This window comes from Psittacula echo (genome assembly GCF_963264785.1).
Source record: "Psittacula echo genome assembly, chromosome: 6".
In the NCBI taxonomy this organism is placed as follows: domain Eukaryota; kingdom Metazoa; phylum Chordata; class Aves; order Psittaciformes; family Psittacidae; genus Psittacula; species Psittacula echo.
In genome coordinates, this window is record NC_137743.1 from 35,435,010 (window position 1) to 35,490,776 (window position 55,767).

At 38.8% G+C, this 55,767-nt stretch overlaps 1 protein-coding gene across 2 annotated transcripts; it reads left to right on the top strand.

The window, feature by feature from the left end:
• Positions 1-1,296: 1,296 nt before the first annotated feature.
• SPOPL (speckle type BTB/POZ protein like) lies at positions 1,297-39,269 on the top strand. 2 transcript variants are annotated; one of them, XM_080620325.1, is made up of 12 exons: positions 1,318-1,344; positions 1,480-1,519; positions 19,309-19,443; positions 19,594-19,715; positions 20,006-20,157; positions 22,268-22,395; positions 26,784-26,961; positions 27,056-27,111; positions 28,753-28,875; positions 31,061-31,203; positions 31,288-31,341; positions 35,109-39,269. In XM_080620325.1, exons 3-12 carry the CDS (start codon positions 19,366-19,368, stop codon positions 35,251-35,253), a joined length of 1,179 nt encoding a protein of 392 aa, XP_080476451.1. In that variant the 5' UTR covers positions 1,318-1,344; positions 1,480-1,519; positions 19,309-19,365; the 3' UTR covers positions 35,254-39,269. The 2 variants fall into 2 exon arrangements, with proteins under 2 accessions (XP_080476450.1, XP_080476451.1); XM_080620324.1 differs by having other exon boundaries at positions 1,297-1,519.
• Positions 39,270-55,767: the final 16,498 nt, after the last annotated feature.

Below are 55,767 nucleotides of genomic sequence, written 5' to 3' on the forward strand. Positions count from 1 at the left end.
ACCATACTAAAAGTAACAGTCTGGTTCCCCCCCAAGCATCCTGTTCAGCTATAGGAAATAAGTCCTGGTTGTGTCTGTAGTATTTCCTACAAGAACTGGCTTGAAAGATACTCCAAACAAAAAATGTTGAGCCACCTGAAAATACTGCTCAGTGTTGGACAGGTTCCTGAAATAGTTCTCAGTGAACTAGTAATATCAAAAGCAGTATGGCCCTGTCAGTGCATTTTCCCTTTGCAGGATGAATTATCCAGGGCTCTGTGCCTCACTAATTGCAGCTGCATTGAGACCTTGGTAGCTTGGGTATCTTTACACAGCACAACGCTGTGTATATGTATTCTTAGCGCTCATTCTCAAGGGATGCAATTAGGGTGTCACTGAGTCTTAATTGTCTTTATAGATGGTATTTTCCTTAGAGCCCTGGCCCTTAGAAAAACAAAACATACTGCTTATTTCCAATCCTCCACAAAGAAGCCTGCAGTACTGTATATGGAACTTACAATTATAACATCATTTATTTTCAGAAGCAACTAGGAAGATATGTCAATGATTTAGGGAAATTCATCCCACCTGGGCTAAAAGAAACAGATCTGACCGACAACTCTCGAAACTGGTAGGTGGTGAACACATGTGGGAAGGAACTGAATCGCCCCAGCCAGGGAGCTATGGAGTGAAGGGCTCGAAGCCCACGCCTGTGCCAGCAAGGAGCGCAGAGCAGATCTGTGCACCAGGTAAGGTGCTGAGAACTCAACATCAGCACTGTAAGTGGGGGTGCAGTTAACAGAGTGCTGGTTCTTGTCATGTCCTGGTACCTGGCAGAAGGATGGCCCTCACGAATGTCACTTTCAGGTCAACTTCATCCGAAACAGACAAACTAACAAGAAAGAAGTTCTCGGAAGCCCTATCTCCGCCCCGTAGCGTGAGCCAGTTGGTCAGTGGGAGTGATCCCCGGGCACTTGCTCCAGCGCAGCACTCCCGACGCCACCAAAACCTCACACTACAAACGCCTGAGCTACCCACATCACCACCCCCCAGTCCCTTCCTCACCCGGAGCCCTTTCCAAGGCCCCCGGACACCACACGCCCGCCGCATCCCAGTACCCAAATAGCGACAAGGACGCTGGAGACCATCCCAGCTATAACCTTACCAACCCCCAACTTTACCAGCCACCCGCGCGCCCCGCCCCGTGCGCCGCGGGGGAGGAGGCGGGACCGTGCGGAAGGTCCCGGATGGAAGCGGCACGGCGTGCGGCAGCGTGACCCCTCCCTGCCCGGAAGTGCGGCGGCGGCGGCGGCGGCGGTAGCAGTAGCAGTAGTAGGAGGAGCGGGGCCGCACGGGAGTCGCGAGGTACCGAGCGAGGGGGAGGGGCGGCAGCAGGTCTTGTCGCGGGCAGCGATGCGGCTCCGCCACCGCCCGGCCTCGCCGCATCCGCCTCCCGCCGGGCACTGGTGACAGTCACACCTTTTCCCCCCGCCCCGGCAGTATGAGACCCGCCGCGTCTCCCAGCCAGCGCCGCGCTCCGGTACGTACCACCCCGGGCTGGGGGGGGTGGGGAGAAACGGCAGGGGAGCGCTGTTGGCTGGTGGGTTGCGTGTGGGGGCAGGCCTTTGTTGCACTCTCTCCTGCCCATCGCCGTGCTGGCGGGGCGGGCCAGGGTCCCCATGCCCGGGGCAGCGACCTTGCAGGGCCGTTCCCATGACGGGGACGCGGGGTATTGCTGAGGGACTGGGGGTACCGCTACCACTCAGCGCCTCGCCTTCGCGGTGGCGAAGCCACCTCGGCCCGGGCCGCACGGACGGAGGAGGCTGGGGACTGGTGTTGCTTCCACGTATATAATCCATACCTTGGGCAGGACGCGCTTGTTAATGGGCTCTTGCAGGCCCTGGCATGAGTGCTTTCGGCTGCACGGTGCGAGAAGCCGTCGTGCGAAACTGGCTGTTAACATCTTGTTTTCTGCGTACGCTCTTGTTGTTATCCTAAGCTGCAGTTTGTGCTGGGAAGTTCACATCCTGGGGGAAACAGATAAAATGAGGGGTTTGGCTCCCTTCTTCGAGCCGCGGCAAACTTTTGGAGAAGCTGTAGCAGCAAGTGAATAATGTTTTAAGAGCTCGTGTTTGATTCATCTGTGGTGTCTGCACCATTTTATGCGTGGTCAGGAAGCGGCATTGACTAATAGTGGTTTTCACCTGATGATGTCATCTACCGAAATTCACAGGGGTCTGGTGAAATTTGCATCATAAGGCTTTTTGAGAGCACAAGTAGTTGAGAAGGAGCATAGCGAATGGAAAAAGGCATAACAAAGAAAGCAATGTGATCCCTATTGATGAGTTCACGATCGTTTTTTAATTGAAATATACTAAAATCAACAGCCAATTTTAAAATGTAGCTTTGCTTTGTGAAGGTATTCTTACCTTGTTTGGTAAAATGGTGTTGAGAGTTATAAAAATAGTGTTTGAGCAAAAAGGATTGTTTCTAACCTCCTGCCGGGGAGAACAATCTGTGAGAGTCAAGCTAGGTCATTCCTTATTCTTATCAGTTCTGCAGAATGCATTATTTTGATAGATTTCCCATATGGTTAGAGGAATTTGTACCACAGTGGTGCTGAAGCTGAGCCATTTGTATGATGGCCAAGGCATGTGTTTAACTGTTAAAAAAAAAAAAAAAAGTTTTGTTCCCTTTTTCAGGGTTGTGGGGTTTTTTTGCTGGTTTTTTTTTTTTGGGGTGTTTTTTGTTTGTTTGTTTATTGTATAAACTTTATTATTTCTGGAAGTAAAAAGCCAATTTTAGAGAGACACTTAGCAGTCACTGTCACTTCTGAGATGTGTGACTAGCACAAACATAAATTTTTGTTTGTGAAGGATTTCCAGTGTGTGTCTACTGCACAGTATTTCTCCCCACTCTGTAAGTGGATGTTTGCTCAGGAAAGGGAAAATAATTTCTAAATAATACGCCTTTTATATATAAAACTGCAAACATGGCAGACTTTGGTACATCACCAGAAACTACTTTTAACTCTCTTCTGGAAACTTGAGATTTTAAATATCCAGAAATATCCTTGGTGTTATGTTGCCTTGAAACAGCTTTCTGCCAAACTTTTAACTTTGTTACTTTACAGTCTGCTTTTAAACTGTCAGTGAAAATAAAGCATTACATTCTGAACTTGCATAGGCGTTGTGAGCTACTTGTTGCTATTAAAAACTTCAATATGCTATAGACAAGTATAAAATAAATTTGAAAAGCCATCAGTTTTTTCTTGGCCTAATTCACCAATTTTAGCTGTCAATGCATACAGTTTATTGTTCTTGGATTTTCAGTTGAAATAACAGAAAACACTTTTTTTTTTTTTTTTTTTTTTTTCTTCCCCTCTCCTTTTTTTCCTCTGTGTTGTTTTTGTCTGTTAATTTTGGGGCCTTTGAAAGCATCAAACACAAATATACAGGAAAGATAAGGAAACCAGTTGATACTAACAGCAGAAGTTAAAATGGAAAATAAATAGCTGAGGACAGCGATAGGTAGTGTAGTTACAACTTGCATGTGGATCTCATTGACTTATCTTTTTATTTACCCTTCCTTGGTTTTTTTTGGCTACATTTGTTGTTTTGGTTTTTTTTGGCTACATTTGTTGTTTTCCCACTCTTTCATACAGTCTCTTTACATCTCTACCTTATGTTCTCTTTACATCTATGCTTTTGTAGAAATGATTGCAAATAGAAATATTGAATATCACCTGCTTGTGGGGTATGCTGAGAAGTAGGCTTCTGTGTGTGTTTGTCATGATATAATGAAACTAGGACACTCTTGCCAAAACTACACCATCCCAGTTTGGTTGGTTGGTTTGCTTTTTGATTGTTTTTCTTTCTGTTGAGAACAAGTGGATATTTGTGTTATTTTCTCTCACAGTTTTTGTGACAGGCTCATAGGCTCTTTGTAGGTATTTCTGTCTCTTTGTGAAAAGCAGTCTACAACATGCTGCCCTTTCTGCTTCCTGTGTATTTAGCAAAACATGGTTAAGAGTAAGGACATGTAAATGAGATTATTACACCCATAAAAAGCGGTAACCTAATACTTGTAATCATAAAATAATGTGGTCTTCAAAATACTGCACCCTGGATTGAAACATGAAGGTGTTGAAAAGTGTCAGCATTTTTCCATTCCCGCCTTATTTAGGCCTTCCTTCACTGTGGATGTCAGAGCACTTTGTTGACAGCTAGCTCTTCTTAACCATCTCCATTGCATTGGTTGTCACACGATCAACTGTTGTTCTTTTACTGATGTTATATTAAGTTACGTGAATTGCGCAGCTTCAGAAGTCTACTAGCATAGTGAAGCTGAAGGGGCCCTCTTCTAACTCTATAGAGTTCACTGGACTGAGAAGGAAGAGCATTTTGGTAGCCACATGGGCTCTTGTGTTTTGTTGTGTATGTCCTAAACCTTGCATTTTTGAGATAAAATAGAAGGACTGTGCCTCAGTGGTTGTCTAGTGCCTGCACCATCATGCCAGAGATTTGCTCTCCAAGAGGCTTTCATACCTTAGCTCATGATTCCTTTCCCTCTCTCTGCAAAAGGCATGCATATTCACAAGAGGCTTCTTCCTTGCTTTGATTTCTTGAGAAACTTTCTAGTTTGTCCTTATGACACCTTTTTTTCAATTACTTCTTGTTCCACCCAAATCAAAAGGGCTCCCACTGGTACTGCCCCTTCAAATGGACAGTAGGAAGTCTCTCCTTCAGTTTGTGCTTTGCTTACAAGAGATCGTTGCAACTGTGTGAGGGGTGGAGGTACTTAACATAGTGCAATGCAGATATGGTAGTTGTTACTGAGAGAAGATGGTCACCCTAGCTGAGTGGGTTTCTCTAACCAGTGTGTATACTATGTTATAGAGTGTGTATTGTTTTGTGTAAGTGTTTCAAATCTTGGTAATGTTTTAGCTATTCAACTTTGGTGGGGCAAAACGTCAGCAGAAGTTTAGTGTCGGAGTTGAGGTTAAAGAGGAAAAACTCTCAAGTCTCCTGGTTCCAGTTTACCTGAGTTTAATAGCTTCCTGATGTGGGTGTGTTAACCTAGTTTAAAATGGTTCTGTATCAACTGTAAAGGGGTTTTTTTTTGTTTGTTTTTTGTTTTTTTTCTTTACAAGGAATTGCTTTGCAAGCAGGCATGTTAGCTGTCAATATTTTTTGCATATAGCATTTAGGAAATATAGTGGAAAGTGAGATATTCTTGCAGCTGAGTCAGAAACTTGTTGGCATGGAATAATTTAGAGACCTCACATGTACAAATTCCCTGATTTAGATTACTTATCTTTGATGCTGCCTTGTATCTCCCATATGCCATTTATCATTTGATTTTTTTGTGAAAAGTATCACACTTGCCACTTTTCATTGGTTACTTACTTTTTCTTTCTGTGGAAATCGTCCAAAATAGGTGACATTAAACAAATGTAATATGTTACTTCTGGAATTTGACAGTTGCTTTCATGAAAAAAGCTGCTTTCTTTCCCATGCTGCTTATTCAGGGATTAAAGATGGACTAAATAATTTCAAAGTGGACTTTTTTTTTTTTTTTCCATGTAGTGTGGAATGCTAGGTAAAAGCAGAGAAGGGTTAGTGTTGAGTTCTGACCTCTATAAAAGAGGCTGCTGCGTGTACTTGTAACCATTTTTTATTTTATTTTTTTTTAGTATTAGAAGTGTCTAAGTGTGCTCTCCCTTGATTTCATTGCTGAATATATGGAATGAAGCTGTTGAGTTTTGGAAGCATTTTTAAGATGGTAATTTGCTTCTTGTGTGTCTGTGAGGGTTTTGGTGGTGTGTTTTTGTGGGGTTGTTTGTTTGGTTGTTTGTTTGCTTGGTTTTTTGTTGTGGTTTGGTTGTTTTTTTTTTTCCCCTAAGTTCAGATCTCAGCTCACTTAGTTGATATGCATTATTTGAAGCTCTAGTTTGCTTATACTCTTGCTGTAGGATTGCTTTAGAATAGACAGCTGTTGAGCCTTTAATTAGTGGTACTTTGTCAATGGAGTAGTGAACAGTCTCTGTCAGTTCTGCCTGCCTTCATCTATGTGGCATTTGCTCTTTGCACTATATTGTGACTTGACTTCCTAAGCAGTTCGAAGGTGAATTATCATTTGATGTGTAATTTAACTGGCTGCTTTATAGAAAGAAAAAGTAATTGTGTGCCAGGGAGAAGCTCTTGGCGTAGGCAGCGTTGCTACTTATGGAATAAATGTCTCCAGCAGTTGGGAAACTTCCAAAGTTCATGAGGTGGGAACCTCTTATTGTTATACCTGCCTCTGTTGTGCAGTGGAGATCACTGAGTGAAACTTGGGAGGCAAGGTTTCTTTCGGCCTCCTTCCGTGTTGCTCCTTTAATGTTTATCCCCTCCCAAGAGCTCGCTTACCAGTTGGGCAAGTGACTTGCAAAATGAATTCGTAAGTAAGGTTACGAATGGAGAAGAAGGGAATCGGGGGCAGTGATGACTTGCACTCGATTTGTTTCAAATGACTTGTTTACTTGTGTATTAAATGCTTTGAAAATTAATTAGGCTTGTGTGTCTTTAGAAGGGTTTGGGGTTAGTTGCATCAGTTGTTGCTTCCTGAAAAACTGAAATTGCATGTAGGTGCTGAACTCATTCTGACCTGAGGAATAGCTGATACAACTTTCTCCTCTGGTGTCATACTTTCTAGTTCTGTGTTCCCTGCTGATGACTTCTTTGGAAAACTACTTGTCCAAAAAGTTTTAATTTTCCTGGCTTTCTTTATTCATATTCAGTTTCTAATTGATGGATCTGTTTTCTCCATCAGCATGGCCTGTAGCCTGTGAAGTACAGCCATTTTCAATATACAGGGACTAAGTGGAAAAATATCACTGGTTTAAGTTGAAGTAAAATCTAAATATAAGTAATTTGTTGCTTTGACTGCTTAATGTATTAATCTAATGATACAGATTAGCTAGCTAGTAGTTTCTTAATGCTGTTTAGAAGAGGCACTTGTTTACTGTATGAAGCATCTAACACAATGGGGCTCTGAATTACTTAATCTGCAGACATTACCTCAGCAACAAAACAGCAGTCTTTGATGGCATTTTTCATAAGTTTTAAAACAGATGGAAACTTGTTAACAGAGTTTAATTTCAGAGTCACTTGTTTATAATCAAAAATCTTGAACATAAAATCAGAACTGTTTGTAACAAATTTAGATAACAAGTGCTTAATATAGTTTGCTTCAGCTTCTGGGAGCAATATATCATGAAAATATTAAACTCTTAACTCCTTTCTATAGGCATCATATGTACCAGTGGTCACACTGATACTTATTTATGAAATCGAGTAACTGTTCTTGTAACAGAGGACAGAATACAGTCATGTCAGCTAATGTGTTTGTGGTGTGCGTGAAATTAATTGCAGCAATTTGCATACATACCTATTTTAAATGTGTTTTTTAATGCATTTGGAAAGTTCTGCTTTGTACGAATTCATTTAGAGATGTGCGGCATACTACTACAGTTCTGGAAATGTTACAGTAGAAATCAAATTGTTTAAAATCCCTTGCTGCTTTGCATAATTGTAGGTTAATATAATACATTGCTGTATTGAGCGTTGAAGTTGGTGTGATCTTACTCGTAGGTCTGGTACTGCATTTGATGTGTGGTGGTTTCAGCTGAATAGAATGTATAAAATCCAGCTTCGATGTTTTTTTGATCTCTGCAGAATACATCGGGGTACATTTTGCTTGTTACTTGTGTGCATATAGCAAACAAACTTTTAAAATTTAAAATGGCAGCTGAAGAATATTTGTGTTGCAGTGGGTGATTTGTAAGAAACTGAAACTTCTTATACTGAAGAAGTTTGCATAAACACATTTTTTGCAAGATTTACAAAATACACCAGGCAGGTGGTTGATCTGAGGGGAAAACAAATAAATGCAGTAAATACATCTGGAAGGTTTGAATTAATACTATTACTTCCTGTGAGAGGCTTCTGATTAGGGGATTTCCTGTGTTGCTTATCAGTGATTTTTTCCTAAAGTGTGGCTGTTCTCTTAAAAAAAGAAAAAAGGGGAGGGAGGGGGTTGGAGGGAATTGGGTGGGGGCTAGGAGTGTGAGGAAATCATAATACAAGTAGAAGTGGAAGAAAACCTTGTGTAGGCAGTAGCCTGCATAAAATTTGTATGTGGTAAACTTTGTACCCATAGTTGCTATGATTAGTTGTATTGATAAGATTATCAAGCAAAATTAACCTTTATTCTGTGATCAGTAGTTTGAAATACGACTATTGTTTCACAGACCAGGCATAATTTCTTAATAATTTAAATACCAGTTTTATTTGGAAATGTGTCACCCCCTCCAGTAGTTGTGAGACTCTACTCACTGAGTGGTGGTGAGTGGTGAGGAAAAAATACATGGCAGTAGAATCATCTAATGTTATTCTGGGTAACTAATAAATTATAGTGTCTAAGCTTTCACAGAGGTTTCCAGACTCACTTATGAAGATGGGCTCATCGCTTGGTGTTAGCTGACTTTTTGATTTCCTGATATTAAATTGCATTTTTAACTTCTGGTTTTTTTTGTGAAAGGAGTATTCTGTGGCTGAACTGGATCATCAGGATGATTCACAGCACGGTTGTGTCTCCTGAAGGGAGGCAAGAAACAGCAGACTTGCATCTGCTTTAGGTCTGCCTTATTTGACAGCACTGAAGATGAAACAAAATTATTTACTTGCCATAGCAAGTGGAGGACTTTGCAAGCCCAACTGTGCTAGGGTATCAGTAAAGAGAGGAGGAATGTTAGGGTTATTTGAGCTTAGATGTCAGTGGGTGATGGCCTCGGTGGTCTGCAGCCTGTGCAGCACAATTTCTGGAAACAGCTTCTGGTAATAAGACAGCTACTTGCAGTAGTAGTTCACAGTGTGGTGGTTTGTAGAGTATGTTGCCAGCAAGAGCTTCTCAAAGGCAGCTGAAGCAGCTTATGAAAAGAGACTTTGGTGTGATAGAACTTACTGCCTTTTTATGAACCCTGTTGCTTTTGTCAAAATAAAATCTGCTTAACTATGCCCAGACTAGCCAGGCCACTCTGATAGCCCTATGCCATCCTGTTTGCCTTACTGTTGTTTTTAAACTGAATTAAACATTACCTGCAGAGGAACAAACTGATGGCATAATGAGACTGTGCTGGGGGGCGAGGGGAATGTGAGCAAACAGCCTGTTTGACAAGGTGTGAGTTAAGATTTTACGCATTCATGCTTTGGTAACTAGGGCTTTTTTGCAAGACAGCATTTTTCCTATTGCTTTGAATATAGTCTTAGTTTTAATCCTCAGAGAGTTTGCACAAGTTTTGTTAGGTGAGTAGGTGATGTGTGCTATCCTTTTCAAGAAAGATCTGTAGTGGGGAGCCTGATATAGAGTAACCTGCACCACCATTGCCTGTTCCCTTTCCCTCTCATCCTGTGTTGCAGTCCAAGGTTGCAAATAGAGCAGTGAGTTCTGCCACCTCCGCAGATGTAGAAGCAGTGGGGTTTGGTATGAAGCAAGAAGTGGTTATTGCTGAGTAGTCTTGTGAAGCATTAGATGGTTCTGTGAAAGTTGAAAGCTATTGAAATCTTTTAATGCTGAAACTAATTTCAAAGAAGTAACATTTGAGTAAAAGAAATGTAAATACTGCTTTTGGTCTTGGGACTTACTCTTTCTAATCTATAATTTTAAAAGTTTACAGCTCCTGAGTTTGATCAGCTGGTCTTTCTTAAGAGGTTTGAATTGCTTTTGTTATGGAAAATGGTAACTTAAGAAGATTATTTTGGAATTGTTTTTAAATCTAAAAGTATAAACAAAACAATCTCAATGTTTTTGAAACAATAGGAGAAATTGTGTGTCTTTGAACTTCAGAAACCAGCCTCTATTGGACTGAAGTTGGGAGCTGGATTCAGTCATTCTTTATGGGTCCCTTCCAGGTGGAGGTATTCTATGAACTTTTAGGATTTTCTTTTTTATCTTTCTGCATGTGAGCCTGTTCAGCTGCAGTCCGAGACTGCAAGTCAAGTTTTGCTTGCCTTGATGGCTTTCGTCAGGTTCTCATATAGCTATGCTTTCAGAGATTCTGAGTTAATAGTCACTAAAGCAAGGGAGTGTGCAGCTGTACCTCTTGACCTACCTGTCTTTCCTACAATGTTGTCTGATCAGCTGAGGATGAAATTTAATACCCAGTCCATTGAAATTAGTTCAGTTTCAAGACTGTTTGGGTGAACTAGCATCAAATGGAGTTTAGTCCTCTGGCAGAATTGAGTTTTGGGGTTGGGAGACCATGTGTAGGTGGTGGGGTTTTTTTGTTTGTTTGCTTGTTTGTTTTTTTTTGTTTGTTTTGTTTGCTTGTTTGGTTTTTTGTTTTGTTTTTTTCTCTCAGTTTTCCAGCTTATAAGTATCAGTTGTTTTTTGCACAGTATAATACACTTTGTGACTGGTCTGGCACAAGGCATAAGATGATGAGCTGTATGAACTGTACCTCTCACAAACTTACCACAAAGGTGCAGCTCTGTTCTCAAATGTGTCCACTGTTTGCCATGATAGGTAACACTGCAAGAAGTGAATTATCAAAAGCCCTCCTGGTAACATCTGTGAGCTTTTGGCTGCTGAAAGCAGTTGTACCATTTCAGTGTGGACTTTCCAGGTGATAACCATCTGCAGAGGTTAATGAGGAGAGCATTGTGCTCCTGTTGCTCTTTACAACTTCTCTGTAGCAAATGAAAGCATCTGTCTCCAGAGAGTGTAGTCCAGTGCTTTTCACAAATCTTAGGAATTTAAAAAGAAAGGAAAACCAAAACAAACCACCCCAAACTAACTGAATCTGCTGGGAAAAAATAGTTTTTGTTACAATTTGAAGTCAACTTCCTGTTGGTTTTTACAGATACTTGTTTCATGTGCAAAATTGAAAGCCAAGATTAGCATTTTCAATTTGGTGAACTCTTAATTGTGTGTAAGTGAAGTTATTTAGGGGTAAAAAAAGTCTTCACTAAATATACTTTAATATGCCAGTGATTTGTTTGAGTAAGAGTAATGGAGTAAAACTAAGGATGGCAAAAGATCATTTTGGCTGTATACCAGGAAAAGCCCCAAACATCAGTAGATTATTTGAACAAAATAGTTTTCCAAGTGGTGTCACGGTGTACTGCATTTCTTCAGGGAAGTGCATAGATGACTCCCATAGGGGATGGTCTAGACTATCTAATAAGGGGTGCAGTGGGTTTCCTATAGTACAGAACAATAACGGAAGGCTAATGCTCCGGGATATTATTAATAAGCTTAGCAGATGTAAACTAGACAGTTACAGTTAATTCTCTGCTGGGCACTATGTTTTCTCCCAGCTGAGGTAAAATTCAACTGTATTTTTCAATGGGTTGGGATAGGAAATAAAATTTAGAGCAAAGCCTGAAAATTGCATGTACTCGACAGTTTTTACAACTAATAGTATAATCTTGCTAATTTTGAACTACTGACTTCAGTGTTATTAGTTATAGCTACACCACCATACTCCTGAAAAGTTGGGCATTTCACATGTGCTGGGGTTTGCCTGGCTCTTCTTTGCTGGGACTCTTCTGCTGGAACCCCCTTGAGGATGTGCTTTTAAATTCTGGAGTCTTAGTTGCAGCTATTTTAAGATGTCTCTGACCTAGCTGCCTTCCCTATCTCTGCTGGAGTTTACTGCCCCTGGAGTAGGGGTGACAGGGGACGAATATGTAGTTTCTCAACTGTCACAGTCCCATCCAGGGTTAGTGTTTTTTCTCACTGGAGGGCTGTGGAGAGGGTTAGGAATTGGCTGGTGGTTTGGGTGCTGAAGTGTGTGTGTTTCTCCTGGCAGTGCAATAGCTTCCAGCAGCACTGGGGGCCTGGCAAGGGTGAGATCTTCAGTGTGAAGCACATAGGAGCAGCCAGAGCTTATGATTTAAGCCCCCAAACCTGATTTAGGTTTGTACAAACTTGGTTGCTATGGTGTGGTTCAAGAACAAACTTAGATAAGCATTTTTGAATACTATGTCCTAAATAAAAAATGTTCCCAAATTCTTCCTTTTAACTGTTAATATATCTCTCACTTCCTCAGTTAGGGTTTTCCTGTGCATAACCCAACTGCTGTTCCCTTCTGCTTGCCCTAAAAAGGAAACAGTTCATATGTTAGAAGTACTACAAATACTGAATGTAGTATATCCTTAACCTATATGTTTTCTAACTTAGGGGTGGATATATATAACTGCAATTGTCTAAGTGTTAGTAATACAGTTAAATGTTGCAGTGATAGGGATTAAATTCAGTAAATACTGACACTGTATTTAAATTGTGTAAGTATATCTTGAGTATGTTTCCAGAGAAGCAAATGATGATACTGAACAAATTGGCAGCAGGGTTGGAACTAAATGATCTTTAAGGTCCCTTCCAGCCCAAACCATTCTATGGTTATGTGAAATTAGAAAACTGCCTAAGCTTAATAGACCTTTCAAATGTTTATAGTCTTTGTTGTGTATCATATAGCAGAAAATTTAGTTTAATCATTAGCTATAGGAAATATGCAGCAACTCTTTCAAACAGATCAATTGTGAAGACATGCAAATCATGTTAAGAAACAGTCCTGTCTTTTACAAAGTTTAGATTTTTTTTTTGCCTACTTACTAGTAAAAATCTTACAAATTTTTGTAAGTACAATCAGCTTACTACACAAAATCTTAAACAGGGAGGAAAAAAAAAATTCTTTTTGATTGGGTATTTTAAGTCTCTGAAATTTGATGAGAAAGTGAATCTGTCTCCTGTGGATTTGATTGGCATTCGGGCGCCAAGAGTTTCATGCTACTGCATAGGCATGACCCAGGTGATGGGTGGCTGTTACACAAATCTTTCCATGGCCAAGGAGAAAGGGACATGGCTTTTTTGGCTCTTAAAAAGTTTGCCCTTCATAAGTTGGTGATACCTAGAACTGTTTAAGTCAACTGGAATATTGCTTCAGTTAAGGGTGCAAAAGTAACTTTGTGTTGGGCCTTAAAATGTCTTTCACTTCATATTTAACTATTTTGACATGGTTTGTTCCCCATCTTTAGCTTCATAAATGTATACTCTCTCACCCAAGAAGTGATAAAATTCAGTATTTTCCCCAGTTGTTTGAGTCTGTATTTTAAAAACCAAAACTGATTCCTTGAGTAACAAGTAGCAATAGGTAGTATTATATATGATACTTACATAATACTATGTAATTGCTCACTAGTGAGAGGAAATTAAATCAATACCTCTGTAACTAGACAATGTTTATTTTGAATGAGGTTTTGGAAGCTGCTTTTATTGAATGGCAGGCTTATTCACTTTAGATTTATTTTAAGTTTTGGCTGTGCAATTAGACAAACTATATTTGCTTTCTGAATTACATATTTACTAGGAATAAAAAGTTGGAGGAACAGGGTGTTATTTGGCAGTTAACTTTCAGAAGGTGATCCTTTATTTCAGCCAGTGATGAAATGCCAGTATTTCCAAAGAGGGGAGTAAAAAAGTTAATTTGTAACAGCTTTGCATTTCTTGAGAAGTTCAGTCCTGTTTGAGAAGAGACTTTCACCATTCAAATGGAGTATGTAATATGTATGTGGAATTTCCTGGTATGGTAATTTTTTAGGCTTTCCTTAGAGATTGCTAAATGATATTAATACCACTCACTCTTAGACAGCAATTTACTCTTAGTTTTTGCATTAGCTGTTAAGTGCTTGATGGGTTTGCTGGATAGAGATGTTTGATGTTTCAGTCACGACAAGCTCCATAGCCTCTTTGTGGGGCTTTGTGGAGACTGTGCTGTCATGGTTTGGAAGTGCACAATGACATTACTATTAAATGTTGCTTTGTTGTCTAGTTTCTGGAGAGGACATGAGAAAAAGCCTACACTGTGCCAGACTCACTCATGTGAGGGTATCCCTTCCTGAAGGAAGGGATGTCAGACAAAAGAGGGTCAGCAAGAGCTGATCATCAACTTCCTAATGTGCTTTCCTTCTCACTCTTGAGGGAACAGGACAGGGTCACTGGCTTGCTTGGTGAACTGATGTGTGGGTTAGGTTCTGGCAGGCTGGATTTGACTTTTGGGGTGTGTTGGATACCCTGTGGAAGACTGTTTAGCTGTTCCAGCCAGTAATTTGCTGACTGTAACACCTTATTGAAATACAAAGAATTTATCTCTATGGTCACTGGTTAACATGCGCACCTGCTTGTGTGTACTTACTACACTATTATTATTCTGAAAGAACTATTAGGATATAGTTGTTACACTGAGCTTCTGCTCTCAGATGTGGGGGCTGGCAAAAGATCATATTAACACTTTAGACAATTCTTCAAATAGGTTTATGAAGTGTTTTGTAGGTTTATTTTGGGGGGTTAGGAAACTCCTCTTTGTGTTCATATGCATGTGGTACTTTCTTAATGAGCTAGTAATTTTTTCAGTGAAAAAGTTGAGATGATTCCAACACACGATGTAACAACCTGGAAATGTGTTGCTCTAAGAGGTTGAAAAGAAACTTTATTTAGAATAACATGGACAACTACTCAAGTTTTGGGAAAGGGAGCAAGATAGTGTTTTACAGAATTCATATTCTATGGATGTATGAGGTAGCTTTGAATCTTAAGATCTCTTCTTAAAAGTTATGAAAATGGAGAGCTGATACAGCTTTTGATGAAATTTAGCATAAATGCTTTATGGAGGTAGCCCATGCTTTCTTTACGCTTCATGTGCAGGTAATTAATGATAATCAACTTACATGGCTTGAATCTTAACACAAGTATATTTTTGACTAGGAGAGTACTTTAGTTAATTCCTGAATAAAATGTGCTTTGAGAAATCCCTTCTTTTATTATCTGTGTGTCTGCAAATCCACTACTGCTCTGCAAGTGGTACCCAGCTCTGTGAAGATCCTAATTTAACTGGGACCGGTCTAGTTGGCAGAGTGATTAGCAGGTAAAACCAATACCTTCCTTAAGAGACCAGTACAAGTAATAAGGCCATCATGTTTGGATTAGAAATTAGAAGTTCTTCCTTGTGAGGGTGGTGAGGCACTGGCACAGGTTGTCCAGAGAAGCTGTGGCTGCACCATCTGTGGAAGTGTTCAAAGCCAGGTTGGATGAGGCTTTGGGTAAGCTGGTCTACTGGAAGGTGTCCCTGCCCAAGGCAGGGGATTTGGAACCAGATGATCTTTAAGGTCACTTCCAACCCAAACCATTCTGTGAATCTGTTCATTCTATGTTTGGCGTCTGGGAGTGCAGGTTAAGTAAAATACCTTTGAGCTTTTCTTCTGTTTGTGTTTGGTTTGTTTTGGTTGGTTGTGTGCTTTGGGTTTGTTTTTGTTTTGTTTTAATTTTTATTTTGATGGTGGGAGTGTTTGTTTTGTTGTTTGGGGTTGGGGTTTTTTGAAGTTAGACAATGAAAGCAGCATCTCAGAGACTAAAATCATCACTGACTACTGAGCTACGTTCAGTATGGGTATATCGTTTCATTGAAAAACCAACCAAACAACAAAGGTACTTGACATCCTTTAAAAACACATCTCTTTCCCTTTGAAAACCAGAAACTTCTTTTACCCTCATCCATTAAAACTTGTTTTACTGTTCTCAGTGCATGTTTACTCTGGTCAAACACATCTGCCTGGCAAAATGGCCACACTGGTTTGTTAAGCCAAGTCCAGACAAGTATGGCATTGCCTGAAAACTCTTGGAGGCATTACCTGATAATGTCCTGTCACCTCTGGTGCTTTGTTCATGATAGCCTGCAGAGAAATAAGTGCAGGTTCTAGCATGAGTTGTTTTGTCCTGCAGATAACAGGTCTGTCTTTCTGCACTTCATTCATTTCATTCTGCCCAGTCATTCTGAGACTGGTTTTGTGAACTGAAGCTGGGTCTTGTTCCCAACCATTTAATCTAATAGGCTATGATGAGGGCTTGGTACTTGAAAAACCTTTTTGTCAGAGATGAGGGCAGTGGCCAATCAATGATTCCTAAACATTTTCTTCAAAGTGGTATTTAGACGTCTCCCCAAGCAGAGTACAGTACATAGAACAAAGAGGTAAATGTGTAAGTGCATTTTTTTTTTTCCTCACATTCAGTCTGCCCTTGTAAGGTCCACTTTGCCCTGGTAGCCATCACTGGACACATGAAGTGGATAAGGCTCTTGGCCTGCAAGGCCTGCTTGGTCTGAGCGGCAGTCTGGGGTCTGAAAAAAATCCTTCCTTCCCCAAACACCTCTACACTTCAGGATAGCATCTTTGAAGCTTGTGTTCTCTTTAGCCCTGTAGTTTTGGTAAATATCCCTACATCCTCACCCAAATACTGATTAATAGGTTAAGCGAGGGGCAGATGAGCAGTACTGCTAAACTGTTTCCCTCCTGTTCCTGGCAGTCTTTGGTATGTCTTGACAGAGAGCCTCTGATGCTCTGTGTATTTGTTCTGCATTGTTCAGTTTTGCTGTTAGTTGGTTTCTTACATTTTTATTTATTTATTTTTTTAATTACACATCCAGGCATATTAAAAAGTAAAAAAGACAGCTCTTCAACACAGGCTCACAGTATGATATGAAGTATTTAAAGGTACTGTTTTCTCCCAGTTTTCTGAATCTAAAAATTTGATTGACTTGGTAAATCCATGCCAAAAAAAGTGATGTCTAAATCTGTTCCTCAAAGGCTTATCATGAGCTCATGAAAATCAGTTTTCTAGTTCTAATGCTGTAAATGGAAACTTAACAAAATGCTGAAGCTAATTCAGAAAGATCGGTAAAGGGTACTTACGTAAAATCATGCTTTCTGTCAGAACCTGAAATAAAAAAAGCCATGCAGCAGGTAGAAGCAGCCTGTGAAGTACAAATGCCCTGGGTAGAGCAGGTACAAAGACAGGGTGGAAGACACCTGAAAATAATTGAGAATACCCACCCTTGCTTAAATTGTCAGTGAATCGGGCAATTTAGCTGTGTGACAGGAGGGGGCAGATAAGCACTGGTACCTGGCATAAGGTCACTGTATGCTTTCTAAAGAGCTTGCTATACAGCAGTTATTTTCAGTCTTTTTCAATTTAGAGACCCTTTCAGAGCAAACTAGGCTCAGATCTGCTGCTTCTTCATGATTACTGGAAACTGAACAGTCTAATGGACTGAAAGATGAGGGAGTCCTGTGCATCTCATGCAAATGACAGAATAAGGAATAGGGGTATATTTCTTCTTGGTTTTAGCACTGAGGAGTTGAAGAAGAGCAAGCTGAGGTGAGCTGTTGTAATTCTTTCAGGATGTGGTTTTATCTAAAATCCATCATGTATTTAGGTAGCAGCTTCAGTTGTTACCACTGAATAGGATCTGTGCCCAGAAATAATGGTAATGTAAGTGCTAATATTTGCTTTATGAAAGAGGGATGTTCACATGTATGTTTCCCAGGAATTTTACTCTACATAGTTTTGTACAGACAGTCAAAACAAATTGTAAACCTGCAAACAAAATCTCTGTAAACACAGCTTCCACAATAACGCAATTCTTGCTTAAAAAAAAAACCACAGGGCAAGCAAGTTCCATTACCTTAAATATAGGGTGGCTGTTTGTTTCTAGTTTTCATCTATGGAAAGTACTTTTAAGTACTGATGATTGCTGTAAATAAAAACAAGTTTTACTTACAAAAAAAAAAAATGTTATTTTTTTATTTATGTTTACTTATGTTGTTTTTTTATTTTGTTATTATGTCAGTGTCTCTGATCCATGTCTTGCAGGGGACCTATTCACTGATTTTTATTTATTTATTTTTTTTATCTCTCTAGTCATAGTAGGTCTATTAGTAGAGATCCAGTATGGGATCTGATTATATAGCATCTGCTTCCTCATCTCATAAACTGAGAATTAGTTTTGTTTTCAAGGTTTCATACATTCATGATTCAGAGCGATTCCCATGCCAGCAGGATTTAATGGGGAATGGCTAATTCTTACCAAATTAAGTGAGAAGCAGCCCCAGAAAGGCAAGAGGGAAGACATCTACCGAGGTTCATAGCGATTTGCAGAGAATTCTTTCCCTATAGGAATAATAAATTTGTTCACATTGTGACTGAATTACATGTCGTCTTGTAGTATGTTCTTACAAATGCTTGCATAAAACCTTGTTTCTAACTGTTGCCTATCCCTAAAGAAAGAGTTCCAATATGGTTAGTGATGTGCAATCACATCTTTTGAGTAAGAGAACTAATGCTGTTCTGTCACAAGTAAAAAGACCTCTATGGGGAAACACTCAAATGTTGCAGGAAGATTGTATATTCTGATGGTGCTTCAGCGATAGCAGGATATGTTTAAAGAAACTTTCTATACCAAGAGAAAATACTTGGTGGCAGACAATTGTGGCTTTCATCTGATTTGATCAGGGTTAATTTAACTTCTTTTTGCAACTTAATGGAGCTGCTTAAGTGAGAAGCTATGCTTCTGGCAGAAACCTGTCTAAAGTTGACAGCAAACCCTGCCTAAAGGAGAGTCAGCCCAGTAACCCAGAACCTATCTTCTTGAAAGGCCTGCCTTCATTCATTAGTTATATGCCAAGACTAGCACAAGTAGGCTGCTAGTTTGGTGTCTGTGGCTAGATGTGATGAATCTGGGCGTGTGACTCAGTTTCTGATGGGCAGAAGAAATTGTAGTGCTCTGTTAGGTGATAATCCATAACAGTATTGCTTTATTTGCTATTAGAAAGTTCTTTGGGTTTGGCGAGTTGACTTAAGCTGTTTTTCAGTTTTCTGCTTTGATAAGGAACAAACACATGTTATAGTTCTGTAGTCAAATCTGTTGGTGTTAAACATACAAGGCAATCATGAAAGATCTATGAAGAAAATACTTTGAATGCAAGTTTAATTTCTTTCCTTCCCTTGAGAAATCCCAGGATTGTTTGAACCTGGTAGCTAGGTGCTCTTCCTGGACTGAATTATGCCTGTGTGGGCAACTAATACATTGGTAGTAATAACTGAGTGCTCACAGGGCTCTAGTTACTCTCCAAATCAAAGGAGAAGATACTGAAGAAAGTTGTAACACAACTGGTGTGATCAAGGTGGTAATTTGCAAAGGTGATTTTGGAGTAAGGTTGTTAGTGGTATTGTATGATGCACAGGTGCTTGCTTTTATGAAGTATTGCAATGAGGATTCAGCCTGTGGATTTTGAGTACAAGTGGTCATTAATATCAGACATCTAGCTTGTCTAAATAGCAAAGCCATTGTCCTCTTTCAGTTGCATCGTTTAGTAAACACTGTAATATGGATATCAATGGATATTTTTTTCCACACTTAAAAAGGGTGAACAAAATGTATTAAATTACTGTTTTTAGGAGAATTACTGAAGTCTGGATTGCTGTCTTGATACTATAAACCTGCAATAAGTGGCAATGTCAAGGGTTCCTACCCCACCTCCTCCTGGGGAGATGTCCAGTGGACCTGTGGCTGAAAGCTGGTGCTACACACAGGTAATCTACATAAATTCCAGCGCCTTTATTTTCTAGTCATAATTACAACTAAAAATAAAAAATAAAATTACTGAGCTATGCTTACAATCTAACAGTTGGTGCAAGTTAAATTTTATTGACAGTCTCTACATCTCTGCATCTTTTATTCAGGTTAAAGTAGTAAAATTTTCCTACATGTGGACCATTAATAACTTCAGTTTTTGCCGAGAAGAAATGGGTGAAGTTTTAAAGAGTTCTACCTTTTCATCAGGGCCAAATGACAAAATGAAGTGGTAAGGTCTTTATTCTAGCAACTGCTTTGTGGGTTTTGTTTGGGTTTTCTCATGAGTTTTTGGTTTGGTTTTCCCACTCACAAAAGTTGCAAAATTCAATTGCAAATAAATATTAAAACTCGTATTTCTTGAAGTTTTACTGTCAGTACAGATTGGTTCTAATTTCAAAGTTTTAACAGTCATAAGGGAAACGTTCGTTTTTGTAGCATGTATCATTGTATTTTATAAAAATATTTCTGAATTTATTCTGGATACTGTTGAGAAATGTACAATTTCTATGTTCCTTTCAGGTGCCTGAGAGTAAATCCAAAGGGATTAGATGATGAAAGCAAAGACTACCTGTCATTATACCTGCTTTTAGTCAGTTGTCCAAAAAGTGAAGTCAGAGCAAAATTCAAATTTTCCCTGTTGAACGCTAAAAGAGAAGAAACAAAAGCAATGGGTAAGGGAATCTTAATGTATTACGAGTGGATTTGTAAAAGCATTACCAACAGAAATCTTATTTCTTGGACTTTCCAGCCATTCTCCGTCTGCTTCTGGAAATGCTGTGGTTTTATTTATACAGTATAATGATGCCCGACTTCAGATGTCCTTTGTAAATTGATAATTCACGCACAGACTGCTTCAAATGATGAAGCTGTGTATAAAATATATAACAAAGTAACATTTGAGCTTTATTAGGAGGAAAAGAACCACATTTATGCTTTTATGTTGCTTTATTTTTGTGGGTTTTGTATACTTAAATTGCTACTGGTCACATAATTTCAGAGGGTTTAGCACTGGTTGTTGCTGATAACAGTAAAATCTAAGTTTTCAGAATAAAGAATTGGGCTGAATCTAGAGGAAAAAAAAATTAACCTCTTAATTTTTTTCCTGGTTTTATGTTTTCATTCTGTTTTGAGGTTTGTTATGGATTTTTGGCAAGTTGATAAAAATGTGAAAATGCTAATACAGATGCCAGAAAACCTAAATGGTATTTTTTAAAATGACAATTTTCTTTGGCGTACAAATTTAAATGCGAACAGTATTTGACATTTGTTCTGCTGCCCTCAAAGCCCACACTGCACTTAGTGAGTGTATTTCCCTCTGCTTCTGTGTTCTGCAGCATAAGGAGGATTTGTTGTTGTTTGAATGTGTGATAGAGACACCTCCTGCATTGTCAGTTCCTGAGTGGTTCTTCACTGTATTAAAAAAATAGAATCAAAACCTGTACAATATATTCTTCTTGGTCTAATTCTAGTGGAAAAACTGTTAGGAATATAATTTTTCCAGCTATTGGCAGTGAGGACAATGTATTGGGCATATGTTTTCTAGCATGTGCAGTGTGTTAAATGGTCTTCTGTTTCAGTGATGCTACCGAGTACAGAAGTCTGACTTTCCTGGTACCTTTATTTTAGATGCTGTAGAAGGAATTATATTTTAACAGATTCTGTAATGAAAAATACGTTGCTTTTATAACAAATTTCTGACTTTAACTCTTCTCTAAAAGGCTAAAGTATCTATCCATACAGCTTTGTGTGGAATTGCATGGAAATATGATGGCATGTTTCTTGTCCAGCTTTTTTTGGAATGAAAAAAAAATTCTATCTTAGAGAACTCTTTTTGAGATTTTTTTCCCTTTCCGCCCAACTCCATGTTATTTCAGAAGTAGTCTTGCTCTCTTCATTTTGAACAGTCTTTCTAAATCTGATTCAGAATGTGATTTATTTTACAGATATTCTCAAAGGTATTCCCAAATAACCTCTTTCCCATGTTTTAGTTCCACATAGAAATATATAATGCTCTTCCCTGTGGAACAATTGAACACCTTATAGAGAACCTGCCATTTAAAATAACTAATCTTTCAGAATTACATGTGTATTTGCACTAATATGACCTTGGGAACCCTTTTGTGGGCTGTGAACATTAGAACTGGAAAAAAAGGGTTGTGTGGTCACAGCAAATCCGATGGATTAAAAAAAAATTAATAATTATCCTAACTATGGCTCAAAGATAAATATAAATAATACCTTTTTATGATCAAAAAAAAGTTTGTTACTTGAAAGCCTTTATTTCTGTTTTGCTTTTTTTAGTGCTCTTACCATATTTCAGAATAATTTCAGCCTGTGAAACATGATTTTCCATTTCAGGAGGAAGTCAAAACAGATTGTTATGACAACTGCAGAAGTGCTGTCAGAATGTACTTGTGGTGACAAATTCATTGTAATGGTACTTCCCTGTGAACAATTCCTGTTTTGACACGTTGGCATTCTTAAACATCAGCTGAAAAACTCCTTTCTTGCTGGATGGTGCCTAAGATAGCATCTAAGGGGGTGATATGGTTTGAATTGCAAATTTTGCTCTATTAAGTTCTATCAAGTGTTTCATAAAATAATGCTATTACAACATACTTTTAATAGCTATGGGTTTTCTTAATGTGACACATGATCCAAACATGCTAAATGGTTTTATTTTTTGATTTACACTTGGCTTTAATATAGAATTTAGGTGTTGCTATTTGCTAATATTTTCATTTAATTTGCTTTATTTGTACATTGACTGTATTTTATCAGAAAGCCAAAGAGCATATCGATTTGTGCAAGGCAAGGACTGGGGTTTTAAGAAATTTATCCGAAGAGATTTTTTACTGGATGAAGCCAACGGTCTTTTACCAGATGACAAGCTTACGTTATTTTGTGAGGTGAGTATAGGTTTATAAGTGGTAAACTTTTAAGTAAAATGTTTTCTGCTCTAATAAAGGTTAACATTGATTCAAACAGTGATATCTTAAAGTTTTCTTCTGTAAACTATAAATATGGTAAAATACACATTTACTTGTTTTGTCTGCATTGCATTTCTTGGAGTTTTTTGTACGTGTATACTGAAGTGTAGAATAAGTCTGAATTGATCACTTGTAAACTACTGGGCTTCTCTGTGAATCTCCTAGGATTACTTTAGGATTACTTCTGTAAAAGGTGGCTTACACATGCTCTCTGTAGAAGTACTCTTTTACTGAGGTCACTTTTATTTAAAGATGTTGTATTTGGAATTACAGGATTGGTTTTCACTGGATAAGCAAAAACAATGTCTGCATGTTGGTTTGCATTATAAAAACCCCAACTTATTATCAGAATCTATATTTTCATACTATCATAATTGATGGTTTTAACCAATGATCAGATATTTCCAGTAAATGAAATACCTTTTCTTCTTTTTTTTTTTAATAGTGATTTTACATTTTGCTTTCTGAACAAATACAAGTATCCTGTAGAAGGACTGCTTAATACTGAGAATTCATAGTGAGAGCTGTGGTATATATTTAACTTCATGGTGCATCATGGGTCACTTCTTTATCAGTTATATTGTAACCTAAATTGTCATATTAAAATTCAGTAAAATGCTTACTCAATGTTAAAAGTGGAAACTAGAGAAAGTGTAAGTACAGTGTAAAATACTTGTTGGCTGGTTATCTCTGCTGCCATAAAGTGATTACTGACTTAGGAGGATGATAAATGTTCGAACTGCTAATAAGTTTGCTTTGATCTGTGTATTTACAGGAAATATATAAAATTGTCTTGGCAAGATTACAATTTAATTATATGTCATTATGCTGTGTAGGAAGAATAATTGAAATGTGGCCCTTGAGACTAGATATTGCAAATATAGTGCATCTTATTTTCACTTAGACAAGTTAAATGAACTGCATGATAAATTTGTTATGAATACAATTATTTGGGTGATAAAAGCTGATGTAACAAGTGTCTTATGGTTCTGTAAAGATACTTTTGAGTATTTTCTCATTTTAAGTTTTCCTTGTAATGAATACTTTGATGTAAATGAATAGCTCATAAAAACAGTTTTCTGGTTTTGTAAATAGGTCACTATTTAATGTTAAAGTTTTTGCTTTGTCAAATATTGAATTTTCCAGAAAGAAACATTGTTATGTAAATCCTGATGCTAATCTTTAAATATAGCTGTGTTTTGCTACAAAACTTCTTGATGTTTTAATGCGAATGGCTTTTTTGAAGTGTTTGACCTACCCTGATTACAAATGCTGTAAGAAAGTACAACATCTAGTTGTTCACAGTGAGCATGTTAAATAACTTCTGGCTTATTTTAGGGTAAAGGGAAAAAAACATCAGAAATCCAAATAATTTTGAAATTAGTTTAATCAGGTGTGTTCTGTCATTTCTAATGACACCTGAAGAACTAGGTGTTGTTTGAAGGACTTGTTTCCATAGACAAGATTGAAGTTTTTGTCCTTTAAAACTGAACTGTAAGTTGTAATTTCTGTGTTTGCCTTCCTGCTTGTATCCTAGTTGGAAGACTGACTTACCACTTCTTAAAACTATGTTGTTAAATTTTACCAGATATAGCAGGTATTTAGTAAAGGTCAGTGGGTATCTTCTGTGCTGGTTGTCTCTTTTCTCGCTGTTGAATTGCAGGATTATTTGGTTCTCCTTGACAGCAAAGATATTCCTTCTGTGTTGTTGAGTGTTCTTGTCTATGTCCTTGGATTGGAAACTGAAGGGTTGTTAAATACTTTGCACAGTGTGGTGTTGCCACTGACAAGTGACCTCCTGATTAAATACAACTTTGTAATTTTAATTTTTTTTAAGCAAACTGATATGCTTCACTCAGTTTGCACGCTCCATATAACCTACAGTTACTGAAGTCTTGCAGGTATTTTTACTAATAGAATAATAAATTCTCTGCAGGGATGTTTTTCCTAGTGAGTGCTTTCACAGATCTCTTCCTAGCTTATGTCAAGAAAGTAGTCTGCAGTATCACTTAAATTATCTTTACTATTAGATCACCATGGATTCATAACCAAAAAAATAATAGACATTATCCACATTAACTGTCATCACTCACAAAACTTGAACGAGTCCTAGTTTATGCATTTTTCTATACCCTTACATGTGAGAGAATGCAGTGCAAATAGGACCTGTGCCCCTAAAGTATGTAAACTGCACAAAAGCTGCATGTTGGACAGCTTCCTAAGCAGTAAAATACATCAGACCTTTTGGATGGAGTACCTGAAAATCCTGGCTGGATTGCTGCTGTGCTAACATCTTCTCATCATCCTTCAGTTCAGTAAAGACATACCTTTGCTCTTGTGAGTGACTTTATAAACACAAGTAAGAATTGTATCAGGTGTTACTCAGCCTGAGATGAGGTTTCAGTAGTTTTGTGGGATTAACATCATTGGATTTCAGCTTGATTTAAACAAAAAAAAAAAACAAAACCAAAAACATCTGGACAAGTGAGATATGAAATATCAGACTCCTGTAAGTGTCTGTATTTAGAATTTTTCAAACTTGTTGCTATCTATAGCCAATACATGCCAGGCCTCTCAGAGGTAGGAGACTTGAATTAAAATTTTGCTTGGGTTATATCTTTAAAGGATGGATCATAGCAAATTGTTGTGTTGCACAACTACTGATGTATATTAGAAACCAATAGAAGTTTGGAAGATCAGAGGCCAATTTAATTACACATAAAGAATGTGTAGGTGACCTTCCTAGGCCCTTGTCTGTAGCCAACAAGAGGATGATGTGCAGGCAACTTGGATCAGGAACTTTGAGTCAAGTCTCTGAAGAAGCAGAACTCTCCTTTGACAACAGAAGACTAGCTTTGCTAAGCTGAAACTTTGTGTGTATGTATATCTCTTGAAATCACTCCGTGTATGAAAACTGTGAAATCAGGTACGCAATAGCTCTGTAGATTTTTAGTGTTATAAATGTATAGTCTTAATGTAAACCTGAAATTTCACAGTGGCTGGGGTACTTTTTTTCCTTTAAAAGGTGGAAGAATATAAAGGAATTCCTCCTAATCACAAGGGGGTATGGGATGAAACAGGGAATTAGGCAATGATTCAAATTCCCAAGCTGCTGTCCTAATTTGATCATCTTCCTCTTCTGATCTGGAGTTTCATTTGCTGTGCTTCAACTTTCTGTGAAGCTTAGCTGTGCTGTTTTGTTTTATGCTAGATTTATTCCAGATGCTGTGCCTCTAGAAATCAAACTGAGCACTGATCTTAACAGTATCAGCATTTTCTCTTTATATATAACCCTATTGTTCTGTATTTGGGAGATCTTGTGATCACGATCTTGTAGTATGTCTCTTATTTACAAAAGTGTTTTTTTTTTTCTCAGGCGTGTGATCTCAGGTAACAGAAGTAAAACCTGCTGAGCTTTTCTGTTTTCCCAACATACATTAAAACAATATGTAAAGATATCTGAAAAAAGCATGTAAGAATGCTGCTGTCTTGTTCTCTTCTTATTCTCTTCTTACGTGAAAGATTTAAACATGGGGGAAAATGGCAATATATTCACTTCAAATGCACATATTTCAGTTTTCTTAACTAGTTCTGTACAAAAATGACATCCTGTGAGCATGCATTTCACTATTGAAGTTACCTATTCCATCTTACACTTCATTGACTTACATTGCTAAAATAATGGCTTTTAATCTTGTTTGGAAAACAATGACTGGTGATTCCAGCCTCAGCTGGATACATTAAAATGAAATAATGGAGGACCTATGTTACTTGCGCTTAGTTTTCATTATCACATTGCAGGTGAAGTATGAACTTACTGTAGTTAAAGTTATAATCAGAATTTCTATTGATTAAACCCTTAAAACTCTGCTGTGACCTTGTGATCCTGATGATCTGTTTACAATTTTATATTGTATGTGTTTTGCTTAAATGTGTAAAGAGTGAACTGTTATCTCTGAAAGAGAGTTAACTTTTTTTTTTTTTTTTATCCCACTGATATCCCAAGAGCCGTATTGGTACTTTGGCTTGTCTGTCTGGTGGCATGTGGTATTCTGCTCTTTTTGTTTGTTTGCTTGTTTTGGTTGGATAAATACAAAATACTAGTCTCTAAGTAAAGCCCTGTTTGTTTTATATTGCTTAAAAGTAAACTGTAAAGCCTTGGTTTATGGTTCTGGCCTAATGCCAGAAACATCACTGGTTTTTTTGCTTTGCTTTGAAATTGCTGGAATTCTAGCAATAGGTACTGTAATATAATTATTACTGTCATTCAGTTATGAAGGAGTTGTCTTGCTGTGATTTTCTGTTAGGTAAGCGTGGTCCAAGACTCAGTAAATATATCAGGACAGTCTAATACAAACACTTTGAAGGTACCTGAATGTCGACTAGCAGAAGATTTAGGGAATCTCTGGGAAACAACAAGATTTACAGATTGCAGTTTTTATGTAGGAGGACAAGAATTCAAAGCTCATAAATCTGTCCTTGCAGGTACTTTCTACTTTTGTATTGCTATTACTTCATAACTTAAATTGCTGAAAGTTTTAAGTTTGGCTATATTCAATATTTACTTTTCTTGATACAGCGCGATCTCCAGTTTTTAATGCAATGTTTGAACATGAAATGGAGGAAAGTAAAAAGGTAAGCATTACTGAAAACTTCACATGTAAATATTTGTATCTTGTGAAAAAGGGAAAAATTGCAGAAAACTTAAGTATTACAAATTGAGGAAGATGAGTACTGTATGATGGTGCATGAGTGGAGGAGGGTACTACTCCTGATTGCTCTCCTGGTGAGTTCTGCAGGAATTTCCTTGTGTAAAAAGAACAGTTAGGGTTGAATGTGGAAGGGTTCTGGAGGATTTGTTCTTGCAAGTACTTGTACCTACCCTAGATCAGTCAGGGTTTTCTAACAGTAGCTACTTATGTAATTGACCTAGTAATCTCTGCCCCTTTTTGCTTTAGTTTATGCCTTCAGATAAGCGATTGACTTGACTAAGGTTTTGCTATAGTGTATTAAAACATTTTATATGGTAGCTAGGAGACATAGAAACAACAGGTGAATTATGACTAAAAATTAAGCCCTGAGGCAGTGAAGTTCTCCTTTTCATTCACTTTCTGCAGGTACTTGACCTGTGTGTTTTGGATGGATAGTTAGTTAATCAGCACAGAGGGCTGCTGCTGCTTTTATGCACTTGATCTCTCCCACAGTGAGGAGTTGTTTGTGTCTTACCTGAAGAAAAATATCTAAAATGGATTGCTTATAGGCAGAATCCATAAAAAAAGCAAGGAACTGATCAGCTCACTAAAGAGTTGTAATAGATGACCATCACTTAGTCTTGGAGGCTGCAAGGTTGCCACTGATGTGAACAAATACATTGGATGAATATGGGGTGGAAGTACAGTTGGGTTTCACAAGCATGGCATTTTTCTTCCCTGCACTTAGGCAATCTGGAAAATTTCACAGGTAGATTTGAAATACTGGAAGCATTTTATAGAGATTTCTGAACTGAAAGAAATCCAGATATGTCACAGCTTCAGTAATGCACCATTGCTGGGGGCCTCCACCTTCATGTTAACAGTGAATCACTAGTACAGTCTTACTTGTAAATACTGTTTGTGGTTCAGTGGGTAGGAAACCAGAACATGTGCATCTCATGTACTATCATGTATTCCATTCAGAAGTCTGGTGCTTGCTTCCACATCTTTGAAATAATTTCCTACATTGTTAGTTGCTTATAGGGAATACTATTTGAGGGTGGAGTCAAGCATGTAATACCGCAGTTTTATTAGGACGGGCTTCAGCACATATAATGTCAATTATGTTGGCTTTTTTGTTTGCTTTTTGGATTCTGAGAACCAAACGTAGGCTGTGTTGACTCAGTCAAAGTCGAGCCAAAATGTCTCACTTTGTTTTGTCGGGTGCTCTGACTTGTGGTATTCCAAGCACATCTTTGGGTTGGAAACTCAGCAGCACTTTTAAATACTTCTGAAACTGTGCCTTGATTTTTTTTTTTATGTACAGCCTATGCAATAGTCCAGAGTTGGACATTTTGCAGTTATTCCTGAAGCGTTCCTGACTGATTTCTATGTGATTTTAAGAGCAATTAATTTTTATTTACTTCCTGCTTAATATTGTTGAATGCTAACTTAAGTTTGTAAGGGTTTTGCATGATGGATGGCAAATGAAAACTTGTAGTGTTCATCAGATGATATTTGATATGTTAAAGTTGTAACTAAATTTTAGAGGCATTTATTGAGTTTTCTTTTTTTTTTTTACCAGAATCGTGTAGAGATAAATGATGTAGATCCTGAAGTTTTTAAAGAAATGATGAGGTTCATTTACACAGGAAAAGCACCAAACCTTGAAAAAATGGCTGACAATTTGTTAGCAGCTGCAGACAAAGTAAGTTATTGACTTTTAAGTTCTCAACCCTCATGTTTGCTTGTGGAATGTTCTTCCAAAAAAAAAAAAACCAAAAAAACCCTACCACTTTTTTTCAGATTGATGTATATTTTTATTTTTTTTTTAAATATGAGAAACAGATTTCATCAGAAATGGAGAAAGAAGGGAAAGGGTAGCCTTTTAGCAATAGAAGGCTGATAAATCTTTCTTGACCAGAAGTGTTTCAGATTAATTATATTTACTACCCAATTCTTAATTTTCTTTTTTTGAGACAGAGATTGGGGACCATTAATATGCTTGGAAGTCTGGTCTTGAATAAAATGTGTCCTAGATCTTTGTGCTCTTGAAGAGGATATATGCAAGTGTTTGAATTAACTGTGCTTACTAAAGTACTGCTACTTCAGAACTTTCATCTTTTTGTTTTCCCTACAAACAAAATAGTTTTAGCTTTTCACCTCTTCTCTATTGGAACTTTGTCTACTTTAAATTGCCACTCTGTGAAATACTTTTTCTACTATGGTATTTGAGATAAAGGGGCTTTATAGCAGCACAGCAATTAAGGTGAGATTATTCCCTATCATAATTTACAGTTTTCTAACTTTTGATCCCAATGCCTGATTTTTTTTTCTTCACTGCCTTACAGCTTGAGTTAATATTTTACTTAGCTATCCTCAGAGGACGCACAGTTGTCTTTCTCTGAGGAGGCAGAAGTAGTTTAGAATCCAGAAGATACTCACTGTGTAATCAAAGTTTTCACTCTAAGCTGCAATGGCAATTTCTTAAACTACCTTTGCAGTTTTGGTATTGGTTGAACAATCATACCTGTAAAATATTAGTGGTGAAAGTTGCCTGTTCTCATAATCAATCCTAATATAAAACATTTAAGATAATAAGTCATACCAGTAGTTGATTTCAAAAAAAAATATAATTTTTTTTTCTGGCAATTTAATGGATTCTTAAGTTTTCAAGATCTTTTGACCTGACTTTGGTAACTTGCCACTCTTGCTCTTTTTGCCTCTCATTGCCAGCATCTTGTCTTCCAAAACTGATGGTGTTTTGTCAAGTTTCAGTATACCCAAACAGAAATGTGAAGCGATGATATTTTATGAATGCTGGCCTTTATTTAGGGCATAATTGATAAATGTAGATAATATTATAAGTTGCAGTGGTGGGATTGTCTGCAATATCTGGAAATAAAAATGGAAACTTTATTCCTTTTGAATGTGAAATAATAATCTAAAAAAAAAAAATTAGTGTTTTACATGTTACAGAAGGCATTATACCTACCAGGTAATACCTTTATTTAGAGTAAATAAATATCAGTTAGAACAGGTCTACACTGCTGTATCTTGAGGAGCACTATAGAAATAAAATGGAAGTAAAAATGCATAGGTCTAGAAACATAGAAGTTAGCCCAGTAATTTGACTTGAGTGGCATTTCTTCATTGCATTCAACAGTTGCTAATACAAATGTATAAGTGGCAACTTTGAATATATACCACTTGTGTCTAAAATTCTTTTCAGACTTGAAAACTCTTATCTGGAGGGTGCTAAACTAAATGGGATGGGTAAGCTCTCAGTAGTAATGTATACAGCTGAATGAAACCTGTTCAGACTATGACATCCTTCAAAAAAGAAGCATGGTTTATTAATGCAGATTATAATGTGAGAATGCAATTCTTTTACATCAACTTTCTGATAGGCTGTGTCAAAGGTATGGAAGAAATAAAGAAATTCAGAGGTGGGGGTAGGACTCAACTTGGAATAAGCTAGTTTAATGTATTTTCCAGTGGACATTTTCGTGAATGTTACCACTGTATAATTTCTTGCCCCTCACTTTGAGATGGATACACGTCTAATATAATTATACAGCCTGTGTTTGTTTCTTGCTCTTCCTCCCCTACCAAACTGAAGGAAAATGAAAACTTCTGAGTGAGTTATTTTTGTTTTAAAGTTCTCCTAGTAAAGCTTTTGATCAGTTTGTGTCAAACCTAATACATGTCTTACCATTTGAGGACTCTTCAGTGCAGCATATTGAATTAGAATTATCTGTTTGGAACTGGTTTGATGTTAAGCTTGAGAGGCACCAGGCACTTTCATGACTGGAACTGTCGTAAAAACTGTAGAGGTACTGATAGAAAAAATGTGTTTGAAGAATGATTAGTGTAGTTTTTTCTTTTATCAGTATGCACTGGAACGGCTGAAGGTCATGTGTGAGGAAGCACTCTGTAGTAACCTCTCGGTAGAAAATGTTGCTGACATTCTTATCCTCGCAGATTTGCACAGCGCTGAACAGTTAAAAGCACAAGCAATAGACTTCATTAACAGGCAAGTAATATTTTTGAGACTGTACATATATTTGTATTTACGCTTTGTGTACCTTTTCATCATGAGCATGGCTCTTTCTTACAGGTGCAGTGTTCTCAGACAACTTGGGTGTAAAGATGGGAAAAACTGGAATAGCAAGTAAGTTTTTCTGCCTCACGATGTTCTGTACAAACACTGCTAAATAGACTGCAGATCTTAAGAACTGTTGCTTCATGTCCACACTATTGAGGCCAGTCACTGACTGTAAGTAAAGTAGGATTCAGCAGATGCTACCCCAGTTATGATTGTGACTTCCCCTTTAACTGATAGGTAGAGTTAATTGTCTTCCAATGTGAGATCCTAACAATAGCTAGTTTTAATTCCTCTCCTCCACTCGTATCAGTGCTGTGAGATGGCGGCAGCAACCTTTATAAATGGAACTATTCTCTTGACTAACCAGGTTTATGCACGGAGGAGTGACAACCCCAGTGTGGTTTCATGACCTGCTTAGGTCAATATGAGTCTGCAGTATTTCCAAAGAAAGGAGGGCAGTTGCTCTTTTTGCCTTTGGCAGCGTTTGTGCACCTTCCCGCATGCCAGCACTAGTACTCTTGAGGCCACGCAACTAATCAGGTCCCTCTGATCTGGCTGGCTCTGTAAGTGCTTCTGCCTACGCTGGGAATAGGTCAAGAAGATATGGCTTAGACTGTAAGACCAATTGCAGCATGTATTTGGAACAGCCCAAGTGAATCACAGAATAGAAGACAGCCAGCTTCAGAATAGCCAGCAGTAGGCTGAAACAGTGAAACAAAGCAGAGCACTTATCTTATTGTCAGAATCTCCAGAGAAATTAAAATGTATATTGTACCAGTTGCTTTAAAATTAGTGTTTCTCCTTTAACAACAACAAAAATCTTCACAGGCCTAATGATTGAGCATGCTATGGAAAAGGGAGTGGTAGAAGGTAAATAGTGAAATACCAGTAGAAAACTTAATAAAGATAAGTCAGCATACGTAACAATGTAAACTAGCAGATGTATTCCTTTTCAAGTGATTTGGAATTTACTGAGCTGACTTGTGTCTTGGCACATTGCTATTAAAGATGCTGGTCATCTTTGCTTCAGCTAAAGCATCTGCAATAAATCAGGGAAATAACATGAGATGGCCTGGCTTAATTTACTAACACTTGGCACCAGGGAGTCTGAACTTTGATATTGTTTCTCAAGGCACTTACCTTTACTGACTTACAGCAGAAGATTAAAGGCTTGCATTAGAAATGTGCAAAGGTTATTTAGAGATCATATGGTACAGATGTTGGCTGTTAATTTTATGCTTGACAGTATTCCTGAAGAAGGATGAGGGTGCTTATGAAAGGCTTTTGAAAATGCAGGGTAGTAGAAACCTGGGATTGATGCGTAAATTATTGGTTCAAAATTACAAATTTATCCTGTGTCAATGTGGCATGCATACCAACCAGTGTAATGTTCTCCATTACACGGCAAAGTCTCTGACCGCACCACCCAAGTCTTGGAAGGCGACCGCAGGGACTGTGAAAATGAAGACCCTAGGCCCATTGTAGGAGAGGATCTGGTTCGCGACCATCTTAAAAACCTAAACGCACACAAGTCCATGGGACCTGACAACATCCATCCGCGGGTCCTGAAGGAGCTGGCGAATGAAGTTGCTAAGCCACTGGCCATCATATTTGAAAAATCATGGCAGTCAGGTAAAGTTCCCGACGACTGGAAGAAGGGAAATATAACCCCCATTTTCAAGAAGGGGAAAATGGATGACCCGGGGAATTACAGGCCAGTCAGTCTCACTTCTGTGCCTGGCAAACTCTTGAAGCAGTTTCTCCTGGAAGACATGCTAAGGCACATGAAAAACAAGGAGGTGGTTGGTGACAGCCAGCATGGCTCGCTAAGGGGAAATCCTGCCTCACCAATTTGGTGGCCTTCTATGATGGAGCTACGAAACTGATGGACAGGGGCAGAGCAGTTGGCATCATCTACCTGGATTTGTGCAAAGCGTTTGACACTGTCCCGCATGACATCCTTGTCTCTAAATTGGAGAGACATCAATTTGATGGGTGGACCACTCGGTGCATAAAGAACTGGCTGGATGGCCGCACGCAAAGAGTTGTGGTCAATGGCTCGATGTCTGGCTGGAGACCGGTAACGAGTGGTGTCCCTCAGGGATCGGTGTTGGGACCAGTCTTGTTCAACATCTTTGTTGGTGACATGGACAGTGGGATTGAGTGCGCCCTCAGCAAGTTTGCCGATGACACCAAGCTGTGTGGTTCGGTTGATATGCCGGAGGGAAGGGATGCCATCCAGAGGGACCTCGACATGCTTGTGAGGTGGGCTGATGCCAACCTGATGAAGTTTAACCATGCCAAGTGCAAGGTCGTACACCTGGGTCGGAGCAATCCCAGGCACGGCTACAGGTTGGGCAGAGAAGAGATTCAGAGCAGCCCTGCAGAGAAGGACTTGGGGGTGTTGGTTGATGAGAAACTTAACATGAGGCGGCTTCAGTGTGCGCTCGCAGCCCAGAAAGCCAACCGTATCCTGGGCTGCATCAAGAGGAGTGTGACCAGCAGGTTGAAGGAGGTGATCCTGCCCCTCTACTCTGCTCTCGTGAGACCTCACTTGGAGTATTGTGTGCGCTTCTGGTGTCCTCAACATAAAAAGGACATGGAACTGTTGGAACAAGTCCAGAGGAGGGCCACGAGGATGATCAGGGGATTGGAGCACCTCCCGTATGGAGACAGGCTGAGAAAGTTGGGGCTGTTCAGCCTGGAGAAGAGAAGGCTGCATGGAGACCTCATAGCAGCCTTCCAGTATCTGAAGGGGGCCTACAAGGATGCTGGGGAGGGACTATTCATCAGGGACTGTAGTGACAGGACAAGGGGTAACGGGTTCAAACTTAAACAGGGGAAGTTTAGATTGGATATAAGGGAAGAAATTCTTTAGTGTGAGGGTGGTGAGGCACTGGAATGGGTTGCCCAAGGAGCTTGTGAATGCTCCATCCTTGGCAGTGTTCAAGGCCAGGTTGGATGAGGCGTTGGGTGGCATGGTTTAGTGTGGGGTGTCCCTGCCCATGGCAGGGGGGTTGGAACTAGATGATCTTAAGGTCCTTTCCAACCCTAACTGTTCTATGATTCTATGTGCAGAAGAATCTATATTCACAAAAAAGTAAACATATACATTGATAAAATACATAGTTTTTAATTTCCTGGATACTTGCTGAAATTTGTTGTTGCTTCTATGTTAAGTTAAGAATCCATAGTGTCCATTGAAAGCCATTCTGAGTGTAGTCCATGATTTTGTACTGAAGAAGGAGTGAATATTCTCAAGTGTACTCCACTGGTAGTGAAACTGTGAGCTCTCAGTGAAGGGCTCTGTAGTCAGGCAGCTAATCTGTCTTCATTGCTTTTTCTAACATATGAACTACATCATTTTTGCTGCTGTTTTGGCTGATTCATCTTGTCATCCTTCTCTCTCCCTAAATTGAGCATGCCCTTCTATGTAATGAAATTACCATGTCTTTCCTAGCTTTTCATGTCTACACTGGACCTCACTTTCTTCTAGATTTCCTCTCACTTTTACTGTGTTTTTCCTGAGCAATTTCAAGGTGGTTATCTTAACACAGTGCACAGTATTGGATGCAGGCCTCTAGCTAATGTGTTGCCAGTACTAAGTAAAGCAGAGTAAGTACCTTATGTCCTACATGTGATGGTATTAGTATACCCAAATTGCAATTTGCTGTTTCTTTCCAATGGCATCCTTACCAGCATTCATGAAGTCTGTTGTCTCATAATGGTCATCTGCTTTTCTGCGGTAGTTGTCTTGCCTGCTCTTCTTAACTGTGTATTTTTGCATTTGGTTTGTAAAGTTGTGTGACTATTATTCATACTTCTGTTTTCAGCCAAGCAACAGACATAATGGAAACAGCAGGCTGGAAGTCCATGATCCACTCCCACCCTCACTTAGTAGCAGAGGCCTTTCGCGCACTAGCATCTGCACAGTGTCCACAGTTTGGCATTCCACGCAAACGGCTAAAACAGTCATGAAATCTTCCATGAACTTTAGAGGAACTGAATTGACTGTACTCCATGTCCAGAGGTGTTCTCACAAACCATAAAAAGAGTTTTTGTTATCCTTGTCCACAGAACAGAAGCTGAAAAAGCCTATTGTTTGCTTTTCAGATGGATAATTTATGGTTTAATCCTCAGCTTTAAATTAGACTGATTAATTCACTGAAAGGCCTTAAATTATCTTCAATGACTCTAGTCCGTATAGTCTAATGTATCTTGATTTTTTTATTATTATTATTATTATTTTTTAATGTGCCTTGTCTTTTTGACTAGGCTCTGCAGGATTGCACTAGCGCCATAATGCAGTAAAGTTGATAACTGAAGATTAATTTTTGAAAGGGATCTTCCATTATTTTCAGAAGAGAAAAAAAAAAGATTATAGTTTGGTCCTGTGCTAAACTGGAAGGTTTTAACTAGCCTCTCATTAAAAGCACTTGAATCAGAGGCACAAAACGTACCCTAGGCAAGTGTTAAATATGGGGAGAGCCTGTTTACCTTCAGCAAATGCTTACAGGCTATTTATGGCAATATACTGCTTTGAACATAATTTATTTTTCATTGTGGGGGCAAATATGCAACAGTTTGGCCCAAAAATGTATTTTCATTACAGTTTGTAATGCTTATTGTGTGTGTGTCAAAGCTGTCCAAATGGTAAAAAGAAACACAGAATAAACCTCTTGCTTGTGTTTCTTTACGGTCCATCATTAGTTTACATTTAGTGCAGAACTGAACAGAGGTAAAGAGAGTTCAATGTGAAAACAGAATAGTATTGTATATGGAAAAAAAATATATCCCATGTGTATGGTTACATAGGAAAGTAAAGGATGCATAGAATGACCAAATGTAAATTGAAGAAATGGGCCAAATGGATTCTGAATATGCACTTTTAATGTGTAACTTTTGTATGTTGTGTGGTACATATATATTTTGCTTTTGATGAATTAATGAGGTACAGGTAATTGTGGCTTAACTTTTTAGATACATTTTAAGATGCCCACAGCCACATGGGATTTAGTTTTGTTAGAAAAGAAAAGCATGTCTTTTTAAGACTCAAATGAAGGTGGCTATTGCAAGCTTTCATGTTTAAGTAACAGAATATTTTTGCTTATTTGAAACAGGCATGTGAATGGCAAAGTTTTGAAGGGTTTTTTCCCATCTTGACCTATGTGCACAGCTTTCATTAACACCTAAGAAGGTTATGTACACATCAAGAGGAATATTTCCCTGAAATGTCAGATGGAGTTTGCAAGCAGAGACTTGCTCAGTCTTTCATTTCAGTTATTGTACTAGCATTGTGGATGGTATTGAAATTCTGCATAATGTGAAAAGGATGAAACATTTATAAACTGCTTGTCATGGGCCAGTTCTTTATGATGCGAACCCTAGCTTTAATACCAACATCCTCAGTGTTTGATAGCATTGTTTACAATTGGGAGGAAAAGTCTGCAGTAGTGCACACTTCTAAATGTTTCCTGAGTTATTGCGTTGAGTTTACTGTAATAGTGATAATATGCTATACTTTTTGGGGAAGACTTGGGTTAGCAGTGGGGAATGGGAGGAGATCTCACCTAATTTATGAACATATTTGCATAAGGGGGTTAGTTTGCCTATTAAAAAAAAGTTATGCAGGGAGGAGAGAGGAAGAATTTCAGATTTTTTACTATCTTAAAATTGGTATCTCCATCCTCATTTCATTGGGATTCATCTGAATTGCTCTGAAGGAAATTTTTAGAGGAAAGAGTATGTAGTTTTATACTCTGGAATCTAGGATACCACTAGCAAAGGTAAATTGGAAAAAATGCTCAGTTCCATTTTGAGCAATAAAATAACCTCTAAAGATGCATTTTCTTCTTACCTTCTAACTAAATCTTTATGATGGATAAAATGTAAAATCAGAAACTTTAATAGAACATAAGGCATCAAATTATATATTTGCAGAGATTTATCCTTTTATCAATTTAAAAATATCTAAAATAAGATCTCATAAGCATTCTTCACAGTAAGACAAAACTAATTGTTCTCTCCAAAATAGTGATGTTTTTGCTGCACTGTGTAATGCGTTAGGACTATATATCCTCATACTCATCACTGGTAAAACTTGCAGCTCTAACATACAAAGTGACTTGAATATTTAATGCTGTAATGGTTGTCCAGTTCAGCTTACTCAAAAATATCAACGTACAGTAATCAAATGGAAAGCTTAAGGGCTTTTATGAAATTTTTTTTAGTAGAAGCTTAATGGCACACTTTGTACCAAAAAATGTCAGACACTATGCTGTAATATTACCTATGTTGTAGAGTGTCCACTTTTCAAGTCAGACAATGTATATCATACATTACACTAACAGGAAAAAAAAACCCAACAACCCACATGTTAATTGATCTGTTTAGATATAATTTTATTATTTATGTTTTGAAGTTCTGTCAGCTCTTGCGAAAAAAGTGAAACAGTTGCTGTATTATTGAGTGCACTAATTATTCACCTCTTATTCTTTAATTAACTACATGCAGTGTTCTCACTGGAACAGGGCTGGCTGGTAATTACAGCCTTCTCCTTTGGAGTCAGTAGCTTGTCTTTATTCCCCACATCTCAAGAGCTTGCCCTTCAAAACCTCAGTTGTCAGTTCTAAGTGCAGCAGATATAAAACTATCTAATACAAATGGACAGTTTTTTTCAGGCTGAAATCTTAAGGGGTTTTCTTAGTTTTATATATGTATTAGGAATATAATGTATGAAGGTGCCATGTTTTGGCTTGCCAACACTACTCCCTCAGATAGATGTGAACCATTGCTTCCATACTTTTCTGGGGAGAAACCTGCATGTGTCCTGTGTGTGCGTGCGTGTGTGTGTATGACTGTGCGGTGTTTTTTGTCAAGAATGACTTTCTAAAAATAAGGACTCAATTTGCTGTTAAAATGCTATTATGTATTATATATATTTTTTTTTTTTTTTTTCATTTGAACCTCTCCTAAGGAGATGCTTTGGGTGGAAGACGCTTCAATAAATGATCCTTATTTCTCAGTCCATTTACTGCATGCAGAAGTATGAACACATTGTGCCTTTTTAGGAAACCGTTGTAATGAAGGGAATATTTAACAGGACACAAGATCTTTTTTAAAAGGTAATCTTAAAGGTGGAATATGCTATTTGATATACAATTGAGATGGAAAAGTTACAAATTGCCCATTTAGGCTCTGTTGCATGTTGATTCTTGCTAACTAAATTCAGTTTCACTGAGGTAGAAACTACACAAAAAAGTGGAATAAGTATTATAGATACAAGTTGAGTAATGGTACATTTTTGTGAAAATGTGAAAATACTTGCTGTTACAAGATAAGTGTGTGTCAAAATGTGGTAATCATGGACACAAAGTTAGTTTCACAAGTTATTCTAGTCTGATGTTTTTCTAAACATTGGGTATAAAATCCACCTTTGCACAGAAAGTCAGTAGAAGATCTACATGGAGATTATGTTCCTTTTAAATCCTTATAGTAAGGTTTCTCCCTTGGGAGAATAAAACCATGTGCAGTATTTGAAACTGTGTTTCATGAAAGACAGTGAATTGCAGATGTGAGATATTGCTACCTGAAATACTGTTCAATCTCATTGGATTTTACAGTTGGTTAAAATTTCTAAGTGTAATGGATTTACTTTTTGTAATTGACAAATGGAATGTTAACTGTCTGCTGTCTGGTGTTGATAGTGCATTTAGTGCAGAGCTTAGCTCCTTAGCTAGCAAAACACTGAGTCTCATAACTTGGCTTCTGCTTACAGTAAATGGACTATGTTTGTAAAGGGAATTCACGATTTCAGGTGTTTTGCAAGGAACTTCACTGTATTTTAACCTGGTTTTTGAAGGCTTAAGATCAATGAGTCCTATTTTAGAAATTAAACCAGTGAAATGACTTAAGACCTGTTTTGGGGTGGAAATGATGAAAAGAATTCAGATATGTAAACAGTTGTATCAAACCATCCAGCCTTTTTTTATCAGCTGATGTTAATGGTGAAATACTTTTTGTACCTTGTTGCTGAAAATATTTTTGCGTTTCAGCACATCAAGTTACAATAAAGTTGTTACTTATACAGAATGTGTCTGTGTGGCTTGTACTTGGTTTATTTCCTGTATATGCTCACAGTTGCTAACTTTTGCTTCTCTCCTTTTGAGAAAGGAATTTTACCAGCATTGTCAGTCTGTCTAGCATGAAATACACTGCTGTCTTTTGGAAACCGGTTTTTGGGGAGGATCATATTGCAGTCTTGCTCTGATCTTCACTAACTTAATCATTTTTTCATTTTGACACCTTCAAATAACTTCAAGGTCTGAACAGCTTATAACTTGCCTACCTGAGAAATGACTGCCTTTACACAGACTCTGTCAGAACTGATACTGGGTGGGAAGAAGAGTTGATCTTGTGGTAATGAAGGTGGACTTCATAGTTTTGAAGAGATTTGGTTTCTTTTTCCACCTGCTGTCAAAAACTGGTTGGTTTGTTTTTTGTCAAGGAATATAGGCTCATATGACTACATACAACAGGAATATTGCTTGCATTTGTTATGGGAGAAGTGGTATGCAGGAATAATCTCTATTGGTAGTTCTTGGGGTTTAATATGTTTATAGGTATTTTGGCAAAGATGTGTAGGACTGTTGATATGCTCCTCCATGTGTTTGACTTTGGACGTGCTGAACTCAAGAAAACAGTAATGTCAAGGTAAGTCACTTCATAAAAAAATGTCGCAGGCTGTTCGAACAAACATAATTATTTGTTTCGTGTTATCTAGGCTATGCCGAAAACACAAGCACAGTCAACCATTGCAGTTCTTCCTAAGATGACTTGGGTAACAAATAAGGATACAGAACTGTCATCATAAGGCTTCTGTGGGTACCTCAGCATAGCATATTGCTGTTCTGTGTGTAGGTACACATAAAGTTCTCCACATTTGCTTAAAACATAAATCTCTTAAGTTACTTTGCAGTGATTGAACTTGAAGTTACTCATGGGGCTAACAGCAACAATGGTGTAACTTGCACCTTAACAGGCAGTTTCAGTAACTTCCAAGGAAAACATGACTAGTTACTCCTGTGAATGGCAATCAGTTATTTGTGCAAGTCCAAATTTTTCAACTGAGCTTCAGCTTCTAGGTAAAGAATATTAAGCTTGATTATTTCTTTTATTTTAGAAAGCTGTATTTTTATCCTTTGTCTTTCTGAAGTATTTTTTCTTGATGTATATCTTCTCATTCAAAAGTTTTCTTTGTTAATTCAGCAGAATGGATTCAGTTGGCATTGATGAAAAAAGCACCTATTTTCCTTCTAAAATTCCGATGGTCTTTTGGGTGTAAATAAAGCTTTTCCTCCTTTTAGTTTAAAGTATTAAATAAATAAAATAAATAAATAAATAAAGTATTGTTTTAAAGTATTTTATGGTGTCAGTTTATCTGAATCTTGGTTTAACTAAAATACTACTAGTAACTCTAGCAGGTTTCTGAGAATTCTCATTGTAAGTCCAGTGTATGCCCTTTTCTTTCTTTAAAAGGGGAAAGCTCAAATAATGAATCTTGATTGGTAAGATACGCTGTTAGAACAAAAAGCAACTCTTGTATACAGAAGTGCCAGCCCTGCCATATGCTGTAGGTAGTTTGATGTCTAATGCCAGCTTAAGCAGTCCCCATTACAGCTACTAGAAGAAAAGTTTTTCAGTCACAGCTGAGAAGTACTGATTAAAACATGTCTTTGTGCCGCTTTGCCCAACTTAGTAGTTATCGACTAATCACAACAACTTGCATCTTAACTTTATCAGCAATTCTGATATATTCTAGAATCTTGCCTAACTTAATATTTGGTGTGGTTTTTGCTTTGTTTTGTTTAGTAAAGGATTCAGTAAATTTAGCTATGATCTGTATGAAAGAATATAACCTTTTAATGTCTTTCTGTGTTTCAGATGACTTCTGTTACAATTGGTATTTGTTAAAGTGTTACCCATTCCACTACAAATTTTACTTGCCATATTTATTAAGTCAATTATATTTATGATCACACTACTTCCATTAATACACAAGTAACTTTGCACTTAAGGCTGTGATGGTGTGGTAATGGAGGAAATGCTCTTAATTGCTATTAAAATTAGAGTAGGTTTGAACAGCTTATCTTTCCACAGACTTCTTGGTAATTTTCCACTAGAGGAACATGTTTTTATTGTTGTTGATTTTGAAGATTCCTTCTTTGTTATCTCGGAGAAAGCTGGAAGAAATATAAGTGCAGAAGCTGGAGCATTGCAAATGTGTGATGTGAAGGACTTGCATTTTCCACTACAAGCACTGCATCTAAGAAAAGAATATCCACCAAAAACCAGACTCAGCTGTGACAATTCACAAGTGCTTTGGAATAGAGGTGGCATGCCAGTGGTTGTCTAATAAGTTATATTTTAAACAGTATGTGAAGTTGATGCTTTAATTGTAAAATTGAGTTTCTCATACATTAAGTATAAATAACAGAAACGAGCTTGCGATTCAGTGCTCAGGAGGGAAGAATAATTTTGCAGAGTTGCCCGGCCTTGGCTTATAGAGAAACTACCAAAAATAGTTTGAGTTCTCAGTTAAAGTATTTTGAAGGACACTTAGAGCTGTAGCAATCATGGTGGTCATCCTGTAAAGCAGTGTGGATTTGGATTCGTCTGAAAACATTACCTGACACTAACATTTTTGTCTTGTGTTCCTAGTACAGTTTGGAGCATAACAATATTTTTGTGCAGGTGCTGGTTTTCAATCAACGATATGTATATGATGAGTGAAAATATGCGCTCTGCCAAACTCATGCATGTTTCATGCATTGGCGGTGATAGCCATGTAGAAAATAAACTTCACTATGTCAAACCTTGCGCTGCTGATCAAAGTGGAGGCAATTTGTGCTGCATTTTAAGCAGCAATGGGTTTTGACTTCCCGCATTTCTCACTGCATAGTTGACTGAGCCATTTCAGTTAATAAAGGTAAATTTTGAAGCATATGCAAAAAAAAAATATCTAATAGGGTGATTTCTGAAAGTGTGCAAGCTTTAAGTGCAGGGTAGCCTTTTTTAACCTCAATTGCCAAGTAAACTTTAAATTTTCTATTTTTAAATTGGTAACTTTCTATAGGCTTTAAAATCTTGTGTATTACATACCCAATTTTCTAACCCAGCTGTGTCAAGGTTATCAAGTCTTGACATTTTAAATCAAACTATCTACATGTTACTGAAGAATGAAACCAAAATATTTACTTGCTGTGGCCAGCAAAGAGTAAATCTTGCTAGGGTAGTTCTGCCATCCCTAGATTAAGAGCTGTGATGTGCTCCATAAACCCACGCCATATGTTTTAAAAGGAGGAAAAAAAACCCCACAAAAAAAACCAAACAAAAAACCGAACTATTAAATTTTGCATCTTGTCCCTGTCAAATCTTGCAGGTGGCTGTTCCTTTTGGACACACGCATGTGGGAGTTCTTCCACTAGCAAGGCTTAATTTCTCCCTTAGAGCGGGACTGCGTGTTGTTACACTGGATCACAAAAGCTTATGCCATTTTACCTGGGGAGGATTATCCCAGGGCAACAGAAGGACTAAAATTAGTTTTCCTCTTTTCCTGCTGCTGTGGTAAGGACTGGCATTCAGGGAAACATGCCTAAGGTTTGCTCACTAAGGCTAGCTGCAAAGTTGGTTGCTGAAAGTGCAGCTGACGTTAATCAAAGGTGTTTGATATGGATTGCTGAGGTGTCTGTGTTATGGACAAGCTTCTAAGCTCCCTCTTTGCTGTTATTTCATAGGTATTGATATGGTCTTTGCTGTAAGCAGTGGGACAAATAATGCCCGCTACTTGTTGAGTACTTACTGGCTTTTCTGGTCAACGTGAACTTGAGGTGTAGGTATGGACCAGTGTAGATATCTTTTAGAATGGAACTTTTTCTTCAAATGCCTTCTTGTTTTTCTGTTCTGTTTTTCAGAATGTGTGCTTGCACTTCTTAAATAATTTAAATGCAAAATAACTAGTGAACCTGCAAAAGCTTTATAATGATATTTCAGCAAGTTCAATTTCCCTGATTGAGAGAAACAGACATAGAAATTTCTTTGTAACTGTGCCTGCTAACCAAAAATGTATCATATCAGGTGTAGTAAATCTCTAAACAAAGAGGGGTTAAACTGTGTATACTAGATTACTGGTAAAACACTTTGCATTTTCTTAATGCTAGAATAGCAGGCATCTACTCTTGACAAGCTGACAGACCAGAGAATTGAAACTTAATGAATCTTAATGCTTTCTGTCATGTACTTCAATATTCTCAAATTAGTTTTCCAGTTAGTTTAGTCTTTGTGAAGGAATGATTAATGATAATTAATACATTCTTATAATTTGCATATTCAAGCTCCAGTGTTTCTGAAAAAAATGCAATTTGTAGACGTGGGCAAACCAGGTTTGTCTGTTCATTCTTAGGGGTGTTCAGAGTTTCAGTTTTCAGGGAGAGTCTGGTAGATGCATTACGTAGTTCAATATACTTTTTTCATAAGAAATGTTTTGAGCACAACCCAGATCCTGGCTCTTTTCTGTAAAGCAGTTTCTTCCCAGCTACTCTTCAGTAGGTCAGCGGGAATTGTAGGGCTGCAAAGCTGTCATCAGGAGCCTTAACTCCTCCTGGAGTCTACCTCAGCTTTGGAAAACATTTAGATCTGCAAGATGGCAAAACAGGTGAATCCTCTAGGGCATTTACTCTTCAGAGGGTTTGGTTTTGTTTTAGAGTCTCTATATGCCTCCTTTATGTTGTCCTTTGTTTGGTTTTGTCTTACTCCTAATACGCACACATGGGGGGATTTGTCCAGATACGTTGTCATATTAATTTTGTGCTTCAGATCGGCAGCACAAGGTTGTGAAAGCCATTGTGTTTTTTTCGTCTGCATAGGAGCTCAAGCTTTCCATGCTGCTCTGCTGGTGTCCAACCTTTGAGTCTCAAAAAAACCCAAATAAATAAAATTTTGGTTTCTGCTTAGTTAGTCCTGCCTCTTCTGGTACAAATGCTCATCCAGAGGAAAGAACTGAGATCAAAAAAAGTATTTTCTCAGTAGTTGGGGGAAAAAAAGGACAGTAGGACAAAACTTCATAATAGATTGACAGGAAATAAAGATTCAGCTTGGATAAATAGAACTTAATATTTGGCAGCATAATCAGCTGAAACAGATTTTGTGCAAAGGAGATGCTTTAAAGCTACTAGTGCCGAAAAATACCTTGAGGCTATAATAAGCACTGTGCAAGATGGAACTTTGCAAACATACTAAATCGGTATGACTGATTTATAAACAGGTATCATGCTAGGAAGGTCGGGTGAAATGATACGTTTGTATTCAGCTTTCAATCTTGCCCAAACTGCCGCTTGGTTCTAGATCATTTGGGCATTCTTCTGCATCTGGGAGAACATGGAGCCAGGCAACATAAATATTCAGGGAGTAAAAATGATTATGTATATAACATCAGTTGTTGAGGATACTCCATGCGGTATAAACCCAAGAGCATTTCTAAACTGGGCTAATTTTGTGTAATAATAATTTCTGCACTCTTGGTCATAGCCATTCTATGAGCAGTCATATTTACTCTAGTTCATTGTATTTGCTTTAAGTCAGTACTGTCAGCAGGTCCATAATCTTCCCTTATTGCTTGTTTGCAGGGAGCAAACGAAACATTTGTTCCTAATTCCTCCAGATAAAAATGTGTAAAGGAAGGCGCTGTTGCGCTGAGACCGTGCTTAACTATAATCCTTGTTTGTGTTTTCACATGAATTACAAAAATGTAAGGAAGTTTTTATGGGCGTGAATGTTCCTCTTGCTTCATTCTTTAAAAGCAACCACAAAGCCTGGGGCTGGCCCAGCCATGTTCAGTGCTACTGAGACCACATCAGTAATAAAAATAAGCAGCTTATTTAGCTGTATGTAGAGATTCCTATCATAGAACCATCAGTAGTGCTGGCATAGTTTTGTAATCTTTACTTGCTTCCTGTAAGGCTATAAACTTTGTCAAAACTTGCTTCTATTCCTGCAGAAAAACAGGGTTTAAACATCTATAAAGGAAGTGCCAGTTTCCCAGAGGAACTGTGTTGCCTAAGAGGAAAGGAGAGTGCATGGCTGGCTGGGTAAAGTTAGTATACTTGTATGTGGCTGTCAAAGATATTTATTCAGCAATTTTAGCTTAAATAATGAGGGTGAAGTGAAGGAGGGCATTTGTGTTGTCCATACCAGTGCTCCAGCAGGGCAGTAGGACCTAACATTGAGCAGTAAAAACTGTATCTGAGTCTGGATCACTGGTTATTTTCACAGCAAGTATATATCTTGTATCTGTCTAGTCTTCAGCTTCTTCAGCTGTCTTATCAGTTCTTTTTCCACCAGTAGAAACATTTGGGTTTTTTCCTAACTGGTTCTGTAATTGTAATGTAAATATATGTGAACATGCTTGTGTTAATTGCAGCTTGCTTATGGTGTGGATTTTTCTCTTTTGTGTCTTTGTCAAAGATTCAAATATATCAGTTCAAGAATGTGCATGGATGGTGAGTGGTTTTATTTCCAGGGAGTTTGAGCTGGAAGGACTTGATGCCACCTCCACACTGCAGGCCAAGTACTCTTCTTTTCTGTTTGCACTTGCAAAATTTTTTTCTCCCACTCTCCTGAGTAACAACTGCAAAGGGAGTAGGAGAAGAGAAATGACACTAAGGAATAGATTCTGGCTTTGTTGAGTGCTGTGGTCAGCAGACTGGTTTCTGAGTAGTTATATGGCAGAGCTAGTACGATGGCACTAGGGAAGATCCGCGGGAAGAGTTCAGAGGGAAATAGGATCTTTCTGTGATCCTTGCCCAGAAACTGTGTGCTGAGTGATGTGTGTCCTTGTGGCACCTGGTAAAGGGATTTGAACAAAAGCACCTGCAAGAGCCTGCATGTCAAAAATGGTATTTGCTAAGCTGGCTGAGAAACACTTTCAATGTTAGTGATTACTTGGTCTTTAAATATGTTGTGATATTAGCATGCTAGGCATGAATATTGTTGTCTTACTAGCTGTCAAAGGTAACAAAGCTATAGAATCTGTTCATTAGATTTGCCTTAATTTGAAAATCATTAAGAATGAACCATTTTTTCCTTAAAATTTGCAAGTAGTACATGTTTGAAAATGTAGAAGTGAGGATGATTCTGAAACTTGATCAGCCAGAGGGGATTTTCTTTTTTCCATGACAAAAGTAAGTATGTGCAAAATGAAGGAAAGTGGCTCTTAAATCAGGTCTTACAACTTCCCACTTGCAGCTCTTAGTACCGGCTCATAAATTGTAGCACTCGTTAAAGCTTTGTTAAATATTTCATTCAAATATCTGAAGTGGAGTGAAATAATGATTTAAGCAATAGTGATTTGAGTAATCTCAAATTTTGGAAGTGTGGCAAACTTTTCAGATGCTTTAAACTGATCAAACTTCCAGTAAGTGACAAATCTGAACATGTTGCAGGAGTTCTCAAATCCTGTCATACAGTTTTACAAACTGTAGTCCCTGTGTTTGGAAATGCTAGATTAGGTGTTAACTAAGCATGCATACGGCTGCTTTTGGTTTCTGGGAACGGGTTCACCCTTGAATCAAGGTAGTTCAGAAAATTCCTTCATTTAACATCTGGGAATATAAGCAGTGCATTCTCAACATTCTTCAGTCAATTCTGTTAGCCTACGTGCTTCCTTGCATCTCTTCCTTCATGGTGGTGATACCCCATTTACCAACTGTGTGTAGCATCCTCTGAGTCAGTGCCACTGCTCCAAAGATGTAGGAAGAAAACTGCAGTTTGCATCATGTTTCCTACTAAGATCTCGGTCTGACAGAATGGCTGTGAAGCATCTTTTGTCCTTTGTCCATCTGCTCATGTAAAGCATATCCCAGTCAGGAGTCATCTCATATTCTGTGATCATCTGAAGATCCATGTTTTTGTACAGGTTTCTACACACTTCAACGGAATCATCTGGAAACTTCCGTAACAATTTTAAATTGGTAACGTAAGGCAATGCTGTTTTGGTCTACTGAATTATCACTGGGTACATAAGCCAGGGGATTTGGGGAGGAAAAGATGGGTGTGATGATGGTACAATTTGTTTTCTGAAAAATGTTAGTTTAGTAGAATATTTCCCTTATTACAGAACTGCACTAGCCAAATGGGCATATTTTGAGCTTCAATATTAATCTTTTGTGTTCTGCAGTAGATTAAAACATCAGTCATATTCTCCATATTTCATAGTCCTCTAGAAGCCTGAGGGAAGGTACACGTGTCTAGTGTTACTTATGTCCCACCAATAAAAGAACCCTGTAGAAGGAAGTCTGTGTAGGCCATACTGCAAGATGTCAAATTAATTGTACAGCAATAATGAGTTAGCACTAAATGCTAATTAAATATTGATGAAAGTCATACTTTCAATTATCTTCATTATGGAGCAATGTTTTATCTAGACATGAAATGCTGGGAATGTGGGCATATATTGTCATTAGTCTTGTCATATCAAAATATTAGTTATTTCTTTTAAATTCACTTTAAATGCAGCGGAGGTCCATGTATAGTATCTTTGTGACATAGTAGATTTTTGTAAGATTTCTCTGTGTTCCCCCTTCCATTAAAAACTCTGCAAAGCAATCATCTTTAATGGGGAGGCTTTGTAAGTACAGATTCTGCCACAGCTAGCCTATAGCTAGCTGTGGTCTACCCTCTGTTTTTTTCCAGTCAGCATGCTAAAACACGATGACTCTGAAATAAGTCTCTCACTATGATTTTTAATGAGGTTTTGAACTTACTTACTAGCTAAAGTCCTCTCTCTGTCTTTTTTGTTCCCAAGGAAGTAAGGGATTGATCTAATCTTACTGATTGAAGGTTTCTGAGCATTTGTTCTAACGTATACCCTCCCTGTCTGTCGTCTTCACAAGGTTTTTGTAGCTTGGCTGAAGTGGAGACCAGTATCTCGGTGCCGTTAGGCTACAGGAGCTGAGCTGAAAGGGCCAACCTCAAGCTCAAAGAGGACAGCAGCTGTAGGGCAGTACAGCAGAGAGAGAGAGAGAGAGGAATCCAGAAGTGTGAGCTTTACATCAAGAAATTGAGCGGAAGCAGAGAGAGGGACCGGTGGGTAAGACGTGATCCAGGATGCTGTGCTTGCAGGAGAATGGGATGGGCTAGAGCCACTCCTCTCTTCATGTCCTTACCACTGTGAAGAAGGCTTTTAAACATAAGAAATTAATGAGAGCTTTTGTGGATGGACTTTGTTACTCAAAAACAAAAGTCTAGGACTATGAAAGCCCAATCCCCAAGAAGGTGAATGCTCTTTGTAACTTCTAAGGTTCTTTGTCACTTCAAAGAGCACTAGAAGTTTAAGAGTGGAGGCAGGTGGGAGATATATAATTAGAAAGGAGGTTGCAGAGCTTTTTTATTGTAGAGCATTCAGCCTTAGTGCCATTGTCTAAGTTGTTCTTAAAAGATAACTCTGGTATTATTCACTATGGAATATACGTGAGTCCAGTGAGGGGCATTTTAAAATTACCAGTGGTGAAGCATGGTAGAGCAAAAGGAGCACTTGAGCTGAAGAATAGATAATACCCAGTGGAGCAGAACTGCGGTACCAGCTGCTGAGAGGGTAATTCAGTGCTTATAATGATTTTCAACTTCACTCTAAAACTATCACTTTGGAAGTATCCCTCATCTGAAGTACAAAGTTTTCCCAGACCATCAGAATAGAATCTCTCCACATCCTGAGCATGTGAAATTAATGACTGAATATTATGCTGAGAGCCATTTAATTAAAACCACTTTCATTAATAATGCATTTGGAGAGCGTGTGTGTGTTATGTAATTAAAGATAGTACATCAGTAAATGATACTATGCAAAACCAATTCAAAAAATTCAAATGAGTTGGTGAAACATAAGGAACTTAATTCAAGTGGGAATAAAAGTCATTGTGAAATAAGCTTAGAGTTTTTCCTGGAAGCTGCAATTAATCTGCTTCTGGCAATGCAATTCAGTACTCATTTTTTAAGTAAGGGGCTGTGCTTGTTTTAAAGGTAACTGGTATGGTGAATCAACATACACATTTCTCTCTCCGCTCCTTTTACCAAGTACCATAAGTATCCCTTAATGTCTTCATACACCCATGAGCTTGGCTGACCCAGTGGGTGTGGACTGCTTTGCTGTCCACGCTGTTCATCTGTGGTGCTTGTTTTTACTTTCAGCAGCCAGGGTGTGTTTGGCTGTGGCGAAGCACTGCGGGTCTAGTATTTATGGTATATTTACTTTAAAACCAGGAGAAGGAAGTGGAAGAGGGAGAGTGTTCCCTCAGGACAGAGCAATCACCCTGTATGGTATCACCTCCAGGAGGCTTGGGTGAGCAGGCATCCTGTTTTCCCCTGAGTACTTCAGCTAATCCAAATCTTCAGTGACTGAAGCCAGAAAGGTTACGGTTAAATACATCTGACATGAGAAGTGGATAGGAATTAAGTAGTCTGAAGTACTATATAATAAATAAGCATGCTTATCATCTTCAATATGGTAACGTATAATATTTTTAATCCTTTGGTTTACCTGCTCAGAAATCTGTGTTAAATATTCTGTGCTGAGATCCCAGGTTAATGGTGCAAGTCTGCTAAGCATCACCTGCCACTGCTGCGTGTGCTTCAGGGACTCCTTCAAAGAAGAAGTGGCAGAAGAGTGTCAGTTCTGTTGGCTTTTCATCAGGGTTTTTTGGAATGGGGACAGAAGGGCAGGGTGACTGCTACCCGCCACGTAAAAACCCCGTACCTGGGGTGTTTACTGAGACTCTGCTTTCCTAGTTGCTGAGGTGTTCATCGCTGTAATTGCAGAGATGAAAGCAAGGTTCACAGCAATGCAAGAAAGCTACCATGACGTCCCCAAGCCCCAGCTGCAAGGAAGGGAGTTGTTTGCTTTGAGCTTGCCTGTCTGAGATGGAGACTCTGAAAAATTGTTGACGTGTATCGGGAACACCTATAGCGTCTGGGCACCTGGAATGTGTCTGTGTCAGGCTCCTGCACCCTTCACTCTCTCCCCTGATGTGGCTCGGTGCTAGTGAGCATGGTGCATCTATTTCATCACCTGTGTTTGGAAGCTGCAGCATCGCTGGTATCTGTAGGATCCTCTAGAACAAAAGATCCCAAGTCTTGTTTCCTGGGAAGTAACACCAGCTTTAACAGAGAATACAAACCTGACCAATACTAGGATAGCTCAGCAAACACCCTGATAACTATGTGGAATTTTGGGCCATTTTTAAACTTCAGGGCTAGTTCAAATAGCCTTGAAGTCTCATATTTCGCTCTTCTCTTTCTTGCCAATTTGGAGCCAATTATAATGTATCACCTTTCAGGAAGATCACCATCTTATTTGGAGCTGTTAAGATAAAGTAGCCAAAGCTTAATTGACTGCATAATGATGAAGGAGCCACATACTGTCTGGGAATGAGGCAAAAGAACAGAGAAATGGGATTTGCATCCAAAGGGCTAAAACGTAGAGCTGCCAGGGCAGATGCGCAGGATAATGGTGGAAGTGTGAGATGCCAGTCTGGGCTCAAGCTGGTAATAAAACTGTCTTGTTTCCCAACAAGAGTTAAAGTTGAAGAGGCAAGGTGAGTGGTGGGATGTCTGAGAACATGTTTCAGATGCAGCTTTTGCAGTTGCCTCTCGGTTGTGGCCATGCTCAGCTGCAGCTGTGTCCCCTTGCCCTGAGGGCTCAGCCCTGACAGCTGCAAGTCCTGCCAGAAGAGACCACGGTGCCTCCCTGTGTGCCAGCTCTGTTTCCCATGTTACTCATTCCAGAGAATCACAGAATGGTTTGGGTTGGAAGGGACCTTAAAGCTCACCCAGTTCCAACCCCCTGCCATGGGCAGGGACACCTTTCACTAGACCAGGTTTCTCAAGGCCCTGTCCAGCCCGGCCTTAAACACTGCCAGGGATGGGGCAGCCACAGCTTCTCTGGGCAACCTGTGCCAGGGCCTCACCACCCTCACAGGGAAGAATTTCTTCCTTATATCTAATCTAAATCTCCTCTCTTTCAGTTTAAAGCCATTCCCTTTTTAAAGCTGGTTAGGAAAGGTAGTTGAGCCTCTTAACATAAGCAGAGAAACACTCCACGTCTCTTCTCCCTCAGTATAATTCAGCTTCCCTTGTCTGGGTGAGGAATTGCAGACGTGCATTTTTCCTACAATGAAAAGAATACATTCAAGAGTCCCTGAACTAATGGATTTTTTTTCTTCTCTGTTCTGACCTGACAAAACCGGAGAGCAGTGCAAGCAATCCCGTCAGGCCTGGCTGGCTGATTCACTGCTGTTGAATAGGAAGGTGTTGGTGTTTCTTTTGGAGTCTTGTTTTTGAGTCCTACCATTGTCTAGGTAGGTAGTGCTTTGCTTTTTTTTTTTCCCCCCCCCCCCCCCCCCCCGAAACCCCCCTGTTTTGCCGTGACCATAATGGCTTTTTAATTGGGGTGAGGCTGGTGCTGGGTTTGAGCTGAGTTAGACTGAATTATGTCCTTGGAAAAGCATTTTCTGGTGACTCTTTTCTCTCCCTTCAGAATTTAGCCTAGATGACTGGGGTTCTTGCTGGAGAGCACCAGCAACCGCAGGCTTGCTCCTGACTGAAAACTCACAGGTATTATGGGCTGGAGATGGGCCTGATGGGGATGGTTACAGCAGTCTCTGCAGGAAGATGCTGCTGTGCCGTGCTGCCGTCAGCATCCAGCAGACTCCAGTCAGCTTTCAGTCCTTCCGATTCCAGATCTGCTGAGGTCTGGCTGACCCTTGCTCAGCAGCCGCCCCAGGTGAGGTGTGGTTTGACTGAAGCAGGGACAATTCGTGACAATTCAACTCTTCTTTTGCAAAACCAGTCCCTTGGATCCCTCTTCTGTGGATCTGGTGTGCTCCTTCGCATGCAGCAAGCACGGCTACACAGGCAATGGCGAGCTGCCTGGTGAGTTGTGGTTTAACTTCACTAACTCCAGGGACCTGAATCCAGCAGGGATGTGATATAAACCTTTGATTTCTTTGGAAGCCTGTCGAGGGGATGACACTAACTGCTAGACAATACTCTCTCAGTACAGTTTGGTGCTAGTTGCCAATATGTCACTTTATTTCTTAGTTTTCAAACAAAGAAGGAGGCCGCTTCTGACAGATGTGTGCAAGAGGTGTTGACGAAAGCGATGGGACTGGCAAAGCCTAGTTTTCAACAAGACACTCAACAGCTAAAAATCTACTTGATTGCCCTGTGTTTCATTGAGCTACTTTGTATATTGTGACTTGTTTTTGTCTTTTCAACTGTGCATATTTGAATAGGGACAGCGGTAATGATGGATCATTATTATACTATAAATAAAACATTATCTAGATTAGGCTAGTCAGCAAAGCATAAAACAAATAGCAAATTCTAATGTCCTTGAATTAACAGAAAGCACAGGATGCTGATGTGCACTGAACACCTTCGATTAGCTCCTATGAGAGTTTTTGCAGTGGTATCAGGATTATTCAGCTGTTTGGTCTTTTAGCACTGCCTTGTAAATCCTCCCTAAAAAGAAAATGTAGCGACCCTGGGGAGCTCACAGCAAACAATGCTTGGCTTTTTGCCTTTTTTCCTGCCTTGCTCACTGCTGTAGCATCTGCTTCACGTAAGAGCCTGGGAATTGCCACGCAGGCAGCAAGGCCGGGGAGCGCCATGGCTCCCAGCGCAATATCACAGCACTGCAATGACGGGAGAGGCCGAGGAGCCTGCAGCAGGATCTGACCACAGGTGAGGATTACGATGAGATGAAAAGGCTCCTGATGCAAGGTATGAAACTCTTGAGGGAAAAAGGGAAAGAACCCCCCAGACTAAGTTAGTTCCCTGCTCCAGTTGAAATGATTAGAAAAGGAAGCACTCATGTGCGTGCGGTTCCTGCAGCACTGTGCGGTGTGCTGCCTCAAGCATGAGTGCCAACGCTCATGTGGTATCATGAGTTAGCTTTTTATTGCGACTTTTTATATGTATATCCATGGGATGGGAAAAGCAATAGGAAGTGTATTTAGTAAGGAGTTTAAATGCGTATTTGCATTGCTATGCGTGCATGCACAACTGTACTGTTGAGATTTGAATTAAATTGAAGGTGTATATTAAACTGAAGTATGTATATTGAAAACTTTCAGATTAAGTTGCTATAAGTCATTATTGTCCACTTGGGACACTTCCAGAAAATGGTATTTTATCTTCCAGATTTTTACTTTAAAATCCTTTGAGTAAGAGTCATGAGAGGAAGAATCCCTGAAACTTGTCTAAAACAGTCACCTGTTTCACAGGAAAATGGTGGGGGTTTCCGTTTTGTTGGTTGTTTTTGTTTGTTTGTTTGTTTTTTTAATGGCCTATTCTGTGTGAAATTAAAACAAATTTAATTCTGTTTATATAGGCAGTGCAAAATTTGACCTTATGAAGTCTGTCTCTTCTATTCATTACATTGTATCTTGCTTAGGTGCAACTAACTTCTTTTATCTGATTTTGACTGCAGTTTGTGAGGTTTTTGCAGTGTTTTTCTTAAAATCGATCAGAAAAAAAGCATTACAGGTTGGGGTTTTTTTAAGTTTAAGGTATTTTGATAGGAAAAATCGTGATGAAGAGAAGGAGCAAGCCTTGCTACCAAACCCCTCCTGCTGTAGCTGCCTAGCCCCTGCCTTGTGCCGGGGCTTGGAGCAAGGTGTAAGCTTCTCCCCATTGCCCCCGCTCCAAGTGCTGCAAAACTGGTCAGATGCTGCTGCCGAGGTTAAGGTTCTCCCTGGGAAAACACTCGGATTATGCTAAAGCACCCACTAATAAGTCTCCAAAGGCAGCCCCTCCTTCCTGTGTGCCGTTGCCTTTGTAACCTCAGCAAACCAGCTTTTGCTGAACTGTGCCGGGTTTCCTGGGTGTGGAGGGACCTGAGCACGTTTGGTGGTGGTGGCTCCTCTGTCTGTAGGTTTGGGAGCAGGAAAACTCCTTGGTGGGACTTAGATATGGAAGATGACAGCTTTTCCCAGTGCTCTGCTGGAAGATGGGTCCAGGTTCACCATCTCCTGCTGTAGAGGACTTTCTCTGCTGCTGCCCATACCCAACGCTGCTCCCATGGTGTGGCACCAGCCTGAGCCTCGCTTGAAGAGCCGGAGAGTTGTTTTAACTCAAAAGCTGCCAGTTGGATGCATGTTGTTTTCCTGTTCAAGAAGCTCAGTGTTAAGCCTGTTAAAATACTTGGACCTTGATCCCTAATAGCCTTTCCATGTGGATCCCCAGACAGCCCAGGCCCTCTGGGTGTTTACAGGGTGATGTGTGTTTGCTCAAGGCCCTGGTTCGTCTTCCTGAGGTCTGGAAAGCTCAACCTGGGATGTGGCTGTGCTGCAGTGAGGGGATGTCTGTGCCGGAAGGTAACTTAGAGCAAGGGCTGAATCAGCAGCGTGCTGCTGCCTCTCCCAGCGTTCTCCTATGGGGGGGCATTTCCTAATTTAGACCAACCCCTTCACTTCTAATGCACCCTGCACAATTACTAAACAGTTCGTGACTTTGTCAAAACATGCACTTCATTTGTCAAATATGAAATGCTATTGAACCTACTCTGCCTAGGCTTGTAGCACAGTTCACTGCAGCGCATACTTACTTCATCTCTTGGAAAAAAAAATGGGGAAAAATGTTCCAGTGCCTTAGTTTTACTTTGTGTCCTTAATATATATATATGTGTGTGTGTGTGTGTGTGCATATATATATATACACAGCATTTAAGAAAAAATATTAAAAATCAAGTATGCCACAAGCAAGTGCCAGATTTAGCAAACTCTCTTTATTTACATACAAATACATGTACACATATATTCTGTATATGTACACATATTTAAGTGTATATACATAAATACTTTCCACATTCTCTACAATAAATAGCATGTAGGGTTTCCTTTTAATTGCCTACAGTTCTGAGTAAAAATAGATGGCAATAAAACCATGGCTTACAGCTAAATTACAAAAGCACCAACCACTGAACTCATTGCAATAAATCAGAGCTTATATACAGCCAGGACGAGGACACGCTATACAGAATACAAAGTAGACCATCTTGTAGGAATTGATAGTAACAGACAAACTAAAAAACATCATTTTGACCAAGAGAGACTCTGTATGAAATAAGATGAAGGAAAACATTGAGATTATTGATCAAACTAAACCACACATTTAGATTTGTCACCTAAAGAGAAAAACAAATTAGCCAGTTACTCACCTATTTTTAATGGTATTTATTTATTTATTTATTTAGTATGAGTCTTTACCAAGGAAATCAGAGTTAATCTCACAACTGAGTCCTCCCAAGCTGTCACAGGCGTTTCTGGGTGTGCACCACTTAAATGGAGTCCTTCAGCTGTATGTAATACTGAATATTTTTACATTGATAGTAGTTGTTTGAAATGTGCTTTATGAGGTGAAGGTGCATAGATTGTTGTTGTT

Coding starts and splice junctions, on each gene's coding strand:
- SPOPL (XM_080620324.1), top strand. CDS start 19,366: ATGTCAAGGGTTCCTACCCCACCTCCTCCTGGGGAGATGTCCAGTGGA. Junction 20,158..22,267: donor AGAAGAAACAAAAGCAATGG/GTAAGGGAATCT, acceptor GTATTTTATCAG/AAAGCCAAAGAGCATATCGA. Junction 27,112..28,752: donor AAATGGAGGAAAGTAAAAAG/GTAAGCATTACT, acceptor TTTTTTTACCAG/AATCGTGTAGAGATAAATGA.